Here is a 72,089-nt window from a genome sequence, read left to right as displayed (position 1 = left end):
AGCACAATTCAGCAGGAACAGCCCCCTAAGTTTGCTCATAGCCTGTACAGAGAGATACCATAAAACTATGGCACATAGGGATTCCCCTGTACTAAGCACAATTCAGCAGGAACAGCCCCCTAAGTTTGCTCATAGCCTGTACAGAGAGATACCATAAAACTATGGCACATAGGAATTCCCCTGTACTAAGCACAATTCAGCAGGAACAGCCCCCTAAGTTTGCTCATAGCCTGTACAGAGAGATACCATAAAACTATGGCACATAGGAATTCCCCTGTACTAAGCACAATTCAGCAGGAACAGCCCCCTGAGTTTGCTCATAGCCTGTACAGAGAGATACCATAAATACCTTACCCACAATGCAGTGGTATTTCACAGCTGAGTGCCTAGTGTCCTTTATAGAAATATAAAGCCATAATGTAACAACTTCATTTTTACAGCTGGACCCTGTCAGTCACTTACAGAGAGTGCAGATCTGCTCCCGGTACTAAATCACATCTCGGAGACCCTAATGCCCAACATAGAGACTAATCTGCTCTCTCCCTTGTGGGTTCCATTCTGGGCCTATTTGGAAATAGCATTTAAGAGCTGGAGCTGGCTGTAAGGCCATGAAGTGGCAGCTTATTGATCAATTAATGCACAATCAATGCTGCATTATGTTAGAGAGGTTTATATGCAAAGTGCCGGCTGATTGGATGGTGACATTTCGTCTCAGAGCTCGTCCCTCTGTCCGTCTGGGTACGGCTCGCTGCTCCCTGCCGTTAGTATCGGGCTTTGTAATTAAGAATAATTGTATTGGAACCCTATAAGTACAACGGCATTCGTATCATACAATGAATTATATCAATATATCAATTGTATTAATAGAGCTTCTCCAGCAGAATCCTGCATTGTAATCTGTTTTTCCCATGGGGCTAGCCATATTCTTCATTTCCCAGGGTGCCACAGCCATGTGACCTGTGCTCTTCAGTCTCACTTTACTGCTGCGCTGCAAGTTGGAGTAATACCCCCCCCTCCCCCCCAGCAGCCGATCAGCAGAACAATGGGAAGGGAGCAAGATAGCAGCTCCCAGTAGGTATCAGAATAGCACTCAATAGTAAGAAATCCAAGTCCGGCTTGGGACTCCTCCAGTTACATGGGAGTAGGAGAAACAATAGGTTAGCTGTAACCACTTCTGTCTGTGGTCTTTGTAAATGCCCCTGTATAGCAGCTTAGCCCAAACCCTGGGCCGGTGCTTCTCTTAGCCAAAATAGCCCCAGCCCGGGGTACTATCCTTGGGAGCGCTCACCCAGTACAGCCAAATCCATAGATGTGAAACTTTAGTCCCCATAGTCCCCCTGGTCACAAAGACAGGTTTGACCCGGGCAAGTTACCCATAACTAATTATACAGTATATCTGCTTTCTTTATTCTACCTGTTTGCTTTGGTTGAGGGGTTACTATAAGCAAGGCCCACACTTCTGCCCATGGGCGTCCGCAGAAAATTTTCCAAGGGGGGGCAAGTAAGCTAGTATCATCCTGCAACAGACAAATATATATATATATATATATATATATATATATATATATATAAATATATATATTTTTTTTGCAGGATGATACTAGGGGAGGCTAAAGATGGCCCATACACAGACTGACCTACAGCTAATGTGACACTTAGTGGATTCGCTGCTGGCGTAAAAAGTTAACCTCCCAACTACCTCTTGCCGTTCCCACTGACTCCCAGGGATACTGTACAAAAGTGCGGGGGGGGCTTTTTTGTTTTTACCCTAAAATGTTTAGTATGTTAAAGTATTTATACGCGCATTTCTGTGAGGGGATCTGCAAACATTTGTGTTTGTGATCAGTTAGCTTAAAGGGCTAGTTCGCATTCAAATTCGCTTTTATTTTTAATGGTTTTTCAGTTATTTAGCTTTTTGTTCAGCAGCTCTCCATTTGGTATTTCAGCAGCTATCTGGTTGCTAGGGTCTTATTTACCCTAGCAACCAGGTAGTGGTTTAAACAAGAGATGGGAATATGAATAGTTAAGGGGCCTACTTGGAAAAATAAGTAATACAAAATTATAATAATAATAAAATTGTAGCCTCACAGAGCAATATTTTTGGCCCCCATTTGAAATCTGTATAGAGGCAGAACAGAGGCCTGTGTATAGTACCTGGGTATAGTACCTGTGTATAGTGCCTGTGTATAGTACCTGGGTATAGTACCTGGGTATAGTACCTGGGTATAGTACCTGTGTATAGTACCTGGGTATAGTACCTGTTTATAGTGCCTGTGTATAGTACCTGGGTATAGTACCTGTGTATAGTGCCTGTGTATAGTACCTGTTTATAGTGCCTGCGTATAGTGCCTGGGTATAGTGCCTGGGTATAGTACCTGGGTATAGTACCTGGGTATAGTACCTGTGTATAGTGCCTGTGTATAGTGCCTGTGTATAGTGCCTGGGTATAGTGCCTGGGTATAGTACCTGCGTATAGTACCTGCGTATAGTGCCTGCGTATAGTGCCTGCGTATAGTGCCTGGGTATAGTGCCTGCGTATAGTGCCTGCGTATAGTGCCTGGGTATAGTGCCTGCGTATAGTGCCTGCGTATAGTGCCTGGGTATAGTGCCTGGGTATAGTGCCTGGGTATAGTGCCTGGGTATAGTGCCTGCGTATAGTGCCTGGGTATAGTGCCTGCGTATAGTGCCTGCGTATAGTGCCTGGGTATAGTGCCTGCGTATAGTGCCTGCGTATAGTGCCTGCGTATAGTGCCTGGGTATAGTGCCTGGGTATAGTGCCTGCGTATAGTGCCTGGGTATAGTGCCTGGGTATAGTGCCTGGGTATAGTGCCTGGGTATAGTACCTGCGTATAGTGCCTGCGTATAGTGCCTGGGTATAGTGCCTGGGTATAGTGCCTGCGTATAGTGCCTGCGTATAGTGCCTGGGTATAGTGCCTGGGTATAGTGCCTGGGTATAGTGCCTGCGTATAGTGCCTGGGTATAGTGCCTGGGTATAGTACCTGGGTATAGTACCTGGGTATAGTGCCTGGGTATAGTGCCTGGGTATAGTGCCTGTGTATAGTACCTGGGTATAGTACCTGGGTATAGTGCCTGGGTATAGTGCCTGCGTATAGTGCCTGGTATAGTACCTGGGTATAGTGCCTGGGTATAGTGCCTGGGTATAGTGCCTGGGTATAGTGCCTGGGTATAGTACCTGGGTATAGTGCCTGGGTATAGTACCTGGGTATAGTGCCTGTGTATAGTGCCTGTGTATAGTGCCTGTGTATAGTGCCTGTGTATAGTGCCTGTGTATAGTGCCTGTGTATAGTACCTGTGTATAGTACCTGTGTATAGTACCTGTGTATAGTGCCTGTGTATAGTACCTGGGTATAGTACCTGTGTATAGTACCTGGGTATAGTACCTGGGTATAGTACCTGTGTATAGTACCTGGGTATAGTACCTGTGTATAGTACCTGTGTATAGTACCTGGGTATAGTACCTGGGTATAGTACCTGTGTATAGTGCCTGGGTATAGTACCTGGGTATAGTGCCTGTGTATAGTACCTGTGTATAGTGCCTGTGTATAGTACCTGTGTATAGTACCTGTGTATAGTGCCTGGGTATAGTGCCTGGGTATAGTGCCTGTGTATAGTACCTGGGTATAGTGCCTGGGTATAGTACCTGGGTATAGTGCCTGTGTATAGTACCTGTGTATAGTGCCTGTGTATAGTGCCTGTGTATAGTACCTGTGTATAGTACCTGTGTATAGTGCCTGGGTATAGTACCTGTGTATAGTACCTGTGTATAGTGCCTGGGTATAGTACCTGTGTATAGTACCTGGGTATAGTACCTGGGTATAGTACCTGGGTATAGTGCCTGTGTATAGTGCCTGTGTATAGTGCCTGGGTATAGTACCTGTGTATAGTACCTGTGTATAGTACCTGGGTATAGTACCTGGGTATAGTACCTGGGTATAGTGCCTGTGTATAGTGCCTGTGTATAGTGCCTGGGTATAGTACCTGTGTATAGTACCTGTGTATAGTACCTGTGTATAGTACCTGGGTATAGTACCTGTGTATAGTACCTGTGGGATGAAATCTGCAGCAAAAGTTGAGAGTTGGTTCTCAGGTAAAGTTACAGCTGCAGATTCTTCTTTTCAGTCTTCATTTGTTTCCAGTTTGCAAAATCTCCCGATCCCTGTGTGCATCTGTGCTCTGATTGGTCAATTTTACTGTCTGTCAAGGAAGCTGTGCTCTGATTGGAGAATCCACAAGAAGAAAGATCCAATCGGAGCACAGCAAAAACGGGCTTGAGGAGACAGTGCAGAAAGTAAGGTTTTTTTTGCTACTTTTCCAGGGGGGGGCAAGTGCCCCCTCTTGCCCCCTTCTGTGGACGCCCATGCTTCTGCCCCTGGTAACCAAATAACATGCATCCCTACTATTTAGTCCCTCTTCTATTCATATTCCTGTCTCTCATTCACACCACTGCCTGGTTGCTAAGGTAAGCAAGACCCTAGCAACCAGATAGCTGCTAAAATTCCAAACTAGAGAGCTGCTAAACAAAAAGCTTATTAACTGAAAAAACGACAAAAAAAAAGACAATGAAAAACAATTGGTAAATGGTATCAGAATAGCGATGTCTGGATTCAAGGTAAACTGCCCCATTGAATGGAATGTCTGTTTTTTTCACTACTTGAAGCATCTGGTACCCATAGCCGTGCCTTATTTAATTTAGATTGAGAGTGCTGTATGCAAACACTGGCTCTGTCGCCAAACTGAATTCCTTTCCCTATAGTCTATTCTACTACGTGGGGATGGTCTGTACATTGGTGAGTTATATGCCAATGGCGTCATATTAAAGGGTAAAGGTTTAATGAGGCTTTTAGTTGGCCTTTAGCGATAATATTCACCCTGTGGCGGAACTGATGAATTCATCTCGACTGACTTTCATCTCCCACTGGACGTGTGTAACATTTGTGGCGAATTCGCCCTGCAGCAAATGGACAAGGGTAAGGCGTATTTACTAACAATGGTCGAGTTTGCACCGTATAGTAACTAATTACAACATTTATTTTTCAATAAGCTGAATCTAGGTAGAATAATGAATACAAACCTCTGACTGGCAGATATGGGTTATTGTATTGTATAAGTTGGCATTAAGGGGTTCACTTTTGCACCCCCTTCTGCTTCAGCAGGGGCAGTAGTAAATGACCCCTAGTATCTATCTGTCCTTTCACTGCCCATTCAGACTACATGCTCCTCTCAAACACTGCTAGTCAGCTTTACTCCAGCCATGGCTCTAATTCCCACAATGCCCTGCACCATTCTGTCACAGGCTCCCATTCCCATTGCACCTCTCCCATCCCCTAGTAAAAAGGGTAAATTACCGAGTTACTAAGGGTTTCATGTAGCCAATGGACCATCAAAGCATTAATAATGTATATACTGTATATATGGCTTTTGGACAGAGTCATTAGTTTAGTTGCATTTCCATCTGTTTCATTGAGAATAATAAGGCGCGTCATATCCCTTTGCTTTTATTTTAAGGGGAATTTCTCATATTTGACCTCTTTGCTAATTTAGAGTGAGCAAACCCTGCCTCCACTGGGGGCCCAGAGGGTTATTGGTAGCCCAGTAAAGCACTGACTAATAGTGCCCCACTCTAATAACCCCCTATCCCCATACCCTGTGCCAGTGCCCCACTCTAATAACCCCCTATCCCCATACCCTGTGTTCCACTCTAATAACCCCCTATCCCCATACCCTGTGCCGGTGCCCCAGTCTAATAACCCCCTATCCCCATACCCTGTGCCGGTGCCCCAGTCTAATAACCCCCTATCCCCATACCCTGTGCCAGTGCCCCACTCTAATAACCCCCTATCCCCATACCCTGTGCCCCACTCTAATAACCCCCTATCCCCATACCCTGTGCCCCACTCTAATAACCCCCTATCCCCATACCCTGTGCCAGTGCCCCACTCTAATAACCCCCTATCCCCATACCCTGTGCCGGTGCCCCACTCTAATAACCCCCTATCCCCATACCCTGTGTTCCACTCTAATAACCCCCTATCCCCATACCCTGTGTTCCACTCTAATAACCCCCTATCCCCATACCCTGTGTTCCACTCTAATAACCCCCTATCCCCATACCCTGTGCTCCACTCTAATAACCCCCTATCCCCATACCCTGTGCTCCACTCTAATAACCCCCTATTCCCATACCCTGTGCCGGTGCCCCACTCTAATAACCCCCTATCCCCATACCCTGTGCCAGTGCCCCACTCTAATAACCCCCTATCCCCATACCCTGTGCTAACAACTTGGTACCCCCCCCCCCGTGACTTTGCCTTTCCTTGTCCTTCAACTATGACAGATTGAATTTGAATTATAGACCTGGGGCTGCCAATATTTTGTTTCAATATTTTGGTGCTGTTCCTTTTGAAGGAGGCAGTTGACTATGATCGTGAAAGTTGGGGCTTCCCACTGTAATCTTAGAGCCCCATACAGGGGGTCCCATTATTATTATTAGCCCAACAGTCACCTGGGCCCCTTGGGAAGTGGGTCCAACCAACAAGTAAAATGGAATAAAATGCCACCGTGCAACATGGCCATGCCTCGGTCAACCCTTGCTACACCCATTAACCTCACCTATGATTTGCCCAAACCTTACCCAAACTTTGCCCACTATCCCAGAAGCCCTGCTCCTTTATGACCCAAAATTCCCACCTATATCTGTTGGAGCCATCCCTTCGCCACAGGGCCCGACTGAAGTTCCCACCTGATGGTGCCCCTGGTGAAGGGGAAATATACCATTTGCCCTTATGTCCTGTTTTAAAGAGCAGTCTTTGTCTTATATATCTCATTCTGATGGTCCCTAATGTTGTCCAGTCGCCCCAAAGTTACTCACAGACAAACACAACACAAACACAATGACAACAGAAGCTCACAGTAAACTAAAAAGCCGTCTGAGATGCCCTCAAAACCCTCATATACATTTACATCCCTCATTGTCTCTTTCCAGTGATTGGAAGCCTGAATGTAACATTAACTTCCCCAGCTCATTAAATGTATCTCTGGGATCCGTCAGCCGAGAGAGTGCAGGAGAGGGGCTCTCTCATTTATCCATATGCCGCTCGGAGTTAGACTATTGGCCTCATTACCGCTTGGATTAATAATTGAACATGCATTGATTTCTGTGCAAATATTAAAACTGTATGTATGTATATGCCTCTTAATGCAGGGCACTTACGCACTACATTTACTTATGCAACGGTTAAAGAAAGCCAGGGATCTTTTTTTTTTTTGTGTTGAACTTTGTAAATCGTTTCCCTGGTTTTAATGAAGGTTTGTAAACCACTTACTTTCTGTCAATTAAACACGCGGACATCAAGCTACTGGCTATAGGAAGGTTTCATCTGGGGCAGTGGAATAGCGGCGTGTTAGAAGGCACCGCAGGAGTAAAGGGGAGTTAGTCATTGTTAGGCCTATTGTAATGTCTGTCCTTATGTACTCAAGCAAACAGCTGATGCTATAGACTTCATTGGGATTTAAGGGATGAACTGAAATGATGTAGCTTTATTCCTATGCTTATCCAAAGTGGGAGAAGAATGGTACCTGCCTGATGGTGGTCAACCTAGAGATCTGGACCTAGAAACCGAGAGAGTGGAAAACATAGTCGGGCTCATTTATCAACACTGGGCAAACTTGCCCATGGGCAGTAACCCATAGCAACCAATCAGTGATTTTCTTTTTACAGCCAACTGCAGGTAGAACAATGAATGCAACAATTTGATTGGTTCCCACGGGTTACTGCCCACTGGCAAATATGCCCAGTCTTGATAAATGACTGGTAACTGGGGGCTTTAAAGAGTTTAAAGAGACACACTTCAGGGACACTCACTAGGAAATAAGTATAACACAATACATTGAATGGGGATCTACTACTACAATTCAGAACAATGCCTGGGCCATAATGTGTCTCCTTGATTAAATAGAAAATGACAGGCTAACAACTAGAGCTGTCTCTAGTGACGGTCCCAGCAATTGGATGGCATATTTGAAGGCATGGTGCCTGGCCCAAAGTCTCTTTTCAAGGGTTCCTACATCCCGAGTTATTGATACCTTAACCAAAGTACCACTCCATTAATATAAAGCAACTGCTCCCACGGAGCAAGCACAAACCCAGGCCCGATCTGGCCGATGGAGATCTACTTGCTGGGGCATTCTCAGAGGTTGGTTTACTGAAAATCAAAGGCAGCTCTGTGGTGTTGACACAGATGTTTTTTACCTCTTGGGTGTGAGTTTAGCAGAAACCATGTGGTCCTTAGTGTGTGGTGTTGGATCACCGGGGCTGAGCTCAGCATTGGCAGCTCCCTACCTGCTCTCTTAAGGAATATTTTATAACTTCTGGAGGCATCACACTTGGCTTAGGTGCCATGTGCAGTAATTTCCCTATTGCTCCAGCAAAGTCCAACCACTTCTGTTTGATGTTTTAGGGGTAATTATATCTTAGTTGGGATCAAGTACAGGTACTGTTTTATTATTACAGAGAAAAGGGAATCATTTAACCATGAAATAAACCCAATAGGGCTGTTCTGCCCCAATAAGGGGTAATTATATCTTAGTTGGGATCAAGTACAGGTACTGTTTTATTATTACAGAGAAAAGGGAATCATTTAACCATGAAATAAACCCAATAGGGCTGTTCTGCCCCAATAAGGGGTAATTATATCTTAGTTGGGATCAAGTACAGGTACTGTTTTATTATTACAGAGAAAAGGCAATCATTTAACCATGAAATAAACCCAATAGGGCTGTTCTGCCCCAATAAGGGGTAATTATATCTTAGTTGGGATCAAGTACAGGTACTGTTTTATTATTACAGAGAAAAGGGAATCATTTAACCATGAAATAAACCCAATAGAGCTGTTCTGCCCCCAATAAGGGGTAATTATATCTTAGTTGGGATCAAGTACAGGTACTGTTTTATTATTACAGAGAAAAGGGAATCATTTAACCATGAAATAAACCCAATAGGGCTGTTCTGCCCCAATAAGGGGTAATTATATCTTAGTTGGGATCAAGTACAGGTACTGTTTTATTATTACAGAGAAAAGGGAATCATTTAACCATGAAATAAACCCAATAGGGCTGTTCTGCCCCAATAAGGGGTAATTATATCTTAGTTGGGATCAAGTACAGATACTGTTTTATTATTACAGAGAAAAGGGAATCATTTAACCATTAAATAAACCCAATAGGACTGTTCTGCCCCAATAAGGGGTAATTATATCTTAGTTGGGATCAAGTACAGGTACTGTTTTATTATTACAGAGAAAAGGGAATCATTTAACCATGAAATAAACCCAATAGGGCTGTTCTGCCCCCAATAAGGGGTAATTATATCTTAGTTGGGATCAAGTACAGGTACTGTTTTATTATTACAGAGAAAAGGGAATCATTTAACCATTAAATAAACCCAATAGGATTGTTTAACCTCCAATAAGGGGTAATTATATCTTAGTTGGGATCAAGTAAAAAGTTAAAATTTTGAATTATTTGATTACAATGAAGTCTATGGGAGATGACCTTCCCATAATTCGGAGATTTCTGGATGTAATACAGTATATGGTATTATACAGGAATAGGGAAATATCTGATAGAATTTAGCAGAAAGGGGAAATCTTTTCTTAGCAACTGATTTTATTCTGCTCAGTTCCAGCATTTCACAAAAAAAAAAACAAACCTCCTCCAAACAATTCTATTTACGGAACAGGGAAGAGAGTGAAAGTGCCGGCGTGGAATGAAGTGCGTTACATATTACCTTCCCTCGTGTAAGACAAATTTCAGTTGGGTGACCATGTTTCACCGGGGAAGTCAGACGGAAAAGAATGATAGGAACCCGGCGACTGAGGTTCATCAAAGTCATTTCTCCCAGAGAGAATCATTTTTCAGCCAACAAGGGGCTGCTCACCTGGAGTACACCTGTGAGGTACGCGGCACTGAACGCTACACTGCCTTATTGTATTTCACACGCTGCTGCCTCCAGAGGTAAAAAGAAATCAGAGAGAATAATCTCCTGTCTCTTCAAAGTGTTCTGGTCAAGCCGTGTTTTGGCTAAATGTGAGGAGCCTGAGCAACGGGATTGTTTTTCCTCTTCATCCGATGACCTATTTCGCAGTGTGTATTGGCCACTAGCAACAGGATTTTTCAAATGATACTTAGCCTTGTATATATATAAATATATGTTTTTTACATTTTGATTGCAAATGCTCTTTTGGCACGAGTGTTTCTTTCCACGAATGATGGCATAAAAAAAAGAAAAGAAAAAAATAAGTGAAAGAGAAGCTGAAGTCACTATTGAGGTAGGGTAGCTCCTAACATATCATGTTGTTACCTATAGCTCTTCATATCCTGTAGAACAGCCTCAAACTATGGCCCGCGGGCCGGATCCGCCCCTCCCAGGGGAATTTACCTGGCCCCCGGCTGCGTCCTCACCCCTGCCAGCGGAAAGAGAGGACTCAGTGGGGAGTGGGATGGGGGAGCTGAGAGAGAGGACGAACGGCAGGTAGGACTCAGCGGGAATGAAGAGAGCACCAGGAGGAGGGGTTGGAGGAAATGCGACCAGTTTGGGCCACATCTTGCCACCAACCTGGGGTGGGGTGCGGTTGATGGTGGTCCGGTCGCCCAACAGTCTGAGGGGCCCTTGATACGGCCCCTTGGGTCAGAAGTTTGAGGACCCTTGCTGTAGAATAAAAGACTGAGGAAGATGTCTCAGTGTAGATAACTATCATTGGGATCAGCAAGTCCATGTGCCTTATAAAAGAAACTGTCAATCATTGGAGCTCATCAGGAAAGCTAGCGAGGCCTCAATTCAGAAGGCTCACACACACATAACAAGGGATAGAACCAACTAAGGGGGGTAGAGCATAATAGCCAAGAGGGGATGTTAAGTTCTTTAGGAGAACGTTCTTCAGCATACCCATCAGGGCAGCCTCTCAAGTATGGAAAAATGTCACATTTAATAAACATAGAGATCATATCATACTGGAGGCTCCAGGCAATGTAGATAGAGGAGAAGCTACCTAAAGGCCATTGGATCAGGATGGAATAGAAACTGCAGATGAGAGTTAAGTAAGAATCAAACCTCAGATACTTCTTAAGTAGACCACCTGCCCCCAGTTAGATTTTTGAGTTACCTATGTTTATAGAATTCTTTATTACTACAGGTTGGGTTATAGACCACTGGATCTTCTATACTGAAAAAAAGAAATCATTAAGCACATTTGCTTTATCATAGTCCAGCATAAAAATATTTTGTCATTTTTAAAAGTTCCAAACCCAGAGCAACTTTTTATGTAGATATAGGGCTAGAAAATTTGGTATTAGTCTTTGAAGGTGGAGCAATCAGTTCCTTGTTCTCTATTTATGCCTTCTTGGTTGGCGCTTTTGCAACACTTATAGCATTTATACAGTATATACAGTAGGATGCATCTGGTTATTCTGAATTGAGAGTTAAGAGGTAAACGTCTGACAGACTAAAGCTTAGGGTAAACTTCCGACTTCACGTTTTCAGACTCCTAGAGCAAAAGCAATGGATGCAAGTGTAAATAAGAAGCACATTGTATACAAGGACTGTACATATTTCTAACAATGTTCCTATTGTGTAGGACTAGATGTACTTAGATACGAGTCTGTTGGTATAGTTTAGTTCATTTATTAGTATTATGAGGACTCTCTCACCTACAGTGCATGGTTGGAACCCGGGTAATGCTCTACTGCACTGCCTTCCCATCTAAACAACATAGAAACGTCACCAGTTGCAGGAGCCATATTGTACACATTATTACTGGGCTTTCAAGGTCATACTAGTAACTAAGTATATTCATTACATTTATGGCAAGAAAAACATAAACAATGTGCAACATATTCCTTCCATGAGTTCCCATGCCTGTCTCTTTAACTTCTATTGTTACCTACTAATCAGTTGTAATCAGTTTTGTTCTATCTGAGTGTAATTTCCTTTACAAGGGTGTAAGGTCACTTTAGGAAGATCCAATAATCACTCTCTCCTTGCTTTGTTTTCCTTCTTTTCTTCATTTATAATTTTATTTTCCCTTCTTTCTGTCTTTTGCTTCTCCGTCGGCCATTTTGTATTTCCCTCCTTCCCCTGCATGTTCTGCTCTACCCAACCATTTCATCTAACATTCCCTCAACCCATTGTACCTTTTCTTCCTGCTCTTATATTCTAAACTCCTCCAATGGGCTCTTTATTCCTTGACCATCTTTCCTCCCTTCAGTCTTTAATCTCCTTTTGTTTTTCTTATTTTCCTTGTATTTGAATCTTCCCGCTCTGTCCCATGCAATGTTCTCCTTCTGAGTTTCCCCTTTGCACAGAAGAAGGCCGGACAGCTGCCGGGTTGGTACAAATGGACAAAGTCTTATTATTGCCAGGCCTATGTTTTATATCCAGTAGGACATGGGGACGATTCCCTACTAGTACATGATCCTCTATACTTGGCTTATTGAAAGGGGTTGTGCTTGGGAACAAACAAATTAGGAGTTGGATGGGACACTCAGCTTTGATATCAGGATATAAACCATGGTTGTGTCAAGAAAATGCTTAACTAGAAGGACAACCAGGAGATTCCTATTATTCTTGGAGGCCATCCCAGCTCTAATATGAACATTGTTACATTAAACCAGAAGTTACATTACATTAGAATACCTATGTGGTTGATTTAGGGTGAAGACACACGGAGCTACTAGTAGCAGCTACTTGTCACAGCTACTACAATAGACAATACTGATCATTTACTGATAATTGTCTCTACATGTGTTTTAGCAGAGGCAATTCTCAGTATTGTCTATGGCAGGGGATTTTCTGGCATTTAGTAGCTGCTACTAAGTATCTCCATGTGTCTTCACCCTAATGGATCCAAGAAAATTGCTACTATCAGCTTTGTTCCTTCTACCGGTCATTTATCTATGTTAATCACCTTAACCCCAACCATAACTTTTAAATTGTACATCATTAAACACTTCTTACAATCTAAAGACGGTTACTTCCAGAATCTTAAAACCCATCTGTTTTATAAAGTTTTATAAAGGTCCAAAGGTAACGATGACTCCCCACATACCATGTGACTTATATGGAACGATACTCAGAGCTGTCAACATTGTTTAATGAGATAAAAGGCCAAGAAGTTAGGGAGACCCAACTTTTGAGATATATATACAGGTATGGGACCCGTTATCCAGACTGCTCTGGACCAAGGGTATTCCGGATAAGGGGTCTTTCCCTAATTTGGATCTCCATACCTTAAGTCTACTAAAGAATCAATGAAACATTAATTAAACCCAATAGGATTGTTTTGCATCCAATAAGGGGTAATTATATCTTAGTTGGGATCAAGTACAGGTACTGTTTTATTATTACAGAGAAAAGGGAATCATTTAACCATTAAATAAACCCAATAGGGCTGTTCTGCCCCCAATAAGGGGTAATTATATCTTAGTTGGGATCAAGTACAGGTACTGTTTTATTATTACAGAGAAAAGGGAATCATTTAACCATGAAATAAACCCAATAGGGCTGTTCTGCCCCCAATAAGGGGTAATTATATCTTAGTTGGGATCAAGTACAGGTACTGTTTTATTATTACAGAGAAAAGGGAATCATTTAACCATGAAATAAACCCAATAGAGCTGTTCTGCCCCCAATAAGGGGTAATTATATCTTAGTTGGGATCAAGTACAGGTACTGTTTTATTATTACAGAGAAAAGGGAATCATTTAACCATGAAATAAACCCAATAGGGCTGTTCTGCCCCAATAAGGGGTAATTATATCTTAGTTGGGATCAAGTACAGGTACTGTTTTATTATTACAGAGAAAAGGGAATCATTTAGCTACTAAGTAGTATTAGTATTAGTTATAAAATGGTGTCTTATAGTATAAGACTATATATTATCAAGCAATACTTGCAGCAAAGCACTTCACCATTCAAACCCTTTATTATTAGGACTATAACATTAGTTGGATTTATGCCCCTGTAATGGGCACCAGTGAATCCACACTGGTTCCAATGAACATTGACATACGCCGTTATGTATAGCTGTGGCGTCCCGAGCTTTGTACATGAATAACATTTTCAGTATTTATTTATGGTATGACTATTTATTCACTGTTGACTAATGGACAGAGGAAGGGAAATATGAAGCCTTTGGCCGGGGGGCCGGGGCACTCACGGGCAGCTGCCTTATCTAACTTTAGCATTAACCACTAATGTATTGCAAAGTGTTTCCTAAAGTCCTGAAATTTATGTCCCTGCTTGTTCTGTTCAAGCCAGATACCCTCTCTGAGAGAGAAAGAAGCCACATCCATATTTTAGATGGATGTAAAATAACTACAGAAAGAAAGTGGTAGATACATTTAACAAGCATTATACCTATGTATAATTTAAATATATAACAAAGAAAAAAAAACAACCCAAAGATATTCCTGTCATCGATTAGAAAATGGGCTGTTGACCATTAAAGGCAACAATCAATTTCACAGTTCACAGGTCAGGTCACAATTTGATCTAATGATCTAAAAAAGCAGAGCAGCATTAGGCGGTAATGAACGCCACAAGATTACAGTTATGATCTATGGCTCTTTGGTGGCACCGGGCCGGGGAGATAATGAAGGTACATGGAGTTCGGAAGGGAGAATAAACCACTTTGTACAGTGATAAAATAACAGGGTGTTTCCCTTAATCACTCATCATGAGGACGCTATGCTATGGAAAAGAATAGAAAAGCAACACTTCAGTCTTTCTTTATGGTAGAGAGTCTAGATAGACTTATAATAGAGCGCTGAAACCATAATGGTGAGTCTTGGCACCCCATAGTGCTCTAGAACTTGCACCCAGGGCAATGGTAGATTTATTTAACAGTAAATTTTATACCAATGCTGGATTTTGGGACCCAGACTTTTTGAACCCATCCCTTGAAGGTCCAAAATGTAATACTGACTCACTTTAGCTCATAACAATATAAAAAATGTATGAAAAAATAGACGTATCTACTATTCCGCCTTATTCCAATAAGAGCAGAGCAAATAAGTGCTCACTCTACATCTCATCCTAAGCGTTACCCTATATGTAGTGGCTAACTACATGGGAAGCAGCCCCGATGGCTGCAAAGGGGAAGACCAGGCCTGCTTCATCTAAGGGACCTATGAGGGGGCATAAAGGGTATGTTTTGGATATGTTTTTCTTGAAAGCCCAAAGTCATTGCTTTCATGTCCCAAAGTACAAGTCACATTCTCGAGTCCCACAGGCCAAAAGCCACATTGAAAAAGTCTTCAGACCATCTTTCACCAAGGCTAGTGAGGGCCCATTAATCCATGACCCCCAGTCCAAAAGGCTAGGGAGGGTCCCTTTCCCTTCAGATTGGGCAAACCTATACTCAGGGTTTCTTTCAAGGCTGAAGTCCTGTTTTTTATTCAGGATGGACTGGAATCTGATGGCCACAAGGTCCAACCCTAGGTCTGTGGGGCAACCCTAGGTCTATGGGGCAAACCTAAGTCCAACCCTAGGTCTGTGGGGCAACCCTAGGTCCCACCCTAGGTCTGAGGGGCAACCCTAGGTCTATGGGGCAACCCTAGGTCCAACCCTAGGTCTGTGGGGCAACCCTAGGTCCAACCTTAGGTCTGTGGGGCAACCTTAGGTCCAACCCTAGGTCTGAGGGGCAACCCTAGGTCCAACCCTAGATCTGTGGGGCAACCCTAGGTCCAACCCTAGGTCTCTGGGGCAACCCTAGTTCCAACCCTAGGTCCAACCCTATTGCTGTGGGGCAACCTTAGGTCCAACCCTAGGTCTGAGGGGCATCCCTAGTTCCAACCCTAGGTCTGAGGGGCAACCCTAGGTCCTATCCTAGGTCTGAGGGGCAACCCTAGGTCCAACCCTAGGTCTGTGGGGCAACCCTAGGTCCAGCCCTTGGTCTGAGGGTACAATTGTACCCTCAAACCCTAGTGAAATTCACATATAAAAAAGTGCAGTGATATACATAAAGTGCTTTATAAATAAATAGATAGATAGATAGATGGATAGATGGATAGATAGATAGATAGATAGATAGATGACCTGTGATTTTGGGTTACCTTCAGGGGTCTCAGAAAAATCTATTTTAGGGGGGCCTGGGCCTGCAGTGTTATACCACCGCCAATATGGCCTTTACGTTCAGCTTCTGGAGACAAAGTAGGCATACCAACGAAATCCTACTCTTACTGGTCTTTATGTTGGGCCCCCCTATCCATGTCTCTGGCACCTCCACAAACACAAGAGTCGCCCCTCTTCCCTGTTTTTATTTCTTCCTAACAATCTGCACCATCAAAGACACTACAACGAGACATTATTATAGTTATTATACATGGCATATACAGATTACATGCAAATATAGAACTGATTACTGTCCAAAAGAGCTTGCAATCTAAAAGATGAACCAATGATACCGTTGTATTTAAATACATTTCTATGACTTGTACCTTTCTCTCGGAATTGGTGCCCCTTTAGCTAGAGCAATGTGTAGGGTTTATGTGTCCCTTGCACCATGCTCTACACACTGATCTGAGACACTTAACTTTACAGGAATAGCAGAGACAACCATCTGTATGCTTCCCACTGGATATATAAATCCCATGGAAGATGTGAGGCTCTGGGCTTCCAATTACTTAGCAGCCTTTCTGAGCATGTTTGTCGGTTCCTTTAGAACAGCGAATGATAAGGTAGAAGTCTACTTAGCATACTAAATGGGCCATAGGATCTGGAGCCTCGGGCAACACGAAAGCAACGGAGGCGACATAATGACAGGAAGGTTCTATGAGCCAGAAACCAAAAGTTTGGCTTTTCCTATAAATATTGCTTTTTTTTTTATTGTAACTCGTTCAGTCCCAGGTTCACTGATGTTTACACTTACCCTGAGCTCCATACAGAAGGGGAGTCACCCAACTGATTGGTCATGGAAAGGACAAGGCCATAATGCTGGAAATATTACTTACTCAGGTTTTACTTTTTATTATAGTCTAATGTTCTGGCTACAAGCCTAACCCTTACACTGAGCAGGGGCATAACCTATTGGGCAGAGTTGCATGGGATAGTACCCAGGTCTGGGCAGACTTATTAGTCAGAAGATGGTTTCTTATAGCAATATTTGCAGCTGGAACAACTGACTATGTTTGCTCAGAAATACAATATGTTATATGTATTATTAGCCTCCCCCAACACACACTAAGGATTCTGTATAGGGCTACATTCTGGAATAAAGGCAAGGGGGTAGCTGACAGTTTATATAAAGATCTCCATGTATGTATGTATATATATCTTTATTTATAAAGCGCTACTTATGTACGCAGCGCTGTACAGTAGAATACATTAATACAAACAGGGGGTTATTAAGATAATAATAGATAAATACAAAGTACAACAATAAATACAGATAAATACAGTTGCAACAAGTTAAGAGTCAAAGATACAAGAGGATGGAGGTCCCTGCCCCGTAGAGCTTACAATCTATGTTGTAATCTATATTTTAATCTCCATTGGCCATGTATCAGAAGGTCTAGTCATCTACAAAGTGGTGATATGAATGTTTCGCCCCTTGCCAATGATAGGATCTGCCTATTTCAGATATTGGTTGGGTCTAGACTGGTCTAGAAGCCGACAGACTGTCAGTTTGGTCAAGAAGGGCACAATGTGCAACCAATACATGGCTTCTTTGTGTATAAGGCTTTATTATAAGATCATAACTTGCACAATTATAATATTCCTGGTTACTCCCCAGTGAATTAATCTCAATGCACAATACTTACACAGGGCCCCTGGGTTGGTTACTCCTAATTATGCCTTATTATTGCTTTAGTCAATGTCATAGGGTAGCAGTGGGGCTCCAATGATCCATATTAGTGGCCTATTAATCCGTATGCACTAACTGGTCCTCTATATAGACAGTCCAAGAGACCTTTACTATTTTCCCTATCCTTTTCCTCCTTGGTTACCTGTCTACCCAATACAACAAACAAATACTTTTTCTTGTCTATTTCCCAACATAGTTGTATGGCCTTTCTTTGTAGAGACCGTCATCATCCTCAGGGCCTGTCCCTGCTGCCTTGTGTTTGCTACAGGGAAATCATTATATAGCCAGCAACTAATATTTACATTAATACAAAGACAAAATAACAATAGAGCAAAATAATAATAAAAAACATTAAAAAAGCATAACATTAATCATTATTTTAAAGATTTTTTTTTCTATTTCAGCATCGGAAGTGTCCAGACAATGTCCTAATGGAGTGTGAGTTATGACAAGCTCCTTTGAGCATGGTAGGTACCACCAACCGTTGCCTCTCGATGTGTGTTAATGAGCGCGTCTGTGAGCACTAGGGAGCTTTCATCTCCCAGAGAAAAGGGCAATGGAGCGCTAGTTATACATCAGTTACTCCATTTGTTATTGCGTTTGGGAGTGAAAGGACAATAGTAGATCTGTTGATATTTTTTTCTCTCTACTTTCAAGTGTCTCTTGGCTTTGCCAGCCCCTAGTCATGCCTTTTCTGCCCATACCTTTCTCGGATTTACCCCCCCACCCCGTATATCTTTGCTCTGCCCCTGAGGACCATATGAGGAAAATGAATTCACTTGTGTGATATCTCAGGTTGGCATGGAAGCATGGTGGTTGGTCTTATTTTCATGGAGGTCTTTTGGGGTTGGGTTCAGTTTCAAACACAGGATCAGACTGGGCCCTAGTGAGCCCTGGTGGCCCAGACCCAACCCTTGGGGGCCCTCTCCTGGCCGACCGTTCCTCCCCTGATGCATTAAACTTACGCACACTCAGGGGAGCACATCAGTTGGGGGACCCTGCGGAGGGGGGGTTAGGGGACGCGTTTGGTGTAGGCACCCGCAGAGCCCCTGGGGCGGGAGCCCCGATGAGCCCTGCACCCCCCAGTCTGACCCTGTTCAAACACATTATCTATATAGATTTGGTGTGGACCCCTTGTGTCTGTGTGGGTTCCTTCAAGTACTCACATTCCTCCCACAGGGCTGAAGATGTATTAAAAACATAGTAACATAGTAAGTTAGGTTGAAAAATGACACACGTCCATCACGTTCATCCATAATGCCTATATATAACCTGCCTAACTGCTAGTTGATCCAGAGGAAGGCAAAAATCCCATCTGAAGCCTCTCTAATTTGCCCCAGAGGGAAAAAAATTCGGACCAGTCCCTGGGGCAACTTGTACTAAGAGCTATCTCCCCTGTATTCCCTCACTTGCTAAGAATCCATCCAGCCCCTTTTTTACCTATCTAATGTATCTGCCAGTACGACTATTACAACCCCTTTCCCAATATTCCCAGTTTTAAAAGATGAATTGGCTTCTGAGCAAATTATCCTCAATGTGTTTCCTATCTATAGTAGGGAAATAGATTGGAAGCTCCTTGTGGGTGGGAAAAAGTGTGTATAAATAAGCTTTCTCTGAGCTGAAAAATATGTAAGCGCTAGTATAATAATAATTCTAAAGTATAATAATGAACTCATTCCTTGATGCTGATGTTATTCGTTGCCATTTACATTACTTGGAATGTGTAACCTTTAGCTGAAACATGGGGGTAACTAACAGCTGGGGAAAATGTCCACTATAATTTGCTGGATATTTTGGGGCCAATATACCAACACGGGGGCTAAATGATGCCAGTGCAGTTCCCCAAACAACCAGCCATTAGTGTCTGTTACAAAGTAGAAAATAAAAGCAGAGACCTGATTGGCTGTTGAGGGTAACCCCAGCAGTGTAATTTGGCAACCATGTTAACAAATCCCCCCCTCTGACTCTCTGAATTAAATAAGTGAAGAAATATTTTATCTGCCGCAAAACAGTTCAAACGAGGCACCGTGCAGAATTGCTATTGTCCTACGGAACAGATGGCGTGTGTGTCTGATCCCTCACATATCCAGCCTTAATAGCAAAAGGAAAAGGATCTCGGAAGAAGGATTTAATAGGCAGAAATCTAAAACAAACAGAGGCAAAAACATTGGTCATTTCCATAATAATATTTGCCTCAGAGAATGTTATGGCAGCACTTTATAAATACGTAATACTAATAATATTTATCATTTTATATATATATATATATATATATATATATATATATAAAGAAACAGAGGGCCGCACACACAGGGGCTTTGCAAAAAGAAAAAGTATTTATTGAAATCCGACGTTTCAAGCACTGACTGTGCTCTTCCTCAGGGTTTGTCCTCAGGGTTTGTCCCTGAAGAAGAGCACCGTAAGTGCTCGAAACGTCGGATCTTTTTCAATAAATACTATTTCTTTTTGCAAAGTCCCTGTGTGTGCGGCCCTCTGTTTCTTTATATTTCATTTTGCCAGCACCCAGGGCTTTTGATTTTGGATGCTATGCTCCGTTTGTTTCTATATATATATGTATACTGTATATATATACAAGAACAAACAGAGCACACCCTATAAAGGCTCAAACGCCCAGGGTGCTGGCAAAAATAATAATAGTATACAGACAGTGAGCCGCACACACAGGGACTTTGCAAAAAAATGAAAAGTTTATTTGAAAAAAAGGCCCAACGTTTCGAGCACTGACTGTGCTCTTCCTCAGTGACAAACCCCGAGGACAAACCCTGAGGAAGAGCACAGTCAGTGCTCGAAACATTCGACCTTTTTTTCAAATAAACTTTTCATTTTTTTGCAAAGTCCCTGTGCGTGCAGCTCACTGTCTGTATATATATATATATATCCGTCCTGTCCTCTTTGAACCTGAAGATTCTATTTCTACTTCAGAAGCTGCAGGAATTAATTATTAAATGCAGACGCATTTGTGTCATTTTTATACATAGGCGCCAACAACGGGCAATTTCAGGTATTTTGGCCCTCGCACATTTAGGCAACTAAAAATGGTAGAGGGCAAAATTCCCCGAATTATCCATTGTCCTGAAGGGGCACTAAAACCTCTACCTAGAAATGCTCAAATTTCTCTTGATTCTATTGCCCCCCGCCATTTACCTACAGCATACAGCAAATATAGCAAATGAGTGTATTCTCTGGTTTTGTACCCATGGGTTTCTCCCACAAAGCAATGCTTTTTGATGCCCAATGGATCCCATTCCTTCCCACTTGCCCAGGGAGGCCTCTTAGTGCTCATCCAATGAGATTGGTTAAACCTACCCCTTCAAAATTAAAGCAGGAACTTAATGATAATTACTGTTTCCCAACCTGGTACTTAAACCTACTTACAGAAAAGGGTGCTTTTGTTTATTTCAGCTCAATTTCCCTGCCCATTTAGGTCCTGGAAGAAGATGAAACCTACTTTCAAAGGATTCCTGATTCTGCTTCAGATGGGGCTACATATGTTGCACTTGATTCCTACCCTGCTACAATATGTCCCTGGGATTTTTACTGATTTGACGGCAACTACTGAATATCTAATTAGTGAAGTGAAAGCACGGAACATGTGATCCTCTCAGTGTAATCTTTGAGTGCCCTACAAAAGCCCATTCACAAAAGATATTCCCAGAAGCCCAGCCTGAAGGCCAATTAGGTTTAGCTATGAACACTGTCCTAGATATTCTTGGAACTACAGCATAGTGAGTGGCCAGCAATGTCTCTATATATCTGTAACCTTGTTATGGGCTAAGGGGGCCCAGCCTGAAGGCCAGTTAGGGGGGGATTTGGGGTGAGTGCTTATTTGTGCCCTGGGTACCCCTGGAACTATAGCAGGGTGACTGTTACCCCAATGTTTCTATATATCTGTAACCTTGTTATGGGCTAAGGGGGCCCAGCCTGAAGGCCAGTTAGGGGGGATTTGGGGTGAGTGCTTATTTGTGCCCTGGGTACCCCTGGAACTATAGCAGGGTGACTGTTACCCCAATGTTTCAATATATCTGTAACCTTGTTATGGGCTAAGGGGGCCCAGCCTGAAGGCCAGTTAGGGGGGGATTTGGGGTGAGTGCTTATTTGTGCCCTGGGTACCCCTGGAACTATAGCAGGGTGACTGTTACCCCAATGTTTCTATATATCTGTAACCTTGTTATGGGCTAAGGGGGCCCAGCCTGAAGGCCAGTTAGGGGGGGATTTGGGGTGAGTGCTTATTTGTGCCCTGGGTACCCCTGGAACTATAGCAGGGTGACTGTTACCCCAATGTTTCTATATATCTGTAACCTTGTTATGGGCTAAGGGGGCCCAGCCTGAAGGCCAGTTAGGGGGGGATTTGGGGTGAGTGCTTATTTGTGCCCTGGGTACCCCTGGAACTATAGCAGGGTGACTGTTACCCCAATGTTTCTATATATCTGTAACCTTGTTATGGGCTAAGGGGGCCCAGCCTGAAGGCCAGTTAGGGGGGGATTTGGGGTGAGTGCTTATTTGTGCCCTGGGTACCCCTGGAACTATAGCGGGGTGACTGTTACCCCAATGTCTCTATATATCTGTAACCTTGTTATGGGCTAAGGGGGTCCAGCCTGAAGGCCAGTTAGGGGGGGATTTGGGGTGAGTGCTTATTTGTGCCCTGGGTACCCCTGGAACTATAGCAGGGTGACTGTTACCCCAATGTTTCTATATATCTGTAACCTTGTTATGGGCTAAGGGGGCCCAGCCTGAAGGCCAGTTAGGGGGGGATTTGGGGTGAGTGCTTATTTGTGCCCTGGGTACCCCTGGAACTATAGCAGGGTGACTGTTACCCCAATGTTTCTATATATCTGTAACCTTGTTATGGGCTAAGGGGGCCCAGCCTGAAGGCCAGTTAGGGGGAGACCCCAGCATTGCCCCCCAGCAGTTGCAGGATCTGCTTTCCCTACAGTTATGCCCCTGACAGGGACTCCTGTGTTGCAGTTGAGTAGGATAATCTTTCTGAATGCTCCCAAACTCTTCTCTCCTTCCCATCATCCAACAGTCCATCTGTGCTGCCCTATTCCCTCCAGTCTCTCCGATTAAAAGAAGATAGCAATGCACGGGATTTGGTTAAATGGATACAAATACCCTAAATATCCAGCATTTCCCCACACAGTCTCCATAATAATGTCTCTTAGCTGTTCCTTTCCCCCCTAAATCCCAACTAACGGAGAGTCTTATTTCCCTAACTCTGCTTTTACCCTTTTCCCGGCGCTTTCCTTAACTAATCTTCCACTTTCTGAGTTGAAAGAGCCCGGGATTAACACACGATGAGGGAAGCCGAGATAATAATTACACTCTGCGCTGTTCAACTGCTCAACAAATCCCCGAACAATTATTAAAATGGCTCAATGCATTACACAAATTAGAAATGGCTCGGACTCTTTTATTTATTTTTTTTTCGAAGGGAAGGAGGACACATTATTTAAGTGTTCTTGTAAGCCATCTAAGATATTAATGTTGCAAAGCTCCTTATGAATTTTTAAGTACATAAAATGGAGATCCACTTCAGGTCAGTATTAACAAAGAAGCTTGTAATACGGTGGAGTCCACTTAAGAAAGCAATATCCACCATCTCTGACAGATTTAAACACCATAAAGCAGCGAGGAAGGGTTCCCATTTGGTAATGGCCGCACAGACTGCTCTGGGATGTTTCATTGAGTTATTTCTTTGTGGGAAAGGAATTCAATTAAAGAGAATAGAAAATATTCAAATCAAGGCTTTTTTTTCCTGGCTTGACACTTTTCCTGCCTCGGTTATCAATTCCGGTGAAAACCTTCAATCTATGCAATGTTTTTAACAGAATACTGTAGGAATGACAAGAAATTATCCACTGGGAAAAATAGTATATATTGTGAAAAATGCTAGAAAAGGCCATTTAAATTTAAAGAAAATTGCACCTAAAGGAAACTTACTAGTATGGAATAGTGGCAGCATTTTATATATGACATAGTATTATAGTATATTACTGTATATAGTAGTATTACATAGGCTCTTATATGTAATAAAAGGCACTAAGTTAGCCTAGTAACCCATAGAAACCAATAAGAAGTTTTCTTTTAAACAGGTGACCATTAAATTCTACCTGCTGATTGGTTACTATGGGTTACTGTTCCTGGGCAACCTTTTATTAAATAACACAAGGTGTTTAAGGTCCTGTGGCAAATTATGAGAATTTTTGTGTCTAAAAAATCCTTGAAGTAGAGATATGGGGGCAGGGTGGTATTTATGATAAGGCACTCGAGGGCAGCAGGTTTTGAGGGTGGCCCTTGAGTGCCTATATTTTTAGCTGGGGGGGAGGGGGTAGGTGAGTTGTGGCCCTCTGTGACATCACGACATAGGGGTGGCACCGGACCTAAATACACCCCTACATGGGGGCACCTAGGGGCACAAGAACACACCCCGTGCACAAAGCACTTTTGCTGGGGGTAAGGACAGGGCCCAGTTGTGGTCTGTAGTGTCTGCCCCTCCCTAACTCTGGTGCCTGAATGATGGGTAAGTTAAAGGGCAGTTAGGGTCCGAGGGCTTTAGGGCAGCTGAAGGCCTGTGTGGTTTGGCCTGTGGCAATTCTTAGAAGACTAATTGCAGTCATTTCTTGCACTTTGCTTACTGCCTTCCCATAAGTAAATGCCCCCCAGGGTGTCCTTCTTACCCCTGCCCTGGCCAATGCTATGTCTGCGCTGTACACAAAGGCCCATCTTATAGAGCTGCTATGGGCCGTGTTACATTCCTTGAGCAGATAGTCGGCGCTTGATCCCCTTCTACCAAAGAAAAGAAAAGTGTTGTTGTAAGGGGATTAAATGAGGTTTAGTTGTTAATTCGGAGACTTGACTTAAGCACCAAGGATTTCCTTCATCATTTCTCTGCTACGGATAGAAAAAGTGATGCTGAGTGGGGGAATGGTGGATAAGGAACTGATGTATAAAGGGTCCAGTTGTAGGGCTGGGTCTGCTCACAGCTGAGAAGGGGAGGCTTTCCCTTTACAGATAAAGGCATACCCGGGAGATTCTAATTGGCCACAGATGTCAGGTGGTCCCTAGTCTTTAAAATGGAAGGGAGCAAGTTTCTGTATTATTGAACCACTTTTGCTTGATTGGGTAGATGATGCTGGAAAGCCTGAGGAAGGAGGCCTCAGTAGGAGATGGTAGGACTGGCTTGACTGAGGTTAGATCTTTTAATAGTTCACTCTAGGAGTAGAGTCAGCTGTAGGGTAGTTAGCAGAGCAGCAACTAGTTAGCAGGAGAACAGAATGGTCAGTACCTTGGGTGGTACCAGCAAGCATAGAGCCAACAGGATGGGCTCAGGAATATAGAGACCCCAGAAGGAGCACCGCTGTGTAGGCCTTGAACTCTAGGGACTGGGCACCTGTTAGTACTACTGCTAGTCTGATAGCGAGTAACTATATTGTATGGTAGCAAGAGGGAATGGATTGGACCCTTTTTCAAGTAACATCTTAGAGACTGGTGGGACTTTTCAGCAAATATACAGTCAGCTGTGTTTCAACAACCACCGGCACCCAAAGTAGGAAAACCCCTACATTCCCCCCTATACAGGCCCACCTGAGAGAGAGTCTGGTGTAATGTGTGTTCTACTGGGAGTTACAGGGAGTTGCAACTTGCCATGGCTGTGTTGGCAAGGAAAAGAAGAATTAACCAGTGCAGATCCCAAATAGTATTATATCAAGCTTTGAATAGAATGGCTTTTATACTTGTCATCATCAAAATTCAACAGCTGACATTTGCGTGAAAAAAACAAACCCTTATGACCCCAGTACCCCAAAATTTGCTCTAATTATATCTTAATAAATTGCTGTCGTTGTGGCAATTATTTGGTTTTGCTGAAAGGTCTCAAAATTTTCCATTTCACTTTCACTGTCTAATGCTGTACCTTTATTATCAAAGTATTACTTAATATAGTAAGTAATGACTGGAGTACAAATAGAATAATGCAAGGGGATTGGCTGCTGGATGAGGAGGGGCTTCTGACTATAACAGCAGGTTACATTGGGGAAAGGGCGCCTGCTTGTGGTTAGGGGTGGGCCAGACACCCGGCAGGACTGTAATGGAGACAGGCATGGTTTGGGCAAAGCTCAAGCTGCTTAACTGGATAAATGACTTAGTAGGAAGGGTGAATGTCCATTTGTCTGTCTGTCTCTCAGAAGTGCAAGTTAGAAGGTGCCAGCTGGCACATTGTGCTCAGAGATGCCAACCTTTATCATAACTGATGTAGGTACACCTAGGCTCCACCTACCATTCCCCTGACCACACCCCTATTCTGTCAAGAACCCACCACCAATTGTGCTCAGCTTCTTCGCAGGTTGTAGAATCAGTTCTATACCAAGAAACCTGGGCTCCCTTGGCAACCCAGCCGGGCCACCATCGCCCATGCCAAGTGGCTGGTGGGGGGACAACTAGGGGTAGAGTGATTAAGTAAGGATTCAGGTGCAAATCTCTCTTATCTCTGCTGTTGCCCCTACCCTCCCTTCCTTCCTGATACTCTCTAAAGCCATTTTGCCCCAGGTGCCACTTTCCGCCCCCTTTCCCCACTGGCACATACAGAAACATTTGCTGCCAGACAGATATTTAGGAATGAAGATGTTTTTGTTCCCCTTCCTCTGGATCAGCAAGAGGTTTATAGACTTTTACAGAGCAAAGGGTTGAGCTTAATTGATATGTGTCTTTTCCAGCCTATTATAAGGCACCATTTGATTACACAGTGTTTCACAAGAAACTGAAGTCGCAGAACTTCGGACATTGCCAAATTGCATTGCTTGTTGCCCACTCAGCAGCCAGTATACCACATGCCCATTACCCACACAGATCTACCCACCAGCGACGCTGCCTAATTGTCAGACTTTGGACGAGAGCTTGTGTGATTGCGCAGAGCCCCCTAGTCCGTGCCAAATGGAGTCGGCTTCACTCATTGTTTATACCATGGAGGGATTCCAGCTCCATTCCTGCTCTTCTGTGCCAGCCAAGCCTTCCCAAACTTATGCTCTGCATTAACTAAGCTTTAAAAAAAGAACAGATTTCCTCTAAATATGTTTAATGGTTAATACATGGCAATAATTAGGAGCTAATGACTCCCCCGGGCCTGGCTACTGGTAACGAACAGCTGAGCAGTGTTTATTCTGGGGATTAATTCTTACAAATTGCTGTAAGTGTGCTACTGGATTGCCATTATATACTGGCTCTTGGCACGCGCACAACTTCTCGTATTTAGCGAGCGCCGCCGCCGCCGCTGCTCAGCAATGTGGGAATTGGAAGAGCCTGGGAGCGCAGATGATCTGATTGTGTGTCAGTAAGGGGAGAGCACTGAGCGCTTGCATACAGCCCTTCCTCCTGATAAACCCAATGTCTGATATTTATAGAGATATTGCCCAGTTTGTTAGGCACCCCCCTACCCCCAGGGCTGGCAATGCCTCCATCTAACTGCTCACTCCCCTAGTGATATGGGCTTCAGTAATCTTTAAAGGGAAACTATACCCCCAGAATGAATACGTAACCAACAGACAGTTTATATTATATTAAGTGGCCTATTAAAGAATCTCCCCAAACTGGAATATATATATCAGTAAATATTGCCCTTTTACAGCCTTTCCCTTGAGCCGCCATTTAGTGATGGGCTGTGTGCTCCCGCAGAGATCAGCTGACAGGAAGTGATGCAGCTCTAACTGTAACAGGAAGTAGTGTGGGAGCAAAAGGCAGAACTCTGTCCATTCATTGGCTGATGGGGCCTAGCATGTATGTGTGCCTTGGCTTGTTTGTGTGCACTGTGACTCCTATGATCCCAGGGGTAGTACTTAAAATGGCAGTTTCCTATTTAGGATTACCCAATGGCACATACTACAGCTTTGGGACCCCTTATCCAGAAACCCATTATCCAGAAAGCTCTGAATTACGGAAAGTCCATCTCCCATAGACTCCATTTTAATCAAATAATTCAGAATTTTAAATCTGATTTCTTAAAAGTACTAAAAAGTACTAAAAAGTAATAAAACAGTACCTGTACTTGATCCCAACTAAGATATAATTACCCCTTATTGGGGGCAGAACAGCCCTATTGGGTTTATTTAATGGTTAAATGATTCCCTTTTCTCTGTAATAATAAAACAGTACCTGTACTTGATCCCAACTAAGATATAATTACCCCTTATTGGGGGCAGAACAGCCCTATTGGGTTTATTTCATGGTTAAATGATTCCCTTTTCTCTGTAATAATAAAACAGTACCTGTACTTGATCCCAACTAAGATATAATTACCCCTTATTGGGGGCAGAACAGCCCTATTGGGTTTATTTAATGGTTAAATGATTCCCTTTTCTCTGTAATAATAAAACAGTACCTGTACTTGATCCCAACTAAGATATAATTACCCTTATTGGGGGCAGAACAGCCCTATTGGGTTTATTTCATGGTTAAATGATTCCCTTTTCTCTGTAATAATAAAACAGTACCTGTACTTGATCCCAACTAAGATATAATTACCCCTTATTGGGGCAGAACAGCCCTATTGGGTTTATTTCATGGTTAAATGATTCCCTTTTCTCTGTAATAATAAACAGTACCTGTACTTGATCCCAACTAAGATATAATTACCCCTTATTGGGGGCAGAACAGCCCTATTGGGTTTATTTCATGGTTAAATGATTCCCTTTTCTCTGTAATAATAAAACAGTACCTGTACTTGATCCCAACTAAGATATAATTACCCCTTATTGGGGCAGAACAGTCCTATTGGGTTTATTTAATGGTTAAATGATTCCCGTTTCTCTGTAATAATAAAACAGTACCTGTACTTGATCCCAACTAAGATATAATTACCCCTTATTGGGGCAGAACAGCCCTATTGGGTTTATTTAATGGTTAAATGATTCCCTTTTCTCTGTAATAATAAAACAGTACCTGGATCTGTACTTGCCCAAGGTAATTAACACTTTAGCCATTTACCAATTTAGTGCTGAGCACAACTTTCCCTTTGTTGCCATAGTTTATACAGGGGCAGTGGCCATGTTGTAGCTCCCACCCACCCAGCTACAGTCAGGTGATCCCAGGGGTGGCCAATAAATGGGCAGTCATTTGAGAGTTTTAACCCTAAAAGCAAGCAAGTTGCAGGTAAAACTTAAAAAATAGTGATAATGGGGGCTCTTGTTGCTGTCTGTATGAATTTTCATTTTAAACCTCTTAATGGTTTAAAATGTAGTGGTGAGCACAACTTGCCCTTTTTACAGGCTAATTGCCATCCAATAAACCTACAGGGAAGCAGAATGCACCTATATTTAGGCACCCAAGCAACGGCATCAGCACCCTCATTTGCAAAATGGCATATGATTCCCATACTAATGGCGGTGGGCTGATCCCTGACTCTGGGATAGAAGGATGTCACTGCCCCAGATCTGAGGGGCTTATAGTTACTGTGGGGTCCTGAGCTTCAGGCTCCATCTGTCAAATTGTTAATCCAAATTCTAAAGGAGCGGTGTGGCCCCCATAAGGTCACGGAAAGATAAAGCTGAGCATTTAGAGTGTATTACCCTCTAGCCTACAATTACAGCCTCCTTCCTTGGCACTATATTGCCTTACTATACACAGTGTCCTACAGTAACAGTCCCTTACCTGATACCATCTTGCCTTACAATACACACTATTCCACAGTTTAGCCCTGACAACATATTTACCTTACTACCCACACTGTCCCACAGATAAAGCTCCTTAGAAATACTTCGGCAGGGTATAATAATATTTCTTTACATTAACGCTGAATACAACTGTAGTTTTCTGCAGCCCCACAAAATATGATGACCAAGGCCCTTTCTCGGGATATGCAATCTGAATGCCATTACTGGCTATGGGAATTGTTAGAGACTGAGCTTTCCTTGTGATCTAATACTCTGGGGTACGGCAGCGTCTCACATCCCTCAGTGCAGGATTATGTCATAATGGGAGAAATCGGAGAGTGAGTGGCCTAATGCCCATAATCTCATGTCACTCTCACTGCCAGTAATTACATCATGCAATGTCACCGGCCCCACACAGACACTTGGATCTTTCTACCTATTTTGGGGAAAACAGGTATAGTAGGGAGAGATGGTGCCTATAGTAGCAGTGGGATAATAGCCTCTGGGAAGGGACTGGGGCTGTGGGATAGCAGGTATAGTAGGGAGAGATGGTGCCTATAGTAGCAGTGGGATAATAGCCTCTGGGAAGGGACTGGGGCTGTGGGATACGCAGGTATAGTAGGGAGAGATGGTGCCTATAGTAGCAGTGGGGGGATAATAGCCTCTGGGAAGGGACTGGGGCTGTGGGGATAGCAGGTATAGTAGGGAGAGATGGTGCCTATAGTAGGCAGTGGGGGGGATAATAGCCTCTGGGAGGGACTGGGGCTGTGGGATAGCAGGTATAGTAGGGAGAGATGGTGCCTATAGTAGCAGTGGGATAATAGCCTCTGGGAGGGACTGGGGCTGTGGGATAGCAGGTATAGTAGGGAGAGATGGTGCCTATAAGTAGCAGTGGGGGGATAATAGCCTCTGGGAAGGGACTGGGGCTGTGGGATAGCAGGTATAGTAGGGAGAGATGGTGCCTATAGTAGCAGTGGGGGGATAATAGCCCCTGGGAAGGGACTGGGGGCTGTGGGATAGCAGGTATAGTAAGGAGAGATGGTGCCTATAGTAGCAGTGGGGGATAATAGCCTCTGGGAAGGGACTGGGGCTGTGGGATAGCAGGTATAGTAGGGAGAGATGGTGCCTATAGTAGCAGTGGGGGATAATAGCCTCTGGGAAGGGACTGGGGCTGTGGGATAGCAGGTATAGTAGGGAGAGATGGTGCCTATAGTAGCAGTGGGGGGGATAATAGCCTCTGGGAAGGGACTGTGGCTGTGGGATAGCAGGTATAGTAGGGAGAGATGGTGCCTATAGTAGCAGTGGGGGGATAATAGCCTCTGGGAAGGGACTGGGGCTGTGGGATAGGCAGGTATAAGTAGGGAGAGATGGTGCCTATAGTAGCAGTGGGGGGATAATAGCCTCTGGGAAGGGACTGTGGCTGTGGGATAGCAGGTATAGTAGGGAGAGATGGTGCCTATAGTAGCAGTGGGGGGATAATAGCCTCTGGGAAGGGACTGTGGCTGTGGGATAGCAGGTATAGTAGGGAGAGATGGTGCTATAGTAGCAGTGGGGGGGAATAATAGCCTCTGGAAGGGACTGGGGCTGTGGGATAGCAGGTATAGTAGGGAGAGATGGTGCCTATAGTAGCAGTGGGGGGGATAATAGCCTCTGGGAAGGGACTGGGGCTGTGGGATAGCAGGTATAGTAGGGGAGAGATGGTGCTATAGTAGCAGTGGGGGGATAATAGCCCTCTGGGAAGGGACTGGGGCTGTGGATAGCAGGTATAGTAGGGAGAGATGGTGCCTATAGTAGCAGTGGGGGGATAATAGCCTCTGGGAAGGACTGGGGCTGTGGGATAGCAGGTATAGTAGGGAGAGATGGTGCCTATAGTAAGCAGTGGGGGGATAATAGCCTCTGGGAAGGGACTGGGGCTGTGGGATAGCAGGTATAGTAGGGAGAGATGGTGCCTATAGTAGCAGTGGGGGATAATAGCCTCTGGGAAGGGACTGGGGCTGTGGGATAGCAGGTATAGTAGGGAGAGATGGTGCCTATAGTAGCAGTGGGGGGGATAATAGCCTCTGGGAAGGGACTGGGGCTGTGGGATAGCAGGTATAGTAGGGAGAGATGGTGCCTATAGTAGCAGTGGGGGGGATAATAGCCTCTGGGAAGGGACTGGTATAGCAGGTATAGTAGGGAGAGATGGTGCCTATAGTAACAGTGGGGGATAATAGCCTCTGGGAAGGGATTGGGGCTGTGGGATAGCAGGTATAGTAGGGAGAGATGGTGCCTATAGTAGCAGTGGGGGGATAATAGCCTCTGGGAAGGGACTGGGCTGTGGGATAGCAGGTATAGTAGGGAGAGATGGTGCCTATAGTAGCAGTGGGGATAATAACCTCTGGGAAGGGACTGGGGCTGTGGGATAGCAGGTATAGTAGGGAGAGATGGTGCCTATAGTAGCAGTGGGGGGATAATAGCCTCTGGGAAGGGACTGGGGCTGTGGGATAGCAGGTATAGTAGGGAGAGATGGTGCCTATAGTAGCAGTAGGATAATAGCCTCTGGGAAGGGACTGGGGCTGTGGGATAGCAGGTATAGTAGGGAGAGATGGTGCCTATAGTAGCAGTAGGATAATAGCCTCTGGGAAGGGACTGGGGCTGTGGATAGCAGGTATAGTAGGGAGAGATGGTGGCCTATAGTAAGCAGTAGTATAATAGCCTCTGGGAAGGGACTGGGCTGTGGGATAGCAGGTAATAGTAGGGAGAGATGGTGCCTATAGTAGCAGTGGGGGGATAATAGCCTCTGGGAAGGGACTGGGCTGTGGGATAGCAGGTATAGTAAGGAGAGATGGTGCCTATAGTAGCAGTGGGGGATAATAGCCTCTGGGAAGGGACTGGGGCTGTGGGATAGCAGGTATAGTAGGGAGAGATGGTGCCTATAGTAGCAGTGGGGGGGATAATAGCCCTGGGAAGGGACTGGGGCTGTGGGGATAGCAGGTATAGTAAGGAGAGATGGTGCCTATAGTAGCAGTGGGGGGATAATAGCTCTGGGAAGGGACTGGGGCTGTGGGATAGCAGGTATAGTAGGGAGAGATGGTGCCTATAGTAGCAGTGGGGGGATAATAGCCTCTGGGAAGGGACTGGGGCTGTGGGATAGCAGTATAGTAGGGAGAGGATGGTGCCTATAGTAGCAGTGGGGGATAATAGCCTCTGGGAAGGGACTGGGGGCTGTGGATAGCAGGTATAGTAGGGAGAGATGGTGCCTATAGTAGCAGTGGGGGATAATAGCCTCTGGGAAGGGACTGGGGCTGTGGGATAGCAGGTATAGTAGGGAGAGATGGTGCCTATAGTAGCAGTGGGGGGATAATAGCCTCTGGGAAGGGGACTGGGGCTGTGGGATAGCAGGTATAGTAGGGAGAGATGGTGCCTATAGTAGCAGTGGGGGGATAATAGCCTCTGGGAAGGGACTGTGGCTGTGGGATAGCAGGTATAGTAGGGAGAGATGGTGCCTATAGTAGCAGTGGGGGGATAATAGCCTCTGGGAAGGGACTGGTGGCTGTGGGATAGCAGGTATAGTAGGGGAGATGGTGCCTATAGTAGCAAGTGGGGAATGCCTGGGAGGGACTGGGGCTGGGAGCAGGTTAGGGAGATGGGCCTATAGTAGCAGTGGGGGATAATAGCCTCTGGGAAGGGACTGGGGCCGTGGGATAGCAGGTATAGTAGGGAGAGATGGTGCCTATAGTAGCAGTGGGGGGATAATAGCCTCTGGGAAGGACTGGGGCTGTGGGATAGCAGGTATAGTAGGGAGAGATGGTGCCTATAGTAGCAGTGGGGGGATAATAGCCTCTGGGAAGGGACTGGGGCTGTGGGATAGCAGGTATAGTAGGGGAGAGATGGTGCCTATAGTAACAGTGGGGGGGATAATAGCCTCTGGGAAGGGACTGGGGTGTGGGATAACAGGTATAGTAGGGAGAGATGGTGCCTATAGTAGCAGTGGGATAATAGCCTCTGGGAAGGGACTGGGGCTGTGGGATAGCAGGTATAGTAGGGAGAGATGGTGCCTATAGTAGCAGTGGGGGGATAATAGCCTCTGGGAAGGGACTGGGGCTGTGGGATAGCAGGTATAGTAGGGAGAGATGGTGCCTATAGTAGCAGTGGGGGATAATAGCCTCTGGGAAGGGACTGTGTATACTGAGATACAGTTTTCTTTTCTTGCCATTTATACAATGTGCAGACAGCAGGAAGAAGATTGAAATTCACTCAATGGTTTGTTTTGTGCATCTCTTGTTGAACTAAAAGGAAATAAAGACAATATGACTGAAAATGAGAGATCATGATAAACTCAATTCTTCCTTCCAAATGTCCTGAAGATATCACAGCTGCTCTTAACAACTGCTTTATAAGGATTGCAACATGACTTAAATATATGTATTGTGAGTAAAACAACAGGAGTCTGAAAGAATAACAAGCTTTTCTGGAGAATTAGGAGGCAATACATTTATTGGAGCTTAATGGTGAATAATTTAAATCTATTGTAGTTAAAAAGAAAACAGAAAAAATATCTTCTAAGACATCAAAACTCACCGTGCAGGTAGAAAATATCATGGGGGGCTGGGTACAAAGTACAAACTTAGGAGAAAATGGCTAGTGGGTTGGTTGGAGAGCAAGTGGATCCCAACCCTGGTGATGCAGGGCAATGAGAGTAGACTAGGAGTCCCATTGGTAGAAAAGTGTTAGGTGATCCCTGAGGTGAGAGGAAATTTGAGAGGATGTTGGGGGTAGAACCTAGTACAGGTATAGGACCCGTTATCCAGAATGCTCTGGACCAAGGGTATTCCGGATAAGGGAATTTGGAAACCTTAAGTCTACTAAAAAATCAATAAAACAATAATTAAACCCAATAGGATTGTTTTGCATCCAATAAGGATTAATTATATCTTAGTTGGGATCAAGTACAGGTACTGTTTTATTATTACAGAGAAAAGGGAATCATTTAACCATTAAATAAACCCAATAGGGCTGTTCTGCCCCCAATAAGGGGTAATTATATCTTAGTTGGGATCAAGTACAGGTACTGTTTTATTATTACAGAGAAAAGGGAATCATTTAACCATGAAATAAACCCAATAGGGCTGTTCTGCCCCAATAAGGGGTAATTATATCTTAGTTGGGATCAAGTACAGGTACTGTTTTATTATTACAGAGAAAAGGGAATCATTTAACCATGAAATAAACCCAATAGGGCTGTTCTGCCCCAATAAGGGGTAATTATATCTTAGTTGGGATCAAGTACAGGTACTGTTTTATTATTACAGAGAAAAGGGAATCATTTAACCATGAAATAAACCCAATAGGGCTGTTCTGCCCCAATAAGGGGTAATTATATCTTAGTTGGGATCAAGTACAGGTACTGTTTTATTATTACAGAGAAAAGGGAATCATTTAACCATGAAATAAACCCAATAGGGCTGTTCTGCCCCAATAAGGGGTAATTATATCTTAGTTGGGATCAATTACAGGTACTGTTTTATTATTACAGAGAAAAGGGAATCATTTAACCATTAAATAAACCCAATAGGGCTGTTCTGCCCCCAATAAGGGGTAATTATATCTTAGTTGGGATCAAGTACAGGTACTGTTTTATTATTACAGAGAAAAGGGAATCATTTAACCATTAAATAAACCCAATAGGGCTGTTCTGCCCCCAATAAGGGGTAATTATATCTTAGTTGGGATCAAGTACAGGTACTGTTTTATTATTACAGAGAAAAGGGAATCAGTTTTACAATTTTGTATTATTTGATTAAAATGGAGTCTATGGGAGACAGGCTTTCCATAATTCGGAGCTTTCTGGGTAATGGGTTTCCGGGTTAAGGGATCCCGCACCTGTAAAAGATCAAGTAGTAGATTCTAATGCTAGTTGTTCTTGGAGCTAGTGGGAATGTATAGTAGGTTGTCTGGAGATAAGCAAAGCAAATGTAGTTGGTTAGTAGCCATGTTTCGCCAGTGTAGACACTAGTACGTAGGTATAAGGTAGAGGTGAATCTCTTGTATCTCCACCTGGAAAGAACTAAAATCACATTGAAGATACTGATTCTGTGGTTGCCGATGTTCCTCTTGAGAAATGAATATCTAGTTGGTTACAAACATCTGGTGCTCATTAGTTTGTGCCCAAGGCTGGGTCCCCCCATCTCCTATACACCACAAGGGCCTGGAGTGAGTTATGGAGTCCAATGAAAAATGTATTTTACCAGGTGAACCAAGAAAGGCCTATCTGCTGTGGTACAAACAGGAAGAGCAAACCCAGTGGGCAAAAACATGGCTGGCAGATGACTTGACTCACTATGTATGTTGTTATCAGTCCAGAACTGCTTGGGCCTACACTTCCATATAGTCATCTAACCAATTGAAAGCAATGGCTGTTGATCAGTTCATTACTATTTCATCATCTGCCTGTTGCTAAACTGTATAAAGATGATTAACCTCCTACCAAATATCCCCATAGTTGCCCAGTGCCTCATCCCTAGCAACCAAGGAGTAAAAGCCAATAAGGACTGTGTCCCTGTCAAGTAAACAAAGCACAGCAGCATCTGGGGTTTGTATTCTTGGGGGAATTTGTCTTATTCTTGAAACAAAACTAGGAAAAAAGTTTATAAATATTTAAGAGGGTTGAAAGGCATTGAGGACACCACCAAAATATAGTGACCAAGCGTATTTATACTGTGCTTTATGGGATATTAACTTAGCTGGGAATTCATGGCAACAGGGGACGATGTTTAAAGTTGGCTGTACCCCCAGAATGAATACGTAACCAACAAGTCAAGTGACCTATTAAAGAATCTCCCCAAACTGGAATAAATATATCAGTAAATATTGCCCTTTTACATCCTTTCCCTTGAGCCGCCATTTAGTGATGGGCTGTGTGCCCCCTCAGAGATCAGCTGACAGGAAGTGATGCAGCTCTAACTTTAACAGGAAGTAGTGTGGGAGTAGAAGGCAGAACTCTGTCCATTCGTTGGCTGATGGGGCCTAGCATGTACTGTATGTGTGCCTTGGCTTGTTTGTGTGCACCATAAAGGTGGCCATACACGTTAAGGGGGGGCGATATTGGGATATTGGGCAAATGATCGAATTATAACGGGAGCAATGGCCACAGCCGGTTTGGGGACCACATCAACAAGCCAATGCGGTCCCCGATCCGACTGAATCTTTTAACCTGCCTGAACGATATCTGGCCAATTTCAGGCCCCTCCTTCCTGCCCCTACACGGACCGATAAGCGGTCAGAGGGACCAATATCGGCAGCTACAATTGGCTCGTGTATGGCCACCTTTAATCCTATGATCCCAGGGGCGGCCGATAATACTTTAAATGGCAATTTTCTACTTCTGGAAGTTTTACCCCTGCTCACCAAATGTAGTACACAAAGTTAGATTGTAAGGGGGGCCCTTTAAAGGTCCCCATACATGCTGAGGTCTGCCCCCGATATCCCCACCTATGGGTGGGCGATATCGGGAAGCGTGTAGTTAAAAAAAAAAATAATTCGATCGTTTGGCCCCAGGAATTATACTGGCAGCAAGGGGCAGTCAGTTCGGGGACCACATCAACGAGCTGATCTGGTCCCCGATCCGACTGAATTTTCTAACCTGCCCGATTGATATCTGGCAAATTTCAGGCCAGATATCGGTCAGGCAGGCCCCTCGTTTCTGCCCCTACACGGGCCGATAAGCTGCCGAATCTGTCTAAGGGACCAATATCGGCAGCTATAATTGGCCCGTGTATGGGGACCTTAAGTCACAGCCGGTGGCCAATGCTTCCCCAGTCAGTTGGGTCAGCCCAAGGGCTCCACACAGTAGATGTAAGTAGAGTAACAAGACCTACCTACCCCCAGTCTGTTTTATATGACAATATATCCGGCCTCTGTATTTAAAACTAAAATAAATTGCTCTCTGAGCAGCCAGGTTAAGAAGGATTTGACCGATAATCATGTTCTACATTTAAACACAGTAGCAATAATGGGGCTCTTATGTTGTATTTAACGTGTTTTAGACGGGATCACAGGACTTTAGGTTACATTTGCTGTAAATAACGGGCTCATCTAATCTCTAGATCCACACTTTAGCGCCGGGCCTCTGCGAAACCAGAGAGATTTATCCATTCTGTAATTAACACTTCGGCGCAGCGCGGCGTCGGATTGTGTTTCTTCCCCTCAGCCACTAAACATATAATAGTCTGATAAATATTTAAGCAGTAATCAAGGGGATAATGCACTGTAATCCATTAGTGCACCGGGGCCCCTGCCAGCGCTGAGCAAAAGCCTTGGTGCTAAAACAAATGCCGTAAGTGGTAAAATCCGAGGCTGAACAGAAGGCTTAGTGACCACTATAGGGATTTGCATCTACACTCAGGTTGAATAATCCAGCTGAACATGGTGGCGCAGAGAGACAGGGGCTGTTTGTAAGTCAGTGGAAATAAAGGATAATAATAATAAATTCCTCCACACATGTAAATTGTGCAGCTCGTAAAGGGTCATCGCCACCGTAGGCCGCTGTCTGTGCCTCGACTCCCCACTTAACATTCTTGGGATCCGGCCAAATGATCTTCTCTGCTATTAGTTTTTGACTTACATCCGAGCCAGAACACAAAGCACATTGCGCCTCTTGATTCCGCCCCGTCGGATACAGCCAGCGGGTTGCCAATATGATTATATGCTCCCTGGTCCGGTCTGAATATTTTAATCCAAGCGCCCTCGGTACAACGATTCGACGGCACCAATGGGATTTGTGTGCTCGAGTGCATCAAGGTGTGTGGTGTTTTGTTTTACTTGGTATCACGCAATATGGATGTAGCTCTGTTCATACATTATCTATTACACACAGAGTAATGGGGCTCCATGAAACAGTCACATACAGAAATATCTTAAACACTGGCAGGGCATAAAGACCCATAAACAACTGGGCTCGTCCTGGGGAAACGTAAAGAAGGAGACAATGAGATTCAGTGCAACAGGGAACTGAGCATATGTTGGCTTATGTGCCATTGCCCTGGGCAATTGGGTCAGTGTCGGACTGGGACCCCAGGGGCCCACCAGAAAACCTTAGACTATAGGCCCACTCTTCAAACTATTTTTCCCTCCCTATTTCCTCACCCAACCTTTTTATTCTCCTAGTCTTTTATTTACATGCTAGCATCTATTCTTCCTCCTATTTCTCCTCTTTGTTCCCATTCAAAAATAGGGAATGGCCATGAAGTAGACGAAATGGTTAGGAGCAGGAGGGCCCACTGACACCTGGACCCACCGAGAATTTTCCTGGTATCCTGGGGGGCCAGTCCGACACTGAATTGGATTCATTATTGCCCCACTCAGGGCCTGTGCCTGTAGTAGGCAGGGCTGGAACAAGGTGGCTTATGTACAATTGCCCCAGGCACAAGTGCAATTGAGTTTATTATTGCCCCACTCAGGGCCTGTGCCTGTAGTAGGCAGGGCTGTAACAAGGTGGCTTATGTACCATTGCCCCGGCACAAGTGCAATTGGGTTTATTATTGCCCCGCTCATGGCCTGTGCTTGTAGTAGGCAGGGCTGGAACAAGGTGGCTTATGTACCATTGCCCCGGGCACAAGTGCAATTGGGTTTATTATTGCCCCGCTCATGGCCTGTGCTTGTAGTAGGCAGGGCTGGAACAAGGTGGCTTATGTGCCATTGCCCCGGGCACAAGTGCAATTGGGTTTATTATTGCCCCGCTCATGGCCTGTGCTTGTAGTAGGCAGGGCTGGAACAAGGTGGCTTATGTGCCATTGCCCCGGGCACAAGTGCAATTGGGTTTATTATTGCCCCGCTCATGGCCTGTGCTTGTAGTAGGCAGGGCTGGAACAAGGTGGCTTATGTACCATTGCCCCGGCACAAGGTTAATTGGGTTTATTATTGCCCCACTCAGGGCCTGTGCTTGTAGTAGGCAGGGCTGGAACAAGGTGGCTTATGTGCCATTGCCCCGGGCACAAGTGCAATTGGGTTCATTATTGCCCCACTCAGAGCAACCAGATAGGTGCTGACATTCTAAACTGGAGGGTTGTACAAGAAATAATTCAAAACCATAAAAACAAAGACCAATAGCAAATTGTCTCAGAATATCGCTTTCTACATCATACTATAAGTTCATTTTAAGATGAACAACCCCTTTAAAATGTCTGGACCCCCTAAACTTGCACACCCTCTGCCTGCCTCTATCCTGCATGGTTGATCCCCCTTTTTGACTGAGGCAATCAGTGGATGTGAGTGTAACCCCATTTTTGGCAGTAAAACAAACAATAAAGAGCTAGAATGGCTATAGAGTATGGGGTACACTTGACTCTAACACACAGGATGGGCCCTCGCTATGTGAAAGGATCAAGGGGGAGGTGGTGCAACTACAAATCACTCACTTGTGCAAAATAAGAGAAATAAAGGGCGCCAGAAGGTACTTGCAGCAAACTCAAACAGAACTGGGTTTATTGTCCAAGCCAAATGATCTACAGGGTTAGCAATGCTCACATACAGAGGTAGAGCAAATGAAATGGCAGGTTGAATAGAATCAGTAGCAGAGCACTAGTGCACCACTGTGCAAATTGGTTGCAAGCAGTGTGTTATTGCTCACAGGCAGCACGGGGTCTGGAAGCTGTTGAGGAGCCCTTATTATTACTTATTTGCTACTTTGTGGGCACTGGGGAGAGTAGTTGGTAAGCAATTGTTTATCCTGAGGGTTTCCACCTTAATGGAGCAGATCCTAAACAGCAGATGTGGATCAGGGAGAAGACTATGCCTGACTATTCCACAGAAAAAACTCTATCCGCTGGCCCTCCTGCTTGTGGGGATTTCTCAGAACTATATAGGGAGCAGACCCCATAGTCTGGGCCCCCCTGTCCCCCGGGGTCTGCATACTCTATAGTTATGCCATTGTTTGGTAGAAAATACCATAACATGAATGCTCATACAGTCTTAAGGTGCCCATACACGTGCCGATAGTAGCTGCCGATATCGGTCCCTTAGACTGTGTATGGGCTCTAACGACGGGTCTGCCTGGCCGATATCTAGTCGGATCGGGGACCGTATTGGCTCGTTGATGCGGTCCCCGAACTGACTTTGCCTATACCCGTCGTTATAATTCAATCGTTTGGCCCTGGATTCTCCCGATATCGCCCACCCGTTGGTGCGGGATATCGGGAGAAGATCTGCTCACTTGGCAAGTGGATCTGAAGGTGTATGGGCACCTTTACAGTAAAGAAAGCCTCCCTTTGCTGATGATGATGATTATTATTATTAACATTTATTTATAAAGCGCCAACATATCCCGCAGCGCTGTACAATAAGTGGGTTCCATACATTGGGCAAACAGAGTAACATATAAAGCAATCAATAACCGATACAGGAGGTGATGAGAACCCTGCCCAAAAGAGCTTACACTCTACAAGGAGTAACATATAAAGCAATCAATAACAGATACAGGAGGGGAAGAGAGCCCTGCCCAAAAGAGCTTACACTCTACAAGGAGTAACATATAAAGCAATCAATAAGATACAAGAGGGGAAGAGAGCCCTGCCCAAAAGAGCTTACAATCTACAAGGAGTAACATATAAAGCAACCAGTAACCGATACAAGAGGTGACGAGAACCCTGCCCAAAAGAGCTTACAAAGTATGAAATCTCCTTTCCTCTGCCACTCCCTTGGTAGGGACTTACGGTGGCCATACACATTCAGATTTTAGTTTTCTTCCTCCAGTCGGATATCGGTCATATGCAACAATCTAATTCTAACAAATTGTAGGATAAAGCCCTAATAATAACCAATGGGAGGAGGTTCTGAACAGGAAATAGCTGGCAGCACCAATGGTACCAAAGTGACTCCCATTATGGGTCCCCCTGGGATATCGGCAGATACACAATACTGCGCAATATCGGGGCCGCCTTGTCCCTGGAATTGTCCTACTGAAAAAACGATCATCAGTATAATTGTTACTATACACTGAGATTTATTCGGGCTCTTAATAGACTCCTCGTCGCTCCTTTCTTATTCAATAAAGGCATTGCGGGCGGCTATTAACCAGTAATGCTGCTAATTCCCTGCGCTGATGAGCCGTCACTCCCAAAGGTCAAGCTGGAATGAATATATATGAAATATACGGCCCATAAACAGGATAAAGAATTCATTTCAGTGAGAGCAGATCTGCAATTACATTAGTCTTTCCCAGCAAACTGCACCCGCTGTGTATGTGCCCAGCAACCTGTACCCGCTGTGTATATGCCCAGCACCCTGTACCCGCTGTGTATATGCCCAGCAACCTGTACCCGCCGTGTATATGCCCAGCAACCTGTACCCGCTGTGTATATGCCCAGCAACCTGTACCCGCCGTGTATATGCCCAGCAACCTGTACCCGCTGTGTATATGCCCAGCAACCTGTACCCGCCGTGTATATGCCCAGCAGCCTGTACCCGCCGTGTATATGCCTAGCAACCTGTACCCGCTGTGTATATGCCCAGCACCCTGTACCCGCTGTGTATATGCCCAGCACCCTGTACCCGCTGTGTATATGCCCAGCAACCTGTACCAGCTGTGTATATGCCCAGCAACCTGTATCCGCTGTGTATATGCCCAGCAACCTGTACCCGCTGTGTATATGCCAAGCAACCTGTTTCCGCTGTGTATATGCCCAGCAACCTGTACCCGCTGTGTATATGCCCAGCAACCTGTACCCGCTGTGTATATGCCCAGCAACCTGTACCCACTGTGTATATGCCCAGCAACCTGTACCCGCTGTGTAAATGCCCAGCAACCTGTACCCGCTGTGTATATGCCCAGCAACCTGTACTCGCTGTGTATATGCCCAGCACCCTGTACCCGCTGTGTATATGCCCAGCACCCTGTACCCGCTGTGTATATGCCCAGCACCCTGTACCTGCTGTGTATATGCCCAGCACCCTGTACCCGCTGTGTATATGCCCAGCAACCTGTACCCGCTGTGTATATGCCCAGCAACCTGTACCCGCCGTGTATATGCCTAGCAACCTGTACCCGCTGTGTATATGCCTAGCAACCTGTACCCGCCGTGTATATGCCTAGCAACCTGTACCCGATGTGTATATGCCCAGCCCACTGTATTCACTGGGTTTGGCCCCTCTGAAGGTCAGAGTTTATAAGGAACCACCATCTGGGGCAATAATGTTTTGCTTTTTTGTTTTGGAGCTGTAAATAAGTTGCTGATATAATAATGCTTTTATATGTATAGGTATGGGATCTGTAATCCAGAATGCTCGGGATCCTGAGGTCTTCTAGATAAGCTATCCTTCCGTAGTTTGGATCTCCACGCTTTAAGTTTACTAAATAATCATTTAAATGTTAAACAAACCCAATAGGATTGTTTTCCATCCAATAAGGGGTAATTATATCTTAGTTGGGATCAAGTACAGGTACTGTTTTATTATTACAGAGAAAAGGGAATCATTTAACCATTAAATAAACCCAATAGGGCTGTTCTGCCCCCAATAAGGGGTAATTATATCTTAGTTGGGATCAAGTACAGGTACTGTTTTATTATTACAGAGAAAAGGGAATCATTTAACCATTAAATAAACCCAATAGGGCTGTTCTGCCCCCAATAAGGGGTAATTATATCTTAGTTGGGATCAAGTACAGGTACTGTTTTATTATTACAGAGAAAAAGGGAATCATTTAACCATTAAATAAACCCAATAGGGCTGTTCTGCCCCAATAAGGGGTAATTATATCTTAGTTGGGATCAAGTACAGGTACTGTTTTATTATTACAGAGAAAAAGGGAATCATTTAACCATTAAATAAACCCAATAGGGCTGTTCTGTCCCAATAAGGGGTAATTATATCTTAGTTGGGATCAAGTACAGGTACTGTTTTATTATTACAGAGAAAAGGGAATCATTTAACCATGAAATAAACCCAATAGGGCTGTTCTGCCCCCAATAAGGGGTAATTATATCTTAGTTGGGATCAAGTACAGGTACTGTTTTATTATTACAGAGAAAAGGGAATCATTTAACCATGAAATAAACCCAATAGGGCTGTTCTGCCCCAATAAGGGGTAATTATATCTTAGTTGGGATCAAGTACAGGTACTGTTTTATTATTACAGAGAAAAGGGAATCATTTAACCATGAAATAAACCCAATAGGGCTGTTCTGCCCCCAATAAGGGGTAATTATATCTTAGTTGGGATCAAGTACAGGTACTGTTTTAATACTATAGAGAAAAAGGAAATCATTTCTAAAAATTAGAATCATTTCTTTAAAATGGAATCTATGGGAGATGACCTTTCCGTAATTCAGAACTTTCTGGATAAGGTTTCCAGATAAGGGATCCTACACCTGTATACGTATATAGGAAAAGGGTAGGAAGGAGTCAAATGATTTCCCTTCCTTTCCACAGCTCCTTCACTTCCTTACCCTCTCTCTACTGGAGAAGCTAGAAGCCTCAGGAGTAAAAGTGTTGTTGCTGAACTGGAACCTTACTTGCCATCATTAAAGAATAAAAGAAATTTCTACCAATGGTTCTTAACTTGTGGGCGATAATGAATAACATATGTGTCTTAGCTTTAAAAATGGCCCCTTATCGGAGTTCTCCATAAATTCGCTTTGTTCCTAACAGTCCCTGGGGATATCCAATCACAGCCCTGCATTCACACAAGCAAAGACTTTAGTTCCCCATCAGGTCAGCCTAGCTGCTGATTGGTTCCTATCCTACAGTGCAGTGTGTTGAATATGTCCCGCTGTGCATCCTGGGAAAGGAGGATAACATTTTGATAAGAATAAATAGAAACCCAAATGGGATATTCACAGACCGACATTCATACAAGCATTGAATAAAAAGTCTTTAAAGGAGACATACTGGATAAATGAAAAAAAAACAACCTAATCCTGTAGGCAAGCATGAATAGTATATGGGGCTGGTTTTACTAAAATTAATCCTATCTGTAAAAATGGCCCCTTTAATGGAGCTCCTTGTAGATCCTCTCAGGTCCCTGTCTGTGTTTCAAATGAGAGGTGGGCGTGTCCTAACGGTCCCTGCCAGAAGCACAGTAGGAGGGGGAGATCCAATCACAGCCCTGCACTCACACAAGCACAGACAGGCTTCAGTTCCCTATTAGATCAGCCTAGCTGCTGATTGGTTCCTATCCTACAGTGCCTGTACTGAGTGCCGCCGGCCCCCCTGCACATCCAGAGAATTCATCCAACAGGAAGTGGAACGGATGGGCGGGACTAGTAGGGTTTTGGGGGAATTTCTCAATAAATCAGTGCAATCTCCGTGCTTGTATTATTATATTTGTTTGCCTTGTATCCACCATTTACCTTGACCATTGGATCTTGATATTCCCTGAAGGCCATGTATTTGCGTTTTGGAAAACAGTGTAAGAACATCTCCCTGCAACTCCAACTTTGAATCAATTTATGCCCAATGTATAGTACTATGGAGTGTGGAGAGGCACAGGGTCCGTAAGTGGGAGAGGCACAGGGTCCGTAAGTGGGAGAGGCACAGGGTCCGTAAGTGGGAGAGGCACAGGGTCCATAAGTGGGAGAGGCACAGGGTCCATAAGTGGGAGAGGCACAGGGTCCATAAGTGGGAGAGGCACAGGGTCCATAAGTGGGAGGGGCACAGGGTCCATAAGTGGGAGAGGCACAGGGTCCATAAGTGGGAGAGGCACAGGGTCCGTAAGTGGGAGGGGCACAGGGTCCGTAAGTGGGAGAGGCACAGGGTCCATAAGTGGGAGAGGCACAGGGTCCGTAAGTGGGAGAGGCACAGGGTCCGTAAGTGGGAGAGGCACAGGGTCCGTAAGTGGGAGAGGCACAGGGTCCGTAAGTGGGAGAGGCACAGGGTCCGTAAGTGGGAGGGGCACAGGGTCCATAAGTGGGAGAGGCACAGGGTCCATAAGTGGGAGAGGCACAGGGTCCGTAAGTGGGAGAGGCACAGGGTCCGTAAGTGGGAGAGGCACAGGGTCCGTAAGTGGGAGAGGCACAGGGTCCGTAAGTGGGAGGGGCACAGGGTCCATAAGTGGGAGAGGCACAGGGTCCATAAGTGGGAGAGGCACAGGGTCCGTAAGTGGGAGAGGCACAGGGTCCGTAAGTGGGAGAGGCACAGGGTCCATAAGTGGGAGAGGCACAGGGTCCGTAAGTGGGAGAGGCACAGGGTCCGTAAGTGGAAGAGGCACAGGGTCCGTAAGTGGAAGAGGCACAGGGTCCATAAGTGACAATAACCTCTAACCCAAAGAATCTGTCTTTTAATAAAGGGTAACTTAAACTCTAGTGGCAAAATGTGACTCGAGAATGTATTAAACCGTCTTTGGGTTTGTGGATCATAATATTTAGTAACACAATAACTTTCTTTACAGATTGTGCTCTCTTCCATGTAAACAGAGACATTGTAGAGACAGCTGTCAAGAAGGACAGGCTTCAATATATTTGAATAGACGTCAAGGAGGGAGTAAAGGAGAGAGCAGATAGGAACGTTGTAGCAATCAATAGGGAGAGAATGTGGGCAGGCATTAATATTCTAGTATTCAAGGAATTAGGTAACATGAGTTGGATACTAATACTGCCCATATTTAAGATGTCTGTGTATAGTAATTTCCACAAAGGCTATGAGGAAAATGTGAGATGATATCCAGCAAATAGTAGGGAGAAGGTGAGAAACCACAGAAACTCCCGAGAGTTTATTTTATTAAAATCAATGATGTATTTATTAATAGTCATGATAATTTGCAAGTTGATCAAATGAATATTGCAGGAAATTCCTGAAGAAACAGAGAATTTGAATCGTTTGTTTTCCCACAGAGGAAGTGCTCCAGCAGCCATTCTAGAAGCACTGGTGCCCATTACTGGAAAACCATAATGTGTTTAAGTTTCACTTGAAAGTGTGTGAAACAGGAAACAATGATGGGATTAACTTCTCCTTGAAACTGTGTGAAATAGAAAACAATAATGGGATTAACTTCCCCTTGAAACTGGGTGAAATAGAAAACAATGATGGGATTAACTTCCCCTTGAAACTGTGTGAAATAGAAAACAATGATGGGATTAACTTCCCCTTGAAACTGTGCGAAATAGAAAACATTGATGGGATTAACTTCCCCTTGAAACTGTGTGAAATAAAAAACAATCATGGGATTAACTTTCCCTTGAAACTCTGTGGAATAGGAGACAATCATGGGATTAACTTCCCCTTGAAACTGTGTGAAATAGAAAACAATGATGGGATTAACTTCCCCTTGAAACTGTGTGAAATAGAAAACAATGATGGGATTAACTTCCCCTTGAAACTGTGTGAAATAGAAAACAATAATGGGATTAACTTCCCCTTGAAACTGGGTGAAATAGAAAACAATGATGGGATTAACTTCCCCTTGAAACTGTGTGAAATAGAAAACAATGATGGGATTAACTTCCCCTTGAAACTGTGCGAAATAGAAAACATTGATGGGATTAACTTCCCCTTGAAACTGTGTGAAATAAAAAACAATCATGGGATTAACTTTCCCTTGAAACTCTGTGGAATAGGAGACAATCATGGGATTAACTTCCCCTTGAAACTGTGTGAAATAGAAAACAATGATGGGATTAACTTCCCCTTGAAACTGTGTGAAATAGAAAACAATGATGGGATTAACTTCCCCTTGAAACTGTGTGAAATAGAAAACAATAATGGGATTAACTTCCCCTTGAAACTGGGTGAAATAGAAAACAATGATGGGATTAACTTCCCCTTGAAACTGTGTGAAATAGAAAACAATGATGGGATTAACTTCCCCTTGAAACTGTGCGAAATAGAAAACATTGATGGGATTAACTTCCCCTTGAAACTGTGTGAAATAAAAAACAATCATGGGATTAACTTTCCCTTGAAACTGTGTGAAATAGAAAACAATGATGGGATTAACTTCCCCTTGAAACTGTGTGAAATAGAAAACAATGATGGGATTAACTTCCCCTTGAAACTGGGTGAAATAGAAAACAATGATGGGATTAACTTCCCCTTGAAACTGGGTGAAATAGAAAACAATGATGGGATTAACTTCCCCTTGAAACTGGGTGAAATAGAAAACAATGATGGGATTAACTTTCCCTTGAAACTGTGTGAAATAGAAAACAACAATATGTTTAACTTCCCCTTTAAAATGTGTCAAGGACAGGCTGTCAATGGTTCTCGGCAGTTTAAACCTGGTGTGTTTTTTGTCAGTCTAAAAAAGTCACAAAGTTTTATAAATCCACATTCATGAGTTTTAATAAAAATCTCAATTTTTTTTGAGAAAATACTCAGAATTATCTCCTGAGAGTTTCCAGCAGCCATTTTAGAAGGATTGATGCTCACTCCTGGAAAACAATAACGTGTTTAAGTTTCACTTGAAACTGTGTGAAATAGAAAACAATGATGGGATGAACTTCCCCTTGAAACTGTGTGAAATAGAAAACAACAATGTGTTTAACTTCCCCTTGAAACTGTGTGAAATAGAAAACAACAATGTGTTTAACTTCCCCTTGAAAATGTGTCAGTGGTTCTCGAATACGGCCAAAAAACACCTACGTAAAAGGAAACATGAAAAAAAATTGAACTTTTCTCAAAAAACCTTAGTAAATGGGCCCATACCCAGGGCCGGAACTAGGGGTAGGCAAAAGAGGCAGCTGCCTAGGGCGCAATGATTGGGGGGTGCCTGCCTACCCCTAGTGCTACTTTGTCATTGCCTCCACCGCTTGTCATTAGCGTCGGAGGCAATGACCGATCTAATCGCCCCGCCCCCCTGCACCACCTCCTGTGCTTTGGTGCGCATGCGCTGTTCGGGGGTGGCGGGGAGGTGGGCGGAGTTGGCCGACCGGGTTGCCTAGGGCGCCCGGTCGGCTTGGCCCGCCCCTGCCCATACCGTATGTTATTCTTACAGCGGAGAAACTGTTTCTGTTCAAACGGAATGTGGGAAGGACATTCCTTGCACGGATATTGGCGCTTTACATATCAGTATGAGCACCAAATGTTGGTTTAGCTTCCCCTTTGCAGCAACAGCAAGCACCTATTTAATTGCACTAGGGCTGTTTATGTTTCTGTATCTTTAGAGCATAAGGGATAGATGTTCCATATGGGTCAAACAGCAAGAAATTGACGTTGGACTGATGCACTAATGATTATAAGATCAATACAGACTTCACTCAGAATCTATATTATATGGCAGGGTCACCAACCTGGGGGCTCACAGGCCGTATTGGGGGCACAAGGGATTTTGTGGTCACTATCAGCTCAAGGCTTCCATAAGGTTTTTGTATTCTATCATTTCTTTTGTCATCTGATTTATTTAATAATTATCCCACAACGGGGGCTACAGACAACCCAATTGTATGCACTGCACGCTACTTAAAGGGAAACTATACCCCAGAATGAATACTTATCCAATAGATAGCTTATATCATATTAAGTGGCCTATTAAAGAATCTAAACTGGAATATATATATCAGTAAATATAACCCTTCTACATCCTTTCCCTTGAGCCGCCATTTAGTGATGGGCTGTGTGCTCCCTCAGAGATCAGCTGACAGGAAGTGATGCAGCTCTTACTGTAACAGGAAGTAGTGTGGGAGCAAAAGGTACAATTCTGCCCATTCCTTGGCTGATGGGGCCTAGCATGTATGTGTGCCTTGGCTTGTTTGTGTGCACTGTGACTCCTATGATCCCAGGGGGCGGCCCTTAGTGCTTAAAATGGCAGTCAATACAATGGGCCTAGGAACTGAGCTTATAAAGGAATTGCCAGGCTGGAACCCTTTGTTTGATGAAATAAATAAATAACCAAACTGAGAGAGAAGTTTGGGACTGAAAGTCCATATAGAATGAATGGGAATATGAGATGACAAACCTGTTGAAGCAGTAAGTTCAGACGAAGAGCTTGCAATCTAATGAGCCAGCCGACATGTCTGATTACACTGTAAGTTTAGTAGATGATGCCGTCTGGCAATACAATACCTTTCCTTACAGATTCTGCTCTTTCCTATGTAAACAAAGACATTTTAGCAGCAAGACAGGAGCAGATGTCAGGAATGACAGGAGGCAATACAAGCTTCAATATCTGGAATGGAGGTCAAGGAGATGGGGGGGGGGTAGAAAGAATGTTGCAGTAATCGATATGGGAGAGAATGTGGCCACATATGAATATTTTAGCATTTGGGGAATTGGGTAATGTGAGTTACTGAAGGAATCTGGGACGTCGGAGTGTAGAAACGGCAACATTTCCAATCAAAAAAATACTTTTGAATTCAAACTGCGGTTCCCGGGCGCTGTATAGGGAGGCAATGGCGGATTCATAGCACGTTGGTTACTATAGGGGGCTTGTAAAACTCAATGATAGGCGCGCTGCTACAGCTATGGGTTTATAGGCGGTACATAATATACACTGAGTGTACCCGGGGGTGGGGGGTTGTAGTTTGAGGACTACAGTCCGGCCCCCCAACAGTCTGAGGGACCATGAACAGGCCCCAATGTCAAACAATTTGAGGACCCCTGCCCTATACTAAAGTCAAAGCAGTTGGGGAAAATCCACATTACTGGGCTTCTTTATCAATTATCAATATTCACTTATTTATTACTAAGGAAAATTTGTTCAAATAAACGACTAATCTCTAATTTTGAGTTCAAGAGCCCTATAAACACGAAAAATGGGAGTTTTAGAATACGGCTTGGCTTTGCCCAGGACAAGTCCCATTGACTTCTATAGAAACTCGCAAGCTTTACATGGCGGATTTTACATTCGAATTTTTGGGTTTTTTATAGGGATGCACCGAATCCAGGATTTGGTTCGCTATTCGGGCAGGATTCGGCCGAATCCACGGTCTTGGCCGAACTGAATCCTAATTAGCATATGCTAATTAGGATTTGGAAGGGTTAAATGTACATGAGAATACGGAAGTATTCGGCCGAACCCAAAAAACTGGGTTCAGTGCATCCCTAGTTTTTTGCACTTAATAATAGAGATGCACTGAATCCGGATCCAGTTCGGGATTCGGGCCAAATCCAGCTTTTTTTTTGATGGATTCGGTTTCAGTCAATCCATGGTCCCGCCCAAACCAAATCCTAATTACATAAATTAGCATATGGTAATTAGCATTTGTAAGGGTTAAATGGTAGGGGAACGCGTGCGCGTCGATTTTTAACCCTTCCCGATGCTAATTAGGATTCAGTTCAGGATTCGGCAGAATCCGTCAGAGTGGGTTCAGCGGTTTGGCTGAACCCAAAAAAGTGACTTCGGTGTATCCCTACTTAATAAATACCAGACGTTCCAGTTCAAGAAACTTGAATCGAGAAAAAAAATCAAACTTGAAGAAGAGGAGAATGGATATTCATAATGATTATTTGATGGGGGTCATTGGCACGGCGACGTCTGCCCCATGTCACCTGTCTGGAACTGGCTTGCCTTGGGCAGGGCCAAATACCTGCCCTCATTTTGCCCCAAGCTACTGGCCTAGATATAATCACCACTTACAGCTTGTCCTTCGATTGGAAAATGTATTGGCCACAGCTTTATTACATAACATAAGCAATAAAATACATAAACATAAATATAAATAACAAGTAAATAATAACAGTATTAACAAGTATATTAACAAATACTAAACAGTAATCCTTCCAGCTCTGAAGTCCCTGGCAATGGGCCAAACTAAGTGCATGACAACCGTACCGGCCACCAGCCTCTCGTGCCTTCCAGCATGGTGGGTATGAAGGGTTGCATGCTTCAACCAAGGTATCAATATATAACGTAACACCTCCCAGAGACCCATCGCTCTTAGAGAGGAAACATCCATAACCATGTCCCATTGAACAAGTGGGACTTGCTAAACTCCATTGCCAGGGACCCGCCGCCCGGCTGTGACAACGGGCCTTCCTCCCTTAGCTTCTTGCTTCGCCATATCCCCAAAATACTCACCTTCTTGGGTCAACTTAACCTGTATCCCATTACCCAGGCCACATTTGTGACAACTAACACAAAGGGTAACAATGGGAGGGCGGGTGGGACTCCGTTTTCTCTTTCCAAAATGGATACCCACCTTAACCGCGCCTGCTTCAAATCCCATATGCTCCACCCCCCAAATGCTAGATACTAAGCCCCAACTATTAACCCCTGTCTGGCAGTTTGTCCCGCCCAGTCATGAGCCCTTTTTCCAGCAATTGCTGTATCGGGCATCCCTTTCCAGGGGGTTTATGATCATAAAATCCTTTACACCAGCCCCCATCTTGTCTCACCCCACCCCCCCACCTCCGCTCATTATCTGGTAGATAAATCTAAAAAAAAAGGTGATTTTCTGCATAAACCTGATTATACCTGATAAATTAGCGCAACCCGGCGATGTCTCATCCGGAGAGATACGCGGTTGCCTCGCCGGCATCGGAATGAAATTTGTTTTCCAGAGCTAATAAGAAGCTACACAATTAGACGAAGGGTCTACAGTATAAAAGCAATCAGCTTATTCGTATTTCTTTTTTTATAACCAGAAATCCTAAAATTAAAGCTCCTAATGAACTTTTAAAAAGATAATATAAAGCAGCTCTAATCAACTGTTAAGTGTTTCTACTTCCACTCCACTTTCAATTGCACCTGGAACATAAAGCGCTGCATATTATTTAATTGTTACTCATCTCACAGTCTAATAAACCTTAATTACAAGTAAGTTATAATAAAAATAAGAAACTCGGAAGAGAGAAAAAGAAAAAGTAATATCGCTATCCCTATAAATAATTCCTCTGAATCTCTAGCGGTTCCCTTTCTATCAAGGAGAGAGCTGCATTAAGGAAAGTCTGTAAGGTTCATTTGCAATAATTATGTGGGTATAATCATAATAAAAAAAACGAAATGGGTGAAAAAGAAACACAAAGAATGTTCCGTGAGTAGGGGAGGCTAGTGGGATAATGATGGGGTTGGGCTGGATATTCTTATAGAGGAGCATATGGACACCTGGTATAATTACTACGGAAATGAAGTACGGCAGTTTAAAGAGACAGCGCATAGACGTAAAGGGAGGTGGAATTTGTGGGTAGTAACAAGGGAGGGGGTTAGGGTTAGATGGAAGGATAGATGTTAGAATGCAAATAAAAGAGACTAGGAGAGGTTGGATGAGGAAAGGAGGAAAAATAGCTTGGAGAGTGGGCCTAGGGTCTAAGGCAGTGATCCCCAACCAGTGGCTCAGGGGCAACATGTTGCTCCCCAACCCCTTGGGTGTTGCTCTCAGTGCCCCCAAACCAGGGAGTTATTTTTGAATTGCTGACTTGGGGGCAAGTTTTGGTTGAATAAAAACAAAATTTCCTACTAAATAAAGCCCCTGTAAGCTGATAGGGTGCATAGAGGCCCCTAATAGCCAATCACAGCCCTTATTTGGCTCCTCCATGAACTTTTATGGTGCTTGTGTTGCTCCCCAAGTCTATTTACATTTGACTGTGGCTCACGAGTAAGAAAGGTTGGGGATCCCTGGTTTAAGGTTTTCTGGTGGGCCCCTGGGGTCCCACTTTGACTCTGGAGGGGGGCATAACTATAGAGGAAGGGGGGGCCAGACTGCAGGAAAGTAAATCTCCCTCCCAGGCCGGCTCTTCTACCTAGTTACAAGTGGGAGCAGGCAGGGTCGGACTGGGGGGTGCGAGGCCCACCGGGGCTCCCGCCCCAAGGGCCCTGCAGGTACCCCTGCCCTCCCCTAACACCCCCCCAGGGGCCCCCCTAACCCCCCACAGGGTCCCCCACCCAGCGTCCTCCCCTGTGCTTGCGTAAATTTAACGCATCAGGGGAGGAACGGTTGGGCAAGGGGGGGGGTGCTGCCAATGGTTGGGTCTGGGCCGCCGGGAGCCTGGGAGCTGGGGCCCACTAGAGCCAGGGCCCACCGGGATTTGTCCAACAGAACCTCTACAAACGTGATTATTGCAATGTCTTTTTTCTTTTTTTCTGCTGCAAGTTCTTGTGAATTTCATCTTCTGGCCGCGTCACGTGATCCCATCCTCCAGCTCGTTTGTGTTTAATGTCTTGATAAAATGATATAGATTGTTAACTTCATCCATTGCTGGCCCTTTCAGGTAGAGCATGTCTGAAACAACAGGACAATGCAATCCCCCCGCGGAGTTCACATGGATAACTCAACAACGTCGCCTCATCTGTCAAACAGCAGGAGATGTCAGAAATATGAGAGGTCATCAGTGGTTTCCATTTGCGCAATTAGACTTCTCAGCTTTGTAATTCACCTAAACTCCAGCAGACGGGAGCCCAGGGGCTTTGTGTTGGCCGCCAGTCTTTTACTTTTTGGAAAAAAAAATAAAGAAATGTGCTAAAGTCACTGGGCTTGTGAGCCAACGATGGGCGTTCATGGAACAAACAACCCGAAACATGGGAATTTTTGGAAGTTCATTAAACAACATCACAAGCCTAAGTGGGGATGTGGCTACCAAATCCAACTATCCCTATATGGCAACTGAAAAAACTAATTTAATGGGAGTAGGCAATCCCATGGGAGGTTGGCAACCCATAGCAACCAGTCAGTGCTTAGCTTTCATTTTAGTTCCTGTAGTTTTTCTTGCACTGAGCAAAGCTCATTACCGATTGGCTGTAATGGGTTACTAGACTGGTGCCATCTCTACAGCTCTATATTTTGGGCAAACTAAGTGGAAAATCAACGGAACGAGAATATAGAGTCAAGTCAGTGAATTATTATAATGACTTTGGTTATAATTATTATTTCAGTGTATTACAACCATTTTACTTTCATAGTGGTAGCCTATATATTGAAACTACCTATGGTTCAAAGGAAAATCTAAAGATAAATAAAACTGCATCATTACTTGATCCTTCCCCAACTCCTCTGTAATGATAATGGTTTCTCCTTTAGATATATTGCTGCTTGGTTACATTATTTGGGAGACATTAGGGGGTGTGCTACAGGTGCCCCCCATTTAGTAACAGTGTCATTGAATAGTAGTTTGCATTGTGGCCTTACACCACTGGGGTCCATTGATTTGTTTTCAAGCACGGCACCGAAACCATTTTTTCCCTGAAATATACAATATAGCAGTTTATATAGGTTTCAGTAGTCACACTACGTTATCAACAATATATTTTTTGGCAGATTTTTGTAGAGTCTAACAACTATAGCAGAAAATTCCATTGATGTAAACTGATGCCAAAACATCTGTATCTCACCAAAATGGACCCTGGGGATAACTTTGTACCCCTGTATAAACAACATCAGCTACAGAGAAGCCTTGGGGGGGGGGGGGGGTGATATTGGGCCAAAGGGCGCCTACCCCTAGACTTGTCTCTTGGCAGAAACCCCAAAATATTCATTTTTATATACTGAAATGGGAAAACCATACAGTTGGCTAGAGTAATTCTACATTTTAGGATAAACAACGGATCAGACTAACGTTAAGGGATGGGCATATTTCTGCCACATGATTTCCACAAGCTTGCCAATTGGTTATGAGTAGACCAGCCTGAACCCCCAGGATGACTTTTCTAGCAAGTCGTCATGCCAACCAAATCCAACTATCCCTATCTGGCAACTGTAAAAACTAATTTAATGGGAGTAGGCAATATATCTATTGGACCATACTAGGGCTAATTTTCACAGGTTGGCAACCCATAGCAACCAGTCAGTGCTTTGCTTTAATTTTAGTTAATGATTCCCTTTTCTCTGTAATAATAAAACAGTACCTGTACTTGATCCCAACTAAGATATAATTACCCCTTATTGGGGGCAGAACAGTCCTATTGGGTTTATTTAATGGTTAAATGATTCCCTTTTCTCTGTAATAATACAACAGTACCTGTACTTGATCCCAACTAAGATATAATTACCCCTTATTGGGGGCAGAACAGCCCTATTGGGTTTATTTAATGGTTAAATGATTCCCTTTTCTCTGTAATAATAAAACAGTACCTGTACTTGATCCCAACTAAGATATAATTACCCCTTATTGGGGGCAGAACAGCCCTATTGGGTTTATTTAATGGTTAAATGATTCCCTTTTCTCTGTAATAATAAAACAGTACCTGTACTTGATCCCAACTAAGATTTAATTACCCCTTATTGGGGCAGAACAGCCCTATTGGGTTTATTTAATGGTTAAATGATTCTCTTTTCTCTGTAATAATAAAACAGTACCTGTACTTGATCCCAACTAAGATATAATTACCCCTTATTGGGGCAGAACAGCCCTATTGGGTTTATTTCATGGTTAAATGATTCCCTTTTCTCTGTAATAATAAAACAGTACCTGTACTTGATCCCAACTAAGATATAATTACCCCTTATTGGGGGCAGAACAGCCCTATTGGGTTTATTTCATGGTTAAATGATTCCCTTTTCTCTGTAATAATAAAACAGTACCTGTACTTGATCCCAACTAAGATATAATTACCCCTTATTGGGGGCAGAACAGCCCTATTGGGTTTATTTCATGGTTAAATGATTCCCTTTTCTCTGTAATAATAAAACAGTACCTGTACTTGATCCCAACTAAGATATAATTAATCCTTATTGGATGCAAAACAATCCTATTGGGTTTATTAATATTTTACTGAATTTTTAGTAGAATTAAGGTATGGAGATCCAAAATACAGAAAGACCCCTTATCCGGAATTCCCTTTTGATGCCAATTACAGACTGTTGTATATCAGCAGGACGGAAAGCCCCATGACAAAGAGCTAGTGGGCAGTTGTACTGATCCATTTCGGAAGCTGCTAAACACGTGCTCAGTAAATAGCCCAAAGCAGAAAATGGCCAAATGCTTCATCTTTGTATTTGTGAATCTCCTGCCACCTTGATAAATGACCCTCCCCGTTGGCCACTTGAGTCAGAACTGATCTTTCCATTAAATCATTCCAGGGGGGGTTAATATGGATGAGCAGGAAACACTTTGTTTTCTAATGTTACTTGGAATTTTGGTTGTCTCCAATATATCAGCCTGACTTGACAACCGTTCTCTCTCCATCTCCAACAACTGCTCCCTCAGAACAGATAAATGTTATCGAAATATCTTTGGTTTCCTCCTTGGAGCTAAATTCAAAAAGAAATCATGTAAATATTTAACCTAAAATTGGTTTTCCAGTAAATTTTATTCTTTATTCTTATTTGTTGTGTTTTTGACTTTTTAATTAATTCATCAAACTATTTAACTACCAGATAGTGGTCTGAAGGCACTGACCTTGCTCTCCTCACATACAGTAACTACCGCAAGGAGCTATTCTGTTTGGCATTTTAAAAACTGATGGTGCTCTCAATAATATTGGAATATTGGTCAAAATTGGAAGATTTCTCAAAAAAGGGAATCATTTAACCATGAAATAAACCCAATAGGGCTGTTCTGCCCCCAATAAGGGGTAATTATATCTTAGTTGGGATCAAGTACAGGTACTGTTTTATTATTACAGAGAAAAGGGAATCATTTAACCATTAAATAAACCCAATAGGGCTGTTCTGCCCCAATAAGGGGTAATTATATCTTAGTTGGGATCAAGTACAGGTACTGTTTTATTATTACAGAGAAAAGGGAATCATTTAACCATTAAATAAACCCAATAGGGCTGTTCTGCCCCAATAAGGGGTAATTATATCTTAGTTGGGATCAAGTACAGGTACTGTTTTATTATTACAGAGAAAAGGGAATCATTTAACCATTAAATAAACCCAATAGGGCTGTTCTGCCCCCAATAAGGGGTAATTATATCTTAGTTGGGATCAAGTACAGGTACTGTTTTATTATTACAGAGAAAAGGGAATCATTTAACCATTAAATAAACCCAATAGGGCTGTTCTGCCCCAATAAGGGGTAATTATATCTTAGTTGGGATCAAGTACAGGTACTGTTTTATTATTACAGAGAAAAGGGAATCATTTAACCATGAAATAAACCCAATAGGGCTGTTCTGCCCCAATAAGGGGTAATTATATCTTAGTTGGGATCAAGTACAGGTACTGTTTTATTATTACAGAGAAAAGGGAATCATTTAACCATTAAATAAACCCAATAGGGCTGTTCTGCCCCCAATAAGGGGTAATTATATCTTAGTTGGGATCAAGTACAGGTACTGTTTTATTATTACAGAGAAAAGGGAATCATTTAACCATGAAATAAACCCAATAGGGCTGTTCTGCCCCCAATAAGGGGTAATTATATCTTAGTTGGGATCAAGTACAGGTACTGTTTTATTATTACAGAGAAAAGGGAATCATTTAACCATGAAATAAACCCAATAGGGCTGTTCTGCCCCAATAAGGGGTAATTATATCTTAGTTGGGATCAAGTACAGGTACTGTTTTATTATTACAGAGAAAAGGGAATCATTTAACCATTAAATAAACCCAATAGGGCTGTTCTGCCCCAATAAGGGGTAATTATATCTTAGTTGGGATCAAGTACAGGTACTGTTTTATTATTACAGAGAAAAGGGAATCATTTAACCATGAAATAAACCCAATAGGACTGTTCTGCCCCAATAAGGGGTAATTATATCTTAGTTGGGATCAAGTACAGGTACTGTTTTATTATTACAGAGAAAAGGGAATCATTTAACCATTAAATAAACCCAATAGGGCTGTTCTGCCCCCAATAAGGGGTAATTATATCTTAGTTGGGATCAAGTACAGGTACTGTTTTATTATTACAGAGAAAAGGGAATCATTTAACCATTAAAAAAACCCAATAGGACTGTTCTGCCACCAATAAGGAATAAAAATGTGATTTTTTCAAAAATGTTCCCCAAAGTATCAGCTTGACCTAAAGACTGTTAATGATTGTTCTAGGAGGAAAGATAGTAATAAGGAGTAGAGTTCATAAGAAAGACTGAATTTAAAGAGGGGAGTGTAGAGTTTTGTAAATGATCCATTTGGTTTCGGGTTGTAGTTCAAAACGTTATAGAGATGAAACTCTATGGAAATGGTTAAATACCTGGTTGTTTGCGTTTTACTGCTCTTCAGACCGGGGGCCCAGTAAGGAACACAGAGGAGACCATATAAACATCAAACTCTTCATTTCGACTTGCTTAATCCTCCTGGATGTGGAGTTCCCCTCTGCAGTCGGGTCTCAGGAGATCTCTCTCACTTCTATCACAGGCCACAAGTCTTTATTGCTTACTTAAGCCATACGAGGGAATCTCTAGGCACACGCTTTAAAACAAAAGTAATGAAGTGATTGAAGCTTAAAAGCATATGTGCAACAACATTAACTTAATGTATTGAGATCACATAAAACCGCAGAGTTTTTCGGCGGCAGCGGGTTCCAGGCTTGGGTGTCGGGCTCGTGTCAGAACTGCTCTGAATCACTGATATTCAATTGTCAGCCTTACTATCCTGGCAGAATATTGGGGTCCAATGGGAACTCCAGAACATTGGAAAGCAAATTTGATAGATATTTACCTATAGACTAGTCAGGTTGGGAAGCAGCTCCTGTATAAAGGGGCAGAATAACAGTCTGTGGGGCCTACAGCTAATGGGTTTAGAATTTCTTCAGGAACCATGTGGAATCAAACCCTGGGCCTTATCGAACTGTAACTGCACTGACATTCTGAGCCACTGGGGGCTAATGGGCTTGGTGCTGGTCAGTTATTCTAATGTCCCTGCTGTTCTCGCTTTTCCATCTACCTCATTATTCTCACGTGGCTTCAATCTACAATTTAGCCCCAATTTAAGACTGTTTCCTGCAACCCATGTTGCTTGATCATTGAAGCCCTACAGCCTGATGTAACCTGCGTATCTGTTGTTCCATAATCTCCTTGCCTGGTTCCTGCCCATATTCCTGCCTGGTTCCTGCCCATATTCCTGCCTGGTTCCTACCCATATTCCTGCCTGGTTCCTACCCATATTCCTGCCTGGTTCCCACCCATATTCCTACCTGGTTCCCACCCATATTCCTACCTGGTTCCTACCCATATTCTTACCTGGTTTCTACCCATATTCCTGCCTGGTTCCTACCCATATTCCTGCCTGGTTCCCACCCATATTCCTACCTGGTTCCCACCCATATTCCTACCTGGTTCCCACCCATATTCCTACCTGGTTCCTACCCATATTCTTACCTGGTTTCTACCCATATTCCTGCCTGGTTCCTACCCATATTCCTGCCTGGTTCCCACCCATATTCCTACCTGGTTCCTACCCATATTCCTACCTGGTTCCTACCCATATTCTTACCTGGTTCCTACCCATATTCCTGCCTGGTTCCCACCCATATTCCTACCTGGTTCCCACCCATATTCCTACCTGGTTCCTACCCATATTCTTACCTGGTTCCTACCCATATTCCTGCCTGGTTCCTGCCCATATTCCTGCCTGGTTCCTACCCATATTCCTGCCTGGTTCCTACCCATATTCCTACCTGGTTCCTACCCATATTCCTGCCTGGTTCCCACCCATATTCCTACCTGGTTCCTACCCATATTCCTACCTGGTTCCTACCCATATTCTTACCTGGTTCCTACCCATATTCCTGCCTGGTTCCTACCCATATTCTTACCTGGTTCCTACCCATATTCCTGTATGGTTCCCACCCATATTCCTACCTGGTTCCTACCCATATTCCTACCTGGTTCCTACCCATATTCTTACCTGGTTCCTACCCATATTCCTGCCTGGTTCCCACCCATATTCCTACCTGGTTCCCACCCATATTCCTACCTGGTTCCTACCCATATTCTTACCTGGTTCCTACCCATATTCCTGCCTGGTTCCTGCCAATATTCCTGCCTGGTTCCTACCCATATTCCTACCTGGTTCCTGCCCCTATTCCTGCCTGGTTCCTGCCCATATTCCTGCCTGGTTCCTGCCCATATTCCTGCCTGGTTCCTACCCATATTCCTACCTGGTTCCTACCCATATTCCTACCTGGTTCCTACCCATATTCTTACCTGGTTCCTACCCATATTCCTGCCTGGTTCCTACCCATATTCCTACCTGGTTCCTACCCATATTCTTACCTGGTTCCTACCCATATTCCTGCCTGGTTCCTGCCCATATTCCTGCCTGGTTCCTACCCATATTCCTACCTGGTTCCTGCCCCTATTCCTGCCTGGTTCCTACCCATATTCCTACCTGGTTCCTACCCATATTCTTACCTGGTTCCTACCCATATTCCTACCTGGTTCCTACCCATATTCTTACCTGGTTCCTACCCATATTCTTACCTGGTTCCTACCCATATTCCTGCCTGGTTCCTACCCATATTCCTGCCTGGTTCCTGCCCATATTCCTGCCTGGTTCCTGCCCATATTCCTGCCTGGTTCCTACCCATATTCCTACCTGGTTCCTACCCCTATTCCTGCCTGGTTCCTACCCATATTCCTGCCTGGTTCCTACCCATATTCTTACCTGGTTCCTACCCATATTCCTGCCTTGTTCCTAACCATATTCCTGCCCATATTCCTGCCTGGTTTCTCTGTAACAAACATGGCCAGAGAGTAACAAACATGACCAGAGAGTAACAAACATGACCAGAGAGTAACAGACATGGCCAGAGAGTAACAAACATGACCATAGAGTAACAGACATGACCAGAGAGTAACAAACATGACCAGAGAGTAACAAACATGACCAGAGAGTATTTTCAAAGGAACATCTTCCCACAGGCCTAGGTGTGTTACAGGTTTCTGTATTAGTGCCTGCCGCTGCACACAAAAGGGTATTATGGATCTATAAATAGCCAAAAAGGGGCAATTGAGTTACTGTATACACTCGAGTATAAGCCGATCCAAATATAAGCCGAGGTACCTAATTTTACCTAAGAAAACTGGAAAAACTTATTGACTCGAGTATAAGCCTAGGGTGGGAAATGCAGCAGCTACTAAGTTTCAATAATCAAAATAAATGCCAATAAAATTACTGGTACATTAATTGAGGCTGACCATATACTGTATATTATTTACTGTAATGTATGTATTCACCTGTATTAGCAACGCTGATGACATGATATGGATATACCTGATCAGTATTGCTAATACAGGTAAATAATGTACTTAGGTACTAATTATAGGTAATTATTGATTGATTGAAGTTAAACACACATGATATGTGTTTAACTGCAATCAATTATGATTACAGGTAACTATAATTAACATGTGGGGGCACGTGACGTCACTTCTGGGGCGGAGCAAGGTGTAAGGAAGGTGCTAATGCGGCGCTCGGAAGAGCACAAAGAAGCCGCAAGTACCTGAGGGGTCGGGGGTTGGCTGAGGCAGCGGTAATCGGGTAGTAGGGGGTGCTAGAGGGTGCTCTGGAGGGACTCGAGTATAAGCCGAGGGTGACGTTTTTAGCACATTTTGGGTGCTGGAAAACTCGGCTTATACTCGAGTATATATGGAAATTGAACAGAGGATGTCAGATTCAGTGACAATATATGTTGTTTAGAGAAAGTTTTGCCAAAGGTCTCATTGCTAAAGACATATCCCAAAGCTAGTAATGCTAAGGAGAAGGGAACTTAAACTTTAAACAGGGGACCCCCTCTAGTGGCCTCCCTAACTACAGAAACCATGCAGGGCAACCCTCACTCCCTGTAGCCCTACTGTGAGTAGTGAGGATGGAGGCCTCCATGTCTTCTGATCCTCTGTTCTGCAGTAAGGGGCAAGCTGGGCCCCCTGCGGGGTTTCTGGGGCTGGGGAGAGGGGTTGGGGGCCCGTAGAAAGAACCCCTGGTTAAACTTTACATTTCATTCTTCTTTAAATGGTTGGTTGGTTTAAATTGAAATTAACTTTTTGTTTGGTGTAGACAATAATATAAAATGATTGTAAAAAGGCATTGGTATTTAACCAAATCTGATCCAAATCTTTTGCTGAACCTAATCCAAATGCTAAAAGTCATGTGATTTAAGTTACATGGAGTTCTTCTCTGAGCACTTTTGCATTTTACATTAATTTTCTATTTTTAGTGGTTTCTGAAATATGAACAGTTTCAGACCATTTTAGGCTGCTAATATCAGACATTTAGTTCAGTTCTCCTCGGAGGTCGGAGTGTCGGTGCCCCAATGTATGTTTAATCTACTTTCTGTTTTATCAGTTAACCATAGTTAAAAATGATGGATTATCTGTGACCCTTACTCTCAGCTCAGCTGCTTCTTTCTATGTATGTAGTAGATAAGTAATGTTTCCTTCAGTAACTATTTAATCCAATGTATCCACTGTGAATTTTCAGCGGCAGTTCAATATTTATACTTCAATATTTGTACTTTCCCCTTTTGCGTGGTTGGCAATTTAAGATAGTTGATCCCATTGTTGTTCCTCTGTCTCTGTAATGTATCTCCACGTGGACAAATCCATTTATTAGTGATGACATTGCTGATTCAGAAGCAAATTCCCACATTTTACAGGGGATGACTAAAAGCCCATTACAAGAATTTGAATATGGAGCATTTCCATACTTTGATTTTACTGGCCCCAGTATGGGGGTACAGCTTATTGTGTGCCCAGAGCATTCCTTCTCTGTATATTTGTATTTATACATATGTGTAGGAGGTGCCATAGTGTTTCCCTTAGACAGTACAGTATGGGGGTACAGCTTATTGTGTGCCCAGAACATTCCTTCTCTGTATATTTGTATTTATACATATGGGTAGGAGGTGCCATAGTGTTTCCCTTAGACAGTACAGTATGGGGGTACAGCTTATTGTGTGCCCAGAGCATTCCTTCTCTGTATATTTGTATTTATACATATGTGTAGGAGGTGCCATAGTGTTTCCCTTAGACAGTACAGTATGGGGGTACAGCTTATTGTGTGCCCAGAACATTCCTTCTCTGTATATTTGTATTTATACATATGGGTAGGAGGTGCCATAGTGTTTCCCTTAGACAGTACAGGATGGGGGTACAGCTTATTGTGTGCCCAGAACATTCCTTCTCTGTATATTTGTATTTATACATATGGGTAGGGGGTGCCATAGTGTTTCCCTTAGACAGTACAGTATGGGGGTACAGCTTATTGTGTGCCCAGAACATTCCTTCTCTGTATATTTGTATTTATACATATGGGTAGGAGGTGCCATAGTGTTTCCCTTAGACAGTACAGGATGGGGGTACAGCTTATTGTGTGCCCAGAACATTCCTTCTCTGTATATTTGTATTTATACATATGGGTAGGGGGTGCCATAGTGTTTCCCTTAGACAGTACAGTATGGGGGTACAGCTTATTGTGTGCCCAGAACATTCCTTCTCTGTATATTTGTATTTATACATATGGGTAGGGGGTGCCATAGTGTTTCCCTTAGACAGTACAGTATGGGGGTACAGCTTATTGTGTGCCCAGAACATTCCTTCTCTGTATATTTGTATTTATACATATGGGTAGGGGGTGCCATAGTGTTTCCCTTAGACAGTACAGTATGGGGGTACAGCTTATTGTGTGCCCAGAGCATTCCTTCTCTGTATATTTGTATTTATACATATGGGTAGGAGGTGCCATAGTGTTTCCCTTAGACAGTACAGTATAGGGGTAAAGCTTATTGTGTGCCCAGAGCATTCCTTCTCTGTATATTTGTATTTATACATATGGGTAGGGGGTGCCATAGTGTTTCCCTTAGACAGTACAGTATGGGGGTACAGCTTATTGTGTGCCCAGAGCATTCCTTCTCTGTATATTTGTATTTATACATATGGGTAGCAGGTGCCATAGTGTTTCCCTTAGACAGTACAGTATAGGGGTAAAGCTTATTGTGTGCCCAGAGCATTCCTTCTCTGTATATTTGTATTTATACATATGGGTAGGGGGTGCCATAGTGTTTCCCTTAGACAGTACAGTATGGGGGTACAGCTTATTGTGTGCCCAGAACATTCCTTCTCTGTATATTTGTATTTATACATATGGGTAGGGGGTGCCATAGTGTTTCCCTTAGACAGTACAGTATGGGGGTACAGCTTATTGTGTGCCCAGAACATTCCTTCTCTGTATATTTGTATTTATACATATGGGGGGGAGGTGCCATAGTGTTTCCCTTAGACAGTACAGTATGGGGGTACAGCTTATTGTGTGCCCAGAACATTCCTTCTCTGTATATTTGTATTTATACATATGGGTAGGAGGTGCCATAGTGTTTCCCTCAGACAGTACAGTATGGGGGTACAGCTTATTGTGTGCCCAGAACATTCCCTCTCTGTATATTTGTATTTATACATATGGGTAGGAGGTGCCATAGTGTTTCCCTTAGACAGTACAGTATGGGGGTACAGCTTATTGTGTGCCCAGAACATTCTTTCTTTTTTTTATAGTTAGTTCAGTCTTATTTATCAACACAGGGCACATTTGCACCTGAACAGTGACCTATTTCAGCCAATCACATGCGTTCAGCACTCCCTGCCCGCAGCTTGCTCAAAAATTCAGATCACTGATTGCTATGGGTTACTGCCCTGGTGCAAACGTGTTGGTAAATTGACGTGCCCATTTTGCTACAGTTAGCTGTTTATGTTTATAAAACTTTTGTACTCTAATAAACACACCTTAAGATAAGATGTATATTCCCCATATTCCTGCAGAGTTAAAGCTTTGCCTTCCTACTCTCTATCCCCATAGTAAGTGGTTAATTAGACAGATTGTTTGCAGGCGAATCTGTGATCACTTAATTCATCCAAGATATGTCAATACCCAGCCCAGCCATGCACAGTACATAAATACGCCACTTAGGGACCCGCGCTTAATGCGGCTGCCTGTCAGCTCTCCGGCTCTTTCCTAAGGAATCTACTGTTTCATTATCCAATATTGGTGAGAGCAATCCTTCATTTTATAGGTATTTATTTAAAAAAAAAAAAATATATATATATATAGTGCTAGAAAAAAAATGTATCTTATTGGAAATGAATTCTATACTGGGCATAAAATACATTTTAAAAATATGTTTAATAAACTGAAAAATAAACAGTTATTACATTTTTGTATTCCAATTATATATATAAAAAAAGAGCTTTTTTGGAAGACCCTGTGTGTGCAGCTATTTATATTACCGTATATACTCGAGTATAAGCCAATCCGAATATAAGCCGAGGTACCTAATTTTACCTAAGAAAACTGGAAAAACGTATTGACTCGAGTATAAGCCTAGGGTGGGAAATGCAAAATAAATACCAATAAATAAATACCAATAAAATGACATTAATTGAGGCATCAGTGGGGTATATGTTTTTCAATATTTATTTCAAAGAAAAACAGTAAAGTAGCTCTGTAAACGGAGAAGAGGGTCAACAAAAACAATATGAGTACTACCCCACGCTCATTGCACATTGGCAAACTGGCAGCAGGCCCAGTCCTGGAGGAGAGGGGAAATAAGTATTGCTAGTGGGAGCCTAGGCCGGGGCGCTGGAGGGTCTGGTTGCAGGTGGCCTTATTTGCACACAAAGGAGAGAGGGTGCTAGTCTAGAGGGACCCATGGCACCCGACTCAAGTATAAGCCGAGGGTGACTTTTTTAGCACATCTTGGGTGCTGAAAAACTAGGCTTATACTCGAGTATATACAGTATATTATTATATGTTTTATTAATTAGATGCCAATAGAAAATTATTCTATGTCAAGGGATCCCCAACTTTTTTTACCTGTGAGCCACATTCAAATGTAAAAAGAGTTGGAAAATGTTCTTGGGGGTACAAATAAGGGCTGTGATTGGCTATTAGGTGCCTCTATGGGGACTGGCAGCCTACAGGAGGCTCTGTTTGGCACTACACCTGGTTTTTATTCAACCAAAACTTGCCCCCAAGTCAGGAATTCAAAAATAACTCCCTGGTTTGGGGGCACTGAGAGCAACACCCAAGGGGTTGGGGAGCAACATGTTGCCCCTGAGCCACTGGTTGGGGATCCCTGTTCTAGGCAATGCATAACATTCCTGTTAAGAATATACAGTCAGCATAAAAAATAATACTCATTTGCCAATTATTATATTTTTACATTTTATTCATTTATCTGTTTCTATGGGACCCATTTACTAAAGGTTGTTTTTTTTTAAAAAAAAATTTTTATTTTTTTGCACAAAAATTCATTTTTTTTGTGGAAAAAAAATGTGCCATTTATTATGGATCAAAACTGCAACAAGTTCGAAAGTAAAAATACACCATCTAAAAACTGCTGGGGCCGTGTAGAAGTCAGTGGCAAATGTCCTCTTTCTGGGGATGCACAGAATCCACGATTTGGTTCGGTATTCGGCCAGGATTCAGCCACACTCTTGGCTGAACTGAATCCTAAAGATCATGTGACTTTTTGTCATGTAAACACGGAAGTGGTAAATTTTAACCCTTCCATATCCTAATTTGCACATGAAAATTAGGATTCGGATTCAGTTCAGTATTCGGCTAAATCCTTTATGAAGAATTTGGGGGTTCGGCTGAATCCAAAAAAAGTGAATTTGGTGCATCCCTACCTCTTTCTGTTGGATAATCTTTCTTTGCTTTGTGGTTTTTGAAGTTTTGGGGTTTTTTGACTTTCACTTGAAATTTACAGTTTTCTCATTTTTTTCCATGTTTTTTCATTTGTGCCTGTATAAAAGGCTGCTTTAGTTCATCACTTGCTATTCCTGATTTTAGTGACAATTAATTTATTGGTGGTGGTTTTTAAAAACATCTAAAACCACAAAAAATAATAATACAATAAATACATATATAAATCTATATATTGTTCATGTATATACATTAAGAAATTGATTTTTTCTTGTTTTTTTCTTGTTTATTGTTTATTCTTATCTCCCAAAATTGTCCCCAAAATATCCCGTTCTTGTGGCTGCCCCGGCATTGGGTTTGTATAATTGCAATAAACGTATATAATAAAATTCTCACAGTATTTTTCGGATAATTTCTAACTATAATCACATTCAGTAATCATTTGGCGAAGGCCTAATCAAGTAAGAAATGATTGAATCAATATCAGATCAGAATTATAAAGATACCAAGTCACAAGGCTTTCCCGTTAGGATAAGGTTGGGGTGCGTTTGTACACAATACGGCTTCTGAGCAGCAAGACAGAGACATTTAATTATCAAAAAATGGAATGAAATTTTAGGAACAATCAGATTCACTGATGGAATTCAATTCTGCAAAACATTTGGGCTAAATAAAAAAACCCAAAAATACTGTAAGGCTATCAGTGCAAACACAATAAATGGGATTGCTAGTATCCGATAAAAGACTGTGTCTGTTCTAAGGATGAAAGATCTGGAACTTTGATCATCAAGGACTGATAAACAGAGACAAATTTGGTTGGGAAAATGAAAAAACAAGAGACATTGGGCCAAATTTACAAAAAATCTGAATTTTTGAGAGATTTGAGAGATTTTTGATTAAAAAAATTTGATCAATGATGTGTTTATTAATAGTCATGATAATTTGTAAGTTGATCCATGAAAGTTATGAATTATGTTTTATTTTTATCTGAAATATTCGTCTTTCTCGAAAATTGTAAGAATGTCGGACAAAGTTTTACAAAAGTTTAGCGAATATATTGCCGTTTCGCAAAATAAATTCAAAACAAATGTTTCTCCTTATTTTTTCCAAACAGGAAATCGTCCAGCAAAAATATGTTTAACTTCCGTCACTGACCATTCATTTCTTCCTTAGGGCTCAGTGGTTTTCATCAGCTTAAACCCGGTGCGCTTTTTGTCTACAAAAGTCAACAGTTTTTTTAAAAAAATGAATACAAATTTTTCGAGAAATTGCTCCAAATTTTTTGAGAAAAATAACTCAAAAAATAATAAATGTCCCCCACGGTGTTGCTATTTACTCCCATATTGGCGATATAAAGAGAGAAGGAGACCCTGACCCCTATTTCGCTTTGCCGAAAAATTCGTTAAACTCCTGAAAAAGTCAATAGCCTACTCTTTTTATGCAGGGAATATTTTTTACGTGCAACTTTTTTTCAATCAAGTCAATGGAAAAAATCGGATTGGAAATGAACATTTTGCGACTTTTTCGTATTTTCGTATTTTTTTTTTGGGGTGAATTGTCGCAACTTTTTCGTAGCCGTTACGACTTGCGCGAATTGTCGCGACTTTTACGTAGCCGTTACGACTTGCGCGAATTGTCGCGACTTTTACGTAGCCGTTACGACTTGCGCAAATTGTCGCGACTTTTTCGTATTGAGCGCTAGTAAACGGTGGGCAAAATACCGATCATTACGCAAAAAACGCATTTGGACGCTTTCGATCCGTTCGTGGATTAGTAAATCGTCCCCAGTGGGTGTTTTTTTAGGGTTTTTTTTTTTTGCAACGTATTTGTCTTGGCGGCTTTTTTGTCTCTGTGAATTTTTTCCAGAAAAAAATTGCCAACAATGAAATGCGGAATTTCGTTACAAATCCATGCTTGCCGGAAAATTTAGCTTATCACTAGTAACCACAGTCGAACTGATGGGACACTGGGAAAAAAATGGGTGGGCCCTGCTGGCCCAGACCCAATCCCCACCTGCCGCTCCCTCCCCTGAATGCAGCAAAGTATAAGGTACGCAGGAGGGGAGGGGCTGGCTGTGGGTGAGTGGGTGGTTGGGTCCCCTAATGGGGCTCCTGGGGTAATAGCCCTGATGGGCCTTGAACACCCCAGTCTGACCCTGGTAGAAACTGTATGAATGAAGTCTTGAACTTGATGGGGGGGTCTTTTTATTTTCAACCTCAATAACAACCAAAGAAATGACTGTATATTACAATGTATAGGATTTAGGGATGCACCGAATCCAGGATTCGGTTTGGGATTTGGAGAAAATTCAGCCTTTATCATCAGGATTCGGATTCAGCCAAATCCAAGTATCTGGTCCAAACCTTAAAAATCATGTGACTTTTGGTTACAAGAACACGGAAGTAAACAAATCTCTAAGGGGGAGATTTACTAATCCACGAACGGTCAGAAGGCGCCCGAATGCGTTTTTTTGTAATGATCACTATTTTTGCGACTTTTTCATCGCCGTCACGACTTTTTCGTATGTTCCACGACTTTTTCGTCGCCGTCGCAACTTTTTCGTATATTTTCTGCAACTTTTTCACCGCCGTCGCGAAAAAATCGGATTGGTTTTTCCGCCGTTTACAATCGCTCAAAACGAAAAAATTGCGTCGGCGGCGAAATAGTCGCGCAAAATACGATAAAGTCGCGCCGATTACGAAAAAGTTGCGACAAATACGAAAAATCGCGCCGACGACGAAAAAGTCGCAAAATTTTCGTTTCCAATACGATTTTTTCCCTTTCGGGACTCGGATTTGTGGATTAGTAAATCTCGCCCTATGTGTGCGCTTCTATTTAACCCTTCCGTAGCCCAATTTCCATATTCTAATTCCAATTTTGGTTTGATATTTGGCCAAATCTTTCATGTAGGATAATAAAAAAAATAATGGATTTGGTGCATCCCTAATAGTATTAAGTTATATTATAATAAGAGATATTGTTCAGATTTATTCTGCCTTATTCAAACCCTTGATAATAATTTCTATAGGTTATTCTATAGTCAGATATCAAAGTGCTTCTCAATAGAGAATGTGCTGAACTGGCTGCTTCCATTAGAAACATCATTACGCAATTAACTGAATGGAGAATGTTTTTTTTCCCCCAATACCTATTATTTCGCTTATATTTAATAAAAATGTTTCAATATAACTTAGCCGACTCAACAGTGAGCAGAGCTCCGCGGCAGCGTACGTCAATCTACATTTTTATCCCGGACGTTCATTTTTATTTATGGTTTCCTTCGGAGCATTTTCGCCATTCGCCGCCCCGCCTCGGGAACCTACACTTGATCATGTTAACAATTAGACCTTTATCCCGCTCACCAAAGGAGGTTGTGTCTCTGATGAAAACCTCTGCTCGGCAAAGGAGGGTGAAGGTCTCCCTGCGGGACTATCCTAACAATTCAATCAATTCTCCTCAATTACCAACAAATCTAAATGTGATTTATCTGCCCAAGAATCATTCCAATACCAGGCAAGGACCTATCAATATAACCCCCAAAGGCACTCTTTTCTCCGAGCTGTCAATAGAACCTTTGAAGCAAAAAGGAGAAAGAGCAGCAATTTGAGATATTTTGACTTCTCTCTTTTTTTTTTTTTTTTCTCTCGTTCGTAGCACTTAATTAAGTCGACAAGAAGCTGTCAAGGATCATTTTCAAAGTACACGACCGCAGTGGTTGACATTTGATAATATTACACTCCATGTTGATTGAAATTGATTTTTTTTTGCAGAGGCTAGAAAAAGGGGCATTTGACAACTTTCTGCCCATATATCCAAGGACAAGGGCCAGTTTGTTAAGGCAGACCTGACAAATGGAATGATGGGTTTTTAAAAACCAGCTGAGTTTAACAATTATAGGGCACGGGGTCTGTTATTTCAGTGTCAGGGAACAAGTGGCATGAATGACAAGTGTCTCGGCAGGAATAAATCCAAGGCAAGGAGATCGGGGAAACCAATGATGGATGGAAAAACCTCAAATGGTGTTTTTAAATAAGCAAAAGGAAAATACACATTGAGCCATAAAATGTACAGCCTTAGCATGACATTACCTTTAATTAATGAACATTTAGCAATAAACACATAGTCATGTAAGGCTCGATTCAACAGCACTGCAATAAGTTCCACTACAGAATTAGATAATCTCAGAATGCCATCATTTCTATTTCTTAATACAGGTATTGGACCCCTTATCTGGAAACCCATTATCCAGAAAGTTCCGAATTACGAAAAGGCCATCTCCCATAGACTCCATTTTAATCAAATAATTCACATTTTTAAAAATCATTTCCTGTACCTTGTACTTGATCCCAACTAAGATATAATTACCCCTTATTGGGGGCAGAACAGCCCTATTGGGTTTATTTCATGGTTAAATGATTCCCTTTTCTCTGTAATAATAAAACAGTACCTGTACTTGATCCCAACTAAGATATAATTACCCCTTATTGGGGGCAGAACAGCCCTATTGGGTTTATTTAATAGTTAAATGATTCCCTTTTCTCTGTAATAATAAAACAGTACCTGTACTTGATCCCAACTAAGATATAATTACCCCTTATTGGGGCAGAACAGCCCTATTGGGTTTATTTAATGGTTAAATGATTCCCTTTTCTCTGTAATAATAAAACAGTACCTGTACTTGATCCCAACTAAGATATAATTACCCCTTATTGGGGCAGAACAATCCTATTGGGTTTATTTAATGGTTAAATGATTCCCTTTTCTCTGTAATAATAAAACAGTACCTGTACTTGATCCCAACTAAGATATAATTACCCCTTATTGGGGCAGAACAGCCCTATTGGGTTTATTTAATGGTTAAATGATTCCCTTTTCTCTGTAATAATAAAACAGTACCTGTACTTGATCCCAACTAAGATATAATTACCCCTTATTGGGGCAGAACAGCCCTATTGGGTTTATTTAATGGTTAAATGATTCCCTTTTCTCTGTAATAATAAAACAGTACCTGTACTTGATCCCAACTAAGATATAATTACCCCTTATTGGGGGCAGAACAGCCCTATTGGGTTTATTTAATGGTTAAATGATTCCCTTTTCTCTGTAATAATAAAACAGTACCTGTACTTGATCCCAACTAAGATATAATTAATTCTTATTGGAGGCAAAACAATCCTATTTGGTTAAAT

The sequence above is a fragment of the Xenopus tropicalis genome, chromosome 1 (assembly GCF_000004195.4).
Source record: "Xenopus tropicalis strain Nigerian chromosome 1, UCB_Xtro_10.0, whole genome shotgun sequence".
NCBI classification, from domain to species: domain Eukaryota; kingdom Metazoa; phylum Chordata; class Amphibia; order Anura; family Pipidae; genus Xenopus; species Xenopus tropicalis.
This window is presented reverse-complemented; position numbering follows the sequence as displayed.